Source organism: Carassius gibelio, chromosome B3, assembly GCF_023724105.1.
Source record: "Carassius gibelio isolate Cgi1373 ecotype wild population from Czech Republic chromosome B3, carGib1.2-hapl.c, whole genome shotgun sequence".
Taxonomy (NCBI): domain Eukaryota; kingdom Metazoa; phylum Chordata; class Actinopteri; order Cypriniformes; family Cyprinidae; genus Carassius; species Carassius gibelio.
The window spans coordinates 1,740,407-1,812,495 of record NC_068398.1 but is presented as its reverse complement, the minus strand read 5'-3'; the positions used below and the strand labels follow the sequence as shown (position 1 = coordinate 1,812,495).

At 36.7% G+C, this 72,089-nt stretch overlaps 1 long non-coding RNA gene across 1 annotated transcript; it reads right to left on the bottom strand.

Annotated features, from left to right (window-relative positions):
* Window positions 1–33,875: 33,875 nt before the first annotated feature.
* Window positions 33,876–45,767, bottom strand: LOC127952253 (uncharacterized). The gene is made up of 2 exons (XR_008152881.1): window positions 45,455–45,767; window positions 33,876–34,244 (listed from the first exon to the last, which is right to left on the bottom strand). It is a non-coding gene; the product is annotated as an uncharacterized LOC127952253 (long non-coding RNA).
* Window positions 45,768–72,089: the final 26,322 nt, after the last annotated feature.

The following is a 72,089-nucleotide window of genomic DNA, read 5'->3' as shown; positions in this document are numbered from 1 at the left end:
AACAGGCCAGGTATTTTTTTTCATAGATATAATCCACACACACACACACATATATATGTATATACAGTACAGTATGTTTTTCATCATCAGGGTCTTAATAACAATTGTGAAGTCCTCACCAACTTTTATAGACCGATAAAAACCTCAGTTGACAACAAACACAGAAATCAGAAACCAGGTGGGTAGGAAATAAGTGAATCCGTCCTACTTTCAGTCATTAAAAGAGTAATTGGCAGCATTTGGCAGTCTGGTGTTCTCGATTACTCATGTGAAGTGAGGACAACAGACAATACTGCAGAGAAGTAGACCCAACAATTTAAAATTCACCATTCCACAGTAAGAAGAATTGTTTAAAAATGAACGGCCTTAAAGACAGTCGCCAATCTTCCTAAGAGAAGGTGTCCCAACAAATTCAGCCCAGGGCTGGTTTAGAGGTGATGATTTGGGCTTGTTCTGCAGACACAGGACCTGAGAAACTTCCAGTCATTGAGACTACGAGGACCTCCACTTTATACAGGAATAATCTAGAGACAAATGTGAGGCTGTCTGTCCAGCAGATTAAGGTGGGTTGAAATTGGTCATGCCACAGGACAACGATCCCAAGCACAGCAGCAAATCAACATCTGAATGATTGAAGAAAAGAAAAGGTGGTGGAATGGCCAATGTTAAGATAATATTTTCTCAGCTCTTTATCTTTGGATGCCGTCCAACTATTCTCAGTTCTTGCATGAGCTCATGGAAAGAATTATGAACATGGATCCATTTTGTCTGTTCACAAACTTCAACTTCAAGGTTTATTATTACATCCACACATTATATAGTTGCATTACAAGGGGTGGTGCAGTAGTTTATCCAATAACAATTGTACACAACATCACATAGGAATGTCTAGCAAACAAAGGGTTTTCCTTCTTGCTGCCTCTAGTGCCCACAGGATGTAGATTACATCTGTATGTAATCAGATCCCCTGTAAAGACCTTGTCTCAGAGGAGCAGCAGGACAAGACCACAGGAAACAGATGATTCTTCTGCACAATCTGACTTTGCTCCAGCCTGGAATTGAACTACTGGTTTCGTCTGGTCAGAGGAGAACTGACCCCAACTGAGCCTGGTTTCTCCCAAGGTTTTTTCTCCATTCTGTCACCGATGGAGTTTCGGTTCCTTGCCGCTGTCGCCTCTGGCTTGCTTAGTTGGGGTCACTTCATCTACAGCGATATCATTGACTTGATTGCAAATTAAAACAGACACTATTTCAACTGAACAGAGATGACATCACTGAATTCAATGATGAACTGCCTTTAACTATCATTTTGCATTATTGAGACACTGTTTTCCAAATTAATGTTGTTCAGTGCTTTGGCGCAATGTATTTTGTTTAAAGCACTATATAAATAAAGGTGATTGATTGATTGATTGATTGTATGTTATATAGAGAGGAAGTATGGCCAGGAAGTTCTGGATATATTAGGAGCACTTGGCTGAGTGATGGAGTGAGTTGGAGTGAGCACTTGGAGTTATTGTGCAGTACTTGGACAAAGATAACTTATCTCAACTGAACTATACAGTTCAGTCAGTCTAAACTCAATAAGCTTCGGGCCTATAGCCCCTGTCCTCCTCTGAATATCTGAACTCATGAGGAAATATACATGTGTGTATATGTGTGTATACATTGACGTAGAGAGAGAGAACACAGAAGGGAGGAGTGAGCGAGACAGAAGAAGAATAAGAAGGGAGGAATAATTACAGAGGGGTAAACTTACAGATGAATGCGCTGAAACATTAATTAACCGAAGAAATGTTGTAAAGAAGAGTGGGCCACAAAATGATGTGAGAGACTGATAAACTCTTAAAGAAAACATTTCCTTCAAATAATTCTTGCTAAAGGTGGTTCTACACGTTATATTCCCCCCCACATGGTTTCTGGGGAATTTATATATATATATATATATATATATATATATATATATATATATATATATATATATATATATATATATATATATATATATATATATAATTTTTACATCTTTGCAGGCCGCAGGAGGAATCTTTGGGCTGATACTAACATTTCCTGATCTGATTGATAACTGTGAAGAACTGATTAAAAACAAACATCAGACTGAAGCTAGCACATATCTGAAGACAAAAGCTAAAGAAATCCTTGAGACTGTGAAGAAATTAAAAAAGCCATTGAATGAATTGCAGTAAGTACATAGGCGTTTCTCTGAACCTTTAATGTAAGTGGTCAAGAGTAAGACTGCTTATTATAACATTAATAATACTGTAGATCTTGTATTTTTCGACTCACTGCTAGATTCCATCACCTCTAAATTTATCTTTCAGAGTGATGCTCAATCAAATCCCTGAAATGGAGTGTCACATTGATTTGGCTCAGGAGATGTTTGGATCTCAAATATACACACGAGGCACCATCTGTATGGAGTATACACAGAGCCAAAAGCAGGACACGAAGACACAGGAGTTTATTCTCCTATGCACAAAAGACATAGGAGTAACTAAGAATTGTTCCACAGGAAAACACAAATCGGGTGACAACAAGAACAAAAGACAGAAGAAGAAGGCTACTTCAACTATAGACAGGAGCCTTAACCAGGAGAGGAAACTTGCTTTTCAGAGGAAACCACCACCCAAGTCTAAAACAAAAGTAAAGAAATTTCAGTTCCGCCTTCCTAAAATAATGATGTCTAATGTGCGTTCTCTTCCGAACAAAATAGAGGAGCTCCAAGAAATGATGGAAGATGTGGAAAACATTAATTCCGATCTGATGTTCTTCACAGAGACATGGTTGAACGAGAACTCGCCCAGCATTAGCTTCGAGGGATATAGGTCTTACCGGGTTGATCGTGATGCACGGCTAACTCAGAAACGTAGAGGAGGGGGATTGATGGTGCTTGTGAATGAGGCCTGGGCGACTGATGTGGAGGTGGAAAACATCATGATTACTCCAGATTATGAGTTAATGGTCGTGTCCATTAGACCACATGACCATCCTGAGGATGCGCCACCACTTACCTACATCCATGTGTATATCCCTCCAGGAACTAATATGAGTCAAGCCGCCAGAGACATCGCTGGTTTTTACTATGATGTTCTGGAGCAGTATCCTAATGGACCGGTTTTCTTGTTGGGTGATTTCAACCACTGTGACATCACTCATCTCTTAGACCTGAAGCAATATGTCACATGCCCAACCAGATACAGTAACACCCTGGATCAGTGCTATGGGAATGTGCCAGGGGCTTATAGATCTGAATGCAGTCCCCCGCTTGGCCGGTCAGACCACAATGTCATTCATTTGATTCCTAAAAAGAAGTCAGATGGAAGTGACCCTTCCAAAGATGAGAAGTGTACACATGACAGTTGTAACACCTCATTTCTTTAAAGCTGTTACTCTGAAAGGTTCAACATATTTTTAACATGTACTGATTAACATACAAAGATCATTTGTGTTGTGAAGAGTATCTTAATTTATTCTTCCCACCAGTGCATATGTACATACAGGTACAAAAAACAACAAATACAGGTACAAAAAACAACCAAAGTCAATTTAAACACCCTTCATCTTCTAACTCAACCAGTGATTTGAAATATACTTATCATTCCATGTAGAGTTGAAGTAAGAGCATTGATGATTGATGAGATGACGTTTTAGTCCACAAAGTTATGAGTGCGATGCAAGGCTTTCCTATAACCCACAGTGTCGTTGGTGTTCGGTGTGTTGCTGTCCTGTGTGCCGCATTTTATGAACCCAGAGGTGAATTAAGATGCATCCAGTCAGTTACACCTGAAGAAAGCAATCATTTGTAGGACAGACAAGTGTAGACAGACTAAATAAAGTCCTTTCTAAAACGAAATCAAATGGCTTACATCAGTAACTTCAATATACAGACATTGTCAGATAAATAAACCAACCATACTCACAGCTGAGCGGAGTTCTCAACCAAGGACTTTCATAGAGCAAGCCAGTAGCATGAGTTCAACCAAATGGTTTCCCTCTACCAAACAAACTGACTTACTCTATGGTGAACAGGCTTATATGTCCAGTCACCTCCAGGCAATAGTCCCCTCAAGCTGCTCTTAGTGGTACTCCATGTAACCCAAATACATCACCTATGAAAACCACCAAGAAAAGTGGAGCAAAACTACAATAATAAAACCAAGTAATGTTTTGTCCGTTTCACAGTACCAAATCCAGAAAGCAATTAAAGGCTGAGCAACAGTTCTGCTAAAATATATCCGATCAGTGAAGTTTACCATTATCACCAAAAGTCACCTTTAAATGTGTTGAGGACCAAGACTCGTCAGATCAGAATATGTGCACGGTGCAGTCTGGCTGTGAATGTTACCATTAATTACTCACTGAAGAGGAAAACAGCAGAGCATTCAGAAGCTGTTGGGTGATAGAAGAGCACTTAAGATAAAACCAGGATGTAAGTTCAAGGAAATGCCTTGTATACTAAGTCTCCAGGAAGAATGGCCTTCTTGAACTCTCTCAGTCTACTTTTATTTGATACTGATAAACACACACCACTTAGTATCTAACTTTCAGTGCAATCCTAATCATAAACCATCATAGCCTGTTAAGTAAAGCATTGAGCATACAGGTGCTGGTCATATAATTAGAATATCATCAAAAAGTTCATTTATTTCACTAATTCCATTCACAAAGTGAAACTTGTATATTATATCCATTCATTACACACAGACTGATATATTTCAAATGTTTATTTCTTTTAATTTTGATGATTATAGCTGACAACTAATGAAAATCCCAAAGTCAGTATGTCTGAAAATTAGAATATAACTTAAGACCAATACAAAGAAAGGATTTTTAGAAATCTTAGCCAACTAAGAAGTACGAAAATGAAGAGTATGAGCATGTACAGCACTCAGTACTTAGCTGTGGCTCCTTTTCTCTGAATGACTGCAGCAATGCGGCGTGGCATGGAGCCAATCAGTCTGTGGCACTGCTCAGGTGTTATGAGAGACCAGGTTGCTCTGATAGTGGCCTTCAGCTCTTCTGCATTCTTGGGTCTGGCATATCGCATCTTCCTCTTCACAATACCCCATAGATTTTCTATGGGGTTAAGGTCAGGTGAGTTTGGTGGCCAATTAAGAACAGGGATACCATGGTCCTTAAACCAGGTACTGGAAGCTTTGGCACTGTGTGCAGGGACCAAGTCCTGTTAGAAAATGAAATCTGCATCTCCATAAAGTTGGTCAGCAGCAGGAAGCATGAAGTGCTCTTAAACTTCCTGGTATACAGCTGTGTTGACCTTTGACCTCCGAAAACACAGTGGACCAACACCAGCAGATGACATGACACACCAAACCATCACTGACTGTGGAAACTTTACACTGGACTCAAGCAACGTGGATTGTGTGCCTCTCCTCTTTCCTCCCTATTCTCTTAATGAGCAATGGGTGTTTTTTGGGTGTAACATGCAAGAAGAGTCAGAGTCTCATCCTCCATTCCCTTTAAGAGCCAGTTGTACTCATGCCATGATGGATTTGCTATTTACACAGCGTAAACAGCAAGCGCAAAGACAGAACGCGTCTGTGAGATGAAACGTAGCTGTTCGTGTGCGAGCAAACAAATAATTCTGATACATGCGATGACTATCTATTATGACATGTAGGCATTTATATATATAGTGAACAGATGTTCCTTGAAAGGGACTTTGATTTAACAATGGAAGTTAATGAAAATTGGTGGTTTTCTGTTAAATGTGAGTCAAAATCATCACAATTAAAAGAACCAAACACTTAAACTACTTCAGTCTGTGTGCATTGAATTTATTTAATATACAAGTTTCACAATTTAAGTTGAATTAAATAGACCTGTTGTTTTCTGTGTTTCCACCGCGGTCTAAAGTACCAGGAAGATTAGGCAAATAGTCTGGTGACGTAGTTCTAAGTGCATTTCTCAATACAAAGTACGCAAGTTGAAGACTTGCATCCTTGGTAGTTCAGACTTTGCGCATTCGACTCGTGAGTGTGATGTGTACGCTAGGGCTGAACGATATATATCGTTATCGTATCTATATCTAGATATGAACTTTCAAGATATTACTATGGAAAAAAGCAACGATATAGACGATATAGATTTCCCCTCTCCGCGCTCGCTCTACATACAACTCTGGCAGTCACAACAAACATCAGTTTTACGAGTGCCCTTGACTGCACCGCTAAAGCCAGCGCGCACACACTACCAGGGACGTGGGAACTATATTGTGAGAGGGGGCGCGGCGTTTCCATGGTGACACGTCATTGCTTGTCAGGTGACACACCGCAGCAGCAACAGTGTTGAATGAATGATGATCTGCTTTTATGTAATTTTTCCTTTTAATTCAAAATATTCACAAATGTGTTAGCTATGGCATGAAATATCTGATATTCCGATAAATAAATGCAAGTGGAAGTATATTGTTGTTTAAACACCTTTATAACGATCGTGATAGTTGAGCTGTATGTGCGATGTGCAAATATTTAAAAAAAATAATAACGCACAAAACCGAAAAAAAATGCAGTTTCCAAAAGCGCAGTCATGGATCAAAAATAATAAGCGTAAATATAAAAATGTAAACGCATTTAAAATTCTATTGCACAAAACTGAAATATGAATTCAACATTTTCCAAATCTCAAGCAAAATCAGGTTTCCTGCTCATATTTTATTTTTTTGTGATTTTTTTGCTTGTGGTTTTTCCCCTTTGCTTTTGTTTCCACGTTCTGTGCTTGCGTTTCTAAAAGTTGCAGTTTGAGTTTCATGTAAATCATGGGAGGCTTCAGCGTCACCATTGGCTGCAAGTTCTAGATTGACAGCTGCGCCTTTAGCCAATCAATTCAAGGGGGAGTTGACGTCACTCCAATGTGACTCGTGGCTGCTGTGGCAGGTGTGTGTGTGTTTGTGTGTGTGAAGTAGAGGGTGATGGTGACACGGGAGTGGATTTTCACTCTCCCGTCCCCCTCCCGCAAAAAAAGATCCCGTCCCAATCCCACGAAAAAAATTGGGAGAAATTCCCGTCCCATTTCCCGGAATGACTCACGATCTCTCCCTCTCCCATGTTGTTTTATATATATTTTTTTCAGATGGAATCTTTCAGTTACAGTGAAAAAATACAGCACAGATCACAGCATGCCCACTTTAGTTAAATAATAATAATTATTATTTTTGTTTTCTATTTTTTTATTGAACTGAAAGCAATCTTAAACAATGCACATTGTGCATTTCACACGTTTTCATTCTTTTTTTTTTTTTTTTTTTGAGCATAGACATTGCACTCTGAGAGTGGCACTCTCTACAGATTTATTTTTAATTCATGGAGTTTCTCGCTCAAGTTCACATTTTCAGAGCAACTGAGAGCCTCCATCTGTCCTGCTGTTCAGTGTCCACACACACTTCAATAGCGCACATTTCTGTAGGTCAACATTAGATTGAGCGGCCATATAAAGTTATTACTACATATGTCTTTTCGATGAAAAGCTATATTTGAGGTCTATGAATGATAGGTGGGCTTCTGGATGTACTGCCCGATGTAGGCTACTGTACCACATAGACCAGTCGTTACCGATCTGTCCTTTACCTGCCACACCAGAGCAAACAGGAGGAGAGCATAAAGACACAGGGCGAGTACAATTGAGTTCAAAATTAAAATATAAACCTACAGTTTATACTTTATTTTTTTTTTAAAGGTAAGCTATATTTGTGTAGAAAGGTGGGGATCGAAGTGTTATTACGATTCCAGGTCCCACCAACATTTTTTCCCGTCCCAGCCCCAATCCCGTGATAGTGATTTTGTTTACAATCAATGTAAGCCTCTAGTGTGAAGATGGATAACCAGCGTCAGCAGGCAAATCCCGGACGATCTCATGTAATTGGTCTTAAATATTTTGTTAGTGGGTGTCAGAAACATTCCCTTTGTGTGATATTTAATGCGAATCTTGTCTGTAAAGCCGGTTGTGTAATCAGCGGTAAATCTCAATCACCGTATGACTTATGAGAATGATCACTGTATGACATCAAAGTACCGCACAAGCGATCCGAATGCATTGGATCCGTGTGCTCTCTTATTGCTCTCTCTCGTGGTACTTTGATGTCCTACAGTGATCATTCTGTGCAGCTACTTCAAGTCGAACACTAATGCTGCTCCTTGTGAAAGCGAGCAGGGGATGGAGATTTACCGCTGATTACACAACCGGCTTTACTGACAAGATAAATTAAATATCTCATGTGATTTATCGTGCAGCCCAACTGCCTAAAATATAAAGTATATGGCTTGGGCATTGTGACTGTCACAGTGTCTGGGTTGTTGTTCCCCGGGGTTCCACTAGATGTCCTCCTTCTCACGGTGTCTGTCACCAGATCACTTCCTGTTCCCTTATATGGTCACCTTCCTCCTTGTTGTGTAATTGATTGTTTCCCCATTATCCTTCTGTGTATAAATACCCAGTCTGTCTTAGTCTGTTTTACGGAGTCCTTGTTTAAATGTTACAGTTATTCTTGTCTTGTCTTGTCTTGTCTTGTCTTGTCTTGTCTTGTCTTGCCTTGCCTTGTGTTCATGTCTTGTTTATGTTCTGATTTGGATCTTCTGGTTTTGACCCTGCCTGGACTGTTTACCCCTATGGATTATCCCAAATAAACGACGTACCTGCAAATTGGTTCCTTCTCCTGTGTTTCCCGTAACACATACCGTGACAGAAGGACTCCGTCAACGCAGGAACCAGTGGTATGTCATTTATCGTTCCCCAGCCAAGATGGCGGAGAGGCGGGCCAAGTATCTTCAGCTAACCGCCCTCCATCAAGAGGGCAATGAAGTGGGTGCCCTGGCTCGAGTGTTCTGGTCTCTGGCTGAGGGCTTGGGCTACAATGATGCGGCCCTTAAAGACCACTTCAATGGCGGGCTGGATGATCCAGTGCCGCAGGAAGAAATGGCGCAGTTGGAGACACTGGAGTTCTGGTAATTCGTGCGCTACCTGCAGTTTCGGTGTCGGTGGGATGCCCCAGCCACTCCTGTCTCTCCCGGCAGGGTGGTCGTCAGCCCAGCACCACTGCCCAGGAGGGCCGTCAGCCCAGCGCCACAGTACAAGATGGCCGCTAACCCAGCACCAATGCCCAAATTGGCCACAACACAAAATGGCCGCCAGCCCAGAGCCACAGCACAAGATGGCCGCCAGCCCAGCGCCACAGCACAAGATGGCCGCCAGCCCAGCGCCACAGCACAAGATGGCCGACTCAAAGCCTGAGTCTCCAGATAAGGTGCACGATGCTGTCCCAGAGGCAGAGGCGGTGCACGATGCTGTCCCAGAGGCAGAGGCGTGGCTCAATGCTGTTCCGGAGGCCGAGGCGGTGCCCGTTGCTGTTCCAGAGGCCGAGGCGGTGCCCGAGGCTGTTCCAGAGCCAGGGCCAGTCACCGAGGACCCTCCAGAGCCAGGGCCAGTCACCAATTACCCTTCAGAGCCAAGTCAAGTCACTGGGTGGTCTGCTGCTCCATTCTGGGGGACTCCGGTCTCAACCACGGGGGCGTGTTGGTTATCCGCTCCACCCTGGGGAACTCCGACGTTGACCACAAGGCTGTGGTGGTCTTCCGCTCCGCCCTGGAGGGTTTTGACTTTGACCACAAGGCTGTGGTGGTCTTCCGCTCTGCCCTGGAGGGTTTTGACTTTGACCACAAGGCTGTGGTGGTATTCCGCTCCGCCCTTGAGGGTTTTGACTTTGACCACAAGGCTGTGGTGGTCTTCCGCTCCACCCTGGAGGGCTTTGACTTTGACCACAAGGCTGTGGTGGTCTTCCGCTCTGCCCTGGAGGGCGCCTCAAGAGGTCCTTCATGGATTTCTGTGTGTGGTTTTGGTTTTTGTTATGTTTCTGTCTGTTCCCCTCAGTTTGTCTGGCCCTCCGTCCCTCCTCCTGTACCTCCTCCAGTCCTCCTCCCTCCTGGTCTCCCTGTTTTATGTTTTCATTTCTGGTGTTTGTCCCCCATGTGTTCCTTTTCCGACCCTCCGTCCCTCCCCCTGAGCCTCCACCTGTCCGCCTCCCTCCTGGTCTTTGTGTTTTGTCTTGGAGCGTCTGGGAGCCGCTCCGTAGAGGGGGGGTACTGTCACAGTGTCTGGGTTGTTGTTCCCCGGGGTTCCACTAGATGTCCTCCTTCTCACGGTGTCTGTCCCCAGATCACTTCCTGTTCCCTTATATGGTCACCTTCCTCCTTGTTGTGTAATTGATTGTTTCCCCAGCTGTCTCCTGTTTCCCAATTATCCCTCTGTGTATAAATACCCAGTCTGTCTTAGTCTGTGTTACGGAGTCCTTGTTTAAATGTTACAGTTATTCATGCCCGTCATTCTTGTCTTGCCTTGCCTTGTGTTAGTGTCTTGTTTATGTTTTGATCTTCTGGTTTTGACCCTGCCTGGACTGTTTACCCCTATGGATTATACCAAATAAACGACGTACCTGCAAATTGGTTCCTTCTCCTGTGTTTCCCGTAACACATACCGTGACAGTGACGTCATTACTTGGCGTGGCCGCCACGTTGACTGCCTCCTTTACTGCCACTCGGACTACTGCGCAGTGTTTAGACATACTCCCTCTCATTCTTGTGTCTTAATCTGATTAATTAAAAATCTATTTAACCATTTTCAACCGTTGCTGTATTGTGGGGTGTAATAGCGCAACACATAATCGCCATGGGGAAAATAAAATGAGAATGGATTAACTTTACACCGCTTTCCTGCTTGGAGGCGCACCCATGGAGACCATAACATCTGAATATTAATTTATATAGCTTAAGTCAACCTTGAAAATAAGGGAAATTTCTCGAGTTACTCATCCAAAATATGGGACATTTCAACATTCATCTTTTTGTTGCTATCCCTCTGCTTGACAGCAAAAATATGTACTACAAAACTGCTGCATTAACTAACGTTAAGCGATTTGTGAAGCTAGGTCTAACGTGACTTTAGTTACAGATTGGCGTGAAATCGTACTCTCACAACAACCACGCTATCTTAAAAAGCCCAACATCACGCTAAGGTTGCTAAAGTAAGAAAAACGATGCTTTAAAAACATCTGTTTCGCTGGAAGGGCAAGGAGTAGCAACAGGACAACAACACAGAGACTTGACAGGTCCAATTGAAGGGCTAACGGGATATTTTACAGGAAAATACTAAAACGGGAAAACAGCGGGGAAAGAGCTCAAATACGTGAGAACGAGGGTTGACAGCTACTAACCACACTTTTGAAACACATTGTTAAAAGTCCATGTGTGAATGGTTGTTAGCACTAATGGTTACTAAACTAGCAGCTAGGTAACGTTAGAGCGCAGCTTACCGGATTACTGTATACTGTTTGCCGCTGTTCCGGGGTTCTATGATCTGCAGCTCCTGAACCCATCCATTTGTGAACTGTAAATGAGACTTCAATGACTTGTAGCTTCGGAACTATTCTGAATTGTAGGCGCTCACAAAACAAACAAGGTAGCCGAAGATATCTGTAATGCAAACGTGCGGCAGCAAGTCTTCCACTATTTGTTGGGAATTTCATATGGATCCAAATCATTAATAGTGCCGATTTTGTCCACATACCGGTCCATGGCATCCCTATTTAGCGTATCCCTTTAAATCCCACAACCTTTTCGCGATTTTGACATCTTTTTTTCTTTCTCCCAACTCTGCTCTTCTTGTTCAACTTGCTGTATGTTTACATTCGCGAAGCTGGCAACATGGCCGCCACGTCCCAGAATGCAACTCGGCGCCCAAGCCCTTTTGGTAAATAAACCAAACTAACAAGACACGTGTTAACAGGCCTACTCGGACTACATAGTGCTTGCAGAAAATAACATAATACACAAAGGGAATGCTTCTGTCACCCACTAAGAAAATATTTATGGCTGATTACCTGAGATCATCCGGGATTTGTCTGCTGATGCTGGTTATCCATCTTCACAAACCTGCCACAGCAGCCACGAGTCGCATTGGAGTGACGTCAACTCCCCCTTGGACTGATTGGCTAGAGGCGCAGCTGTCAATCTACAACTTGCGGCCAATGGTGACGCTGAAGCCTCCCCTGATTTACATGAAGCTCAAACTGCAACTTTTAGAAACGCAAGCGCAGAACGTGGAAACAAGAGCAAAGGCGAAAAGACCACAAGCACACAAAAAAATAACATATGAGCAGGAAACCTGATTTTGTTTGTGATTTGGAAAATGTTGAATTCATGTTTCAGATTTGTGTAATCCATGACTGCGCTGTTTGCTATTTTAAAAAAATTGCATTTGTTTTTCGGTTTTGTGCGTTATTATTTTACACGTGTTTTTAAATATTTTATTTATGCGTATTATTTTTAGTTTTGTGACTGCAATACATTTGGCGTGAAAATAATCCCATATACAACACGTGAATTCATCCACCTCTCCCGAAATACTTAAAAGTAAGTGGCTGGTTAACTGGGAATTATAATGGAAAGGTTTATTGTTACCTGTTCCATAGACATCAGTGAGTATTTTACAAAATCTAAATGTATTGTTTTTTTTTAGTACTTATGTGAATTTATTCAATTCAATTCAATTCAAGTTTATTTGTATAGCGCTTTTTACAATACAAATCGTTACAAAGCAACTTTACAGAAAATTATGTTTCTACAATATTTAGTAGTAGCTTATGGTGGTGACTGTCAGTTTGTGCACGATTGTTATGAGCAAAAGTCATTTGTTGGTTGTTTCCATTCTGCCCTCTTGTGTTCTCTGTGCATGTTTGTTTCAGATGGGCGGTTCCTGGAGATAATTAATTGGAGGCTGCGATTGGTTCTCCTCTTCACCTGATCCAGATATAAGGACTGCCCCAAACACTCAATAGAGGCCATGATTGTGCCATCGCGTGTGACTCCATAGTTTGCCTTGTTATTGTTTGTTTGTTTGAATTTGAGTGTCTTACCAGAGAGATAGTGTGTTGGTGAATAAGATTGTGATTGTGTTCTGTGATAATTATTAGGGCTCAAGCCTGGAGGGCGAGAGCCCTATTGTTTTCCTTAGGATTATTTGTTATTATTATTATTATTATTAGGGCCCGAGCCAATGGGCGCAGGGCCCTATTGTTCCCCTAAGGATTATTAGGGCCCGAGCCAATGGGCGCAGGGCCCTATTGTTCCCCTAAAGATTATTCTTCTTCTTATTATTTTTATTTTTTATGAACCTTCCGGGGGTTTTTGGGGGCCTTAACATACTCAAAAACTCTTGAAAATTGGCACACACATTGGAACCTGCGGCCATCAGGACGCCACAGAGGCTGGGACCTGGGCGTGGCACAGGGGCTCTACAGCGCCCCCTGGAACACAGTCAGACACCTTGAACCATAGCTCACACACACTTGCATGTATTTATATGAAACTCAGTACACTTATAGATCTCATTGAGCTGAACAACTTTTGCGCTCTATGTCATAGGCTCCGCCCAACAGGAAGTCAGCTATTCAGGGCTGTTTAAAAAAAGCATGCTCTGGAATTTGAAATACTCCTCTGAGGACTTTCAACCGTTTGCTTCGAAACTCAGTGAACATGATCTCAAGACATTGGGGATGAAAAATTGCGAGGGGATTTTTGATATCTCGAAGGGTTTGCCCGTGGCGTGGCGTTGAATTTAGGGCAAAAAATTAGAAACAGGAAATGCCTAATAACATCCACATACATTACCTGAGTTTGATCAAACTTCATCGGTTTGTTCGAAGTATGATACCGATCGTATATATGTGACTATTAAGAGTCAATGTTATAGCGCCACCAACTGGCAGCAGGAAATTGAGTCATTTTCAAAATGCTTTGAATTCAGCATCTTATTTTTACTCGATTTGCTTCAAACTTCATCAGAATAATGACAAAACATGGCCGATGTGAACCTGTTGTGGGAATATTGATATCTTATATATTGTTGCCATGGCAACGTGTCAAACATGAATATTCTGTTATGGTGATTTTGAGGCAGATAACAACCTCAGATTTACCTGAAACTCAAAACACATATCAGTATTATTGATAGCTAGACAATGGAAAAAGCTTTTACAAGGGCGTGGAAGAGGCACTCTATAGCGCCACCTTTTGTCAAAAGTGGGGGGGTTAGTTTTAGCTACAGACTCCAAACTTGGTACGTATATTGTTCTTATAAAGACGGACAACTTTCTAATTCACAGTTATCAGCTACGACCAACAGGAAGTCGGCTATTTTGATTTGAATATGGATTTTTGAAAAAAAATTGAGCTGTGATTTAATCCATACTCCTCAGAGGAAAAGTTCACTATACTCACCAAACTTTATCTACATGTTGCAAAAACATTGAGGAACTTAAATTGCAAACGGATTTTGGTCAGCTTGAACGGTTTTGTCGTGGTGATTTTTTGAAATGACAGTCAAAAAAGGAATCATTAACTGTCTTGTATTTTTAAATTGCAGCTTCCAAACACTTAAAAGCATTTTCTCATACAGAGATCAAATCATTCTGAGGAAATATGCATAGTTTCATGACTTTACGACACTGTATGATTAAAAGAAAATTAAAAAACTGTCAGACATCTCATCTCACTCTGTCCCTCTGTTTGAGGAATGTATGTGTGCTGACTGAGTGTGTGTGTGTGTGTGAGTGTGAGTGGGGGATTGACATGAGCTGAGTGGCAGACAGACAGGGAGAGAGAGAGGGACTTAAACTCTTGATTCACCAGAAAAAAAAATATTATTTTAAATTGTTTTTTTGTTGTTGTTGTTGTTGTTGCTAATTGTGCTGTTTTCATTACAGCTTAAGAAATCCCTTAGGCCTTATCCTTTTCTGACAGTTTCAGTGATTAAAAAAAAATTCTAAAAATACTTATTTGTGCTGCAAATAATAATTTTGGTCCCACTTTATATTAGGTGGCCTTAACTACTATGTACTTACATAAAAAAATAAGTACAATGTACTTATTGTGTTCATATTGTATTTTAAAACACTTTTGCTGCTATTGAGGTGGGATAGGGGTAAGGTTAGGGAGAGGGTTGGAGGTATGGGTAAGTTTAAGGGTGGGTTAAGGTGTAAAGTATGGGTCAACAGTGTATTTATAAATGCAATTACAGAAATTAAATACAGATGTAATTACATGTAGTTTTTTTTTTTTTTAAATATAAGTACAATGTAAAAACATGTATGTACACAATAAGTACATTGTACTAAATTATTAATTAAAATGTAAGTACATAGTAGTTAAGGCCACTTAATATATAGTGGGTCCATAATTTCAAACTCATTTGATACTGACCTCTGACACCCTGTGATTGACATTAATCTGAATTTATATAATCTCATGGATGTAACAGTAAAACTGTTCAGCTCACAGATGACGACCAAGCTGTGATGCAAGCAGAACTATTTCACAAATGCTTATGGGTCAATAAATTTATAACAAAACACTTTTAATTACTTAAGGATTTGGTAACAAATTAAAATAATGTCTCATTTTTTAACATTAGTAAATGCATTGGTAGATACCTACAAAATACCTACCACAAAGTCTCTTGGTAGGAAATCCGAATCCCAACAGGAAGTCGGTTATTTAGAATTTTCTCTGCAAAATTGGTGTTGTTTTTGCCATTTTCTGGGGATGTACTTTAACAAACTCCTCCTGGAGATTTATTCAGATCACCACCAAACTTGGTCAGTTAAATCTAAAGGCCTTTGCGATGTTAAATTGCGAAGATCTTGAGGTTTCGTTAAAGGGCGTGTCCTTGGCGACCTGACAGATTTCGATGTTTCGCCATGAAAAAGGAAGTTGCTGTAACTCAGACATACAATGTCCAATCTGCCCCAAACTTCACATGTTAGATAAGACTTCTGCCCTTAACAGAGCTACATGCCCATATTCAGTTATAGTCATAGCGCCACCTGCTGGCAACAGGAAGTGACATGTTTTACGCTGCGACAAACTACTCCTAGAAATCTTTTGACATTAATGTATTTTTTGTGGTCAGTCTAATCTTAAGGCCTGAGCAATGTTAAATTGTGGAGATCTTGAGTTTTTGTCAAAGGGCGTGTCCATGGCGCCATGACAAAATTTGACGTCTCGCCACAGCAAGAGAAGTTGTTGTAACTGAGGCATAAAATGTTCAATCTTCCCCAAACCTCACATGTTCGATAAGAGTCCTGCCCTGAACACATCTGAAGGCCAATATTCCATTATAATGATAGCGCCACCTGCTGGCAACAGGAAGATTGGCACATATATGGAATAAACATTGATATATTCTACTTATATTTATGAGTTTGAACGCATATTTCTCACCGTTCACCTATTTACTAAAGCCACTCGCTGCCGGTGAGCCCGGGTGCGAGGGCCCGTTCATCGCTGCTTGCAGCTATATTTAGGGCTCAAGCCTGGAGGGCGAGAGCCCTATTGTTTTCCTTAGGATTATTATTATTAGGGCTCAAGCCCAAAGGGCGAGAGGCCTATTGTTTTCCTTAGGATTATTTTTTATTATTATTATTATTATTATTATTATTTTTTTTTTTTTTTTCCAACGTCTCGGGGGCTTTTGGGGCCCTTAACGTGCTTAAAAAGTCTTGAAAATTGGCACACAGATTGGAACCTGCGGCCATTAGGGCCGGGCAGAGACTGATACACGGGCGTGGCACAGGGGCTCTACAGCGCCCCCTGGAATATGGAGGGCCATATATCATACATTCTTGCTCGTAGACGAATGAAACTCGGTACACATATAAATCTCATCAATCCAAACAACTTTTGTATTGCATATCATAGGCTCCGCCCAACAGGAAGTTGGCTATTTAGGGTTTAGTATTCAAATTTTTCGTCAAAGTTGTGGGGGCTTTTGGGGTCCTTAACATACTCAAAAACTCTTGAAAATTTGCGCACACTTTGGAATCTGTGGCCTTTAGGAGCCTGCAGAGGCTGGGACCCGGGCGTGGCACAGGGGCTCTACGGCGCCCCCTGGAACACAGTCAGAAATGTTGATGTATAGCTCACACATACTTGCACATATTCATATGAAACTCAGTACACATATAGATCTCATCGTGCCGAACAACTTTCGTATTGCATGTCATAGGCTCCACCCAACAGGAAGTCAGCTATTTAGAGTTATGTAAAAAGCGCATGCTCTGGAATTTGAAATACTTGTCATAGGTTTTTTTCTCGATTGCCGCCAAACTTGGTCAACATGATCTCAAGACACTGGGGATGAAAAATTGCCAGGGGATTTTTGATATCTCGAACGGTTTGCTCGTGGCGAGGCGTTGAAATTATGGCGAGAAATGAGAAACAGGAAGTGTCTAATACCGTCCACATACATTTCCTGATTTTAATCAAACTTCATCAGATTATACGTTGTATGATGTCGATCGCATATATGTGACTATTAGGAGTCAAAGTTATAGCGCCACCAACTGGCAGAAGGAAGTGTGTCATTTTCAAAATGATTTGAATTCAGCATCTTATTATTACTCGATTTGCTTCAAACTTCATCAGAATAATGTTAAAACACAGCCGATATAAATCTGCAAGGGGGATATTGATATCTAAAAAATTGTTGGCGTGGCAACATGTCAAACTGGAATACTTCTCAGGTGATTTTGAGGCAAATAACATACTTAGAATTTCACAAAACTCTGAACACACATCAGTATTTCTGATAGGAACTTAAATTGTGAATGGATTTTGGATAGCTTGAATGGTTTTGCCGTGGTGATTTTTTTAAATGACCTTACAAAGGGAATCATTATTGTATTTTTAAATTGCAGCTTCCAAACACGTCAAAGAATTTTTTCATACAGATGAAAAAGTCATTCTGAGGAAATATGCATAGTTTAACGACTTTACAACACTGTATGGATAACAGAAAATTAAAAAAACTGTCAGACATCTCATCTCACTCTGTCCCTCTGTTTGAGTATATGTGCTTCAGACTTCCATTGTCTGAGAGAAATAGCGCCCCTACAGGTTCAATTCCCGAACTTTTACTTTCACTTTTAAATCGGTTAAAAATACAAACAAATACTTAGATTTAATTCACACTGACAAGCTAAACCAACATATCTGATTATTACCGGTTCAGGGCTCATGGATAAATTATTTCTGGCCAGAGATACGTGAGAAATAGGAGAGATGAATCACCGCTGTGACCACGAGCGTCTGGAGTAAAGAGCTCAGAATAACGAATTTATTCCTGTTTTAAAGCTTTTAAAAATAAATTATTACAGCGATATCACACAATCAACCAATTAGAACACACCAAGAGCTGAATTAAGATGTTTTTGAACTGTTTGTGTGAAAATGAAATATTTGCAGCTGCCTATCTGAAATCACCGCTCCGATCAGCGCGTACAGTGTCGAGCTCAAAACAAACGAATTTATTCTTGTTTAAGAGCTTTTTTAAATAAAATATTACCACAAATGCACACAATAAACCCATTGTAACACTACAAGAGCTAAATGCAGGTGTTTGTGACCTGTTTAAGTGTGCAAGACTATTTGAAAGCGAGACTGGCAGAATAACATATATCTCTCGAGCTGCAGGATTCTGTCTTTCGTCGTACGAACGAACACATCACGGACAAGATTATTTCAAAATACATAATAGCTTGGCGAATATAAACGAAAACAGCCACGTGAACATAAACTGGATCTACTGGATTTGAATATTAAAGTGACCACATTTACCACTTGCTTCTGTCTTCAATTTTAATCTATATAAAAAAGGAAACTCATTCGACTTGGCTGCTTTTTTAATGTGTGCGTATTTATTTATTTACCTTTTTATACATTTTGTATAATTTCATAGTTTGTGTATTACAATTATAAAAACAAAAATAAATTTAGCCACTCACATAGAAATAGCTTAGGCCTTAACCTTTTTCTGTCAGTTTTAGGGATTTTTAAAAATCCTAAAAAAAACTTATTTGTGCTGCAAATAATAATTTCAAACTCATTTGATACTGACCTATGACATCCTGTGACATTATATTTATTTGAATTTACATAATCTCATAGTTGTAACAGTAAATCTGTTCAGCTCACAGATCAATACTAAGCTGTAATACAAGCAGAACTTTCACAAATGCTTATGAGTCATTTAAGGATTTGATAACACTGTAAAATAATGTCTAATTTGTTAACATTAGCAAATTCATTGATAACACTTTATAATAACTGCACAAATTAGTAAATAGTCAGTTCATGCTTTATAAAGCCTTGTCCCAATATTAATAGTCAGTAGTAAGCAGTTTATAAATACAGCTATACATAGCTTGTCCTTGGTTTATAAGCACATTTATTAAAAAGGAGAGTAAAGGGTCAGTTATCTTCCTATGAAAAATAAAAGATAAAAATAAACAAACAACAACACAGATTGATACAGAACTCAGAAATTTTATTGTGGATTTATGATAAAATCAGCCTGTAAATGAATTCATACTCCTCCTCATACTACTCCATACTCCTTTTTCAACATGATGCCAATATACTGAGATGTTAAATTGTGAATGGGTTTAGGATAGCTTAAATGGTGTTGCCATAGAGATTTATTAAAGTAACATAAAAAATACAATAGTTATTTTACTATATCTTTAAAATTTTTCATTCTAACTCTTCATAATTTTTTATATAAGTAGAAGTCCTCATTTGAAGGAAGCACAGTAAGTTTCATAGCTTTATCATTTTCAAGAGCCAGCATAAAATTAAAACTATCATAACTTATAAATCAAGCTTGCAATTCTTAGTACCTATAATGGCCACCAGAGGGAGCTATAGGATTACTTTTAAATAATTATTGGAGAAACGAGTATGATTTAAATAATTTATAGAAATCTTTCAAATAAAATAATATGTATTTTAGGAATTTTACTGATAAAATGACCCTCACTTAATTAGAATAACAAGCTGAAGTATTGTGAACTGTATATTAAGAATAATTCTTTACAGGCTTTATGGACAGATACGTTTTAAGTGACTCTTGAAGGTTCAGCACCACATCCTCTTTTACCACTGTTTAAAGAATCAATCTTACAGAACAGGTGTGAATGAATTTTGGATAGCTTGAATGGTTTGTCGTGGTGATTTTTTGAAATAATAGTAAAAAAGGAACCAGTAAAAAAAAGTGCAGCTTCTAAACACTTCAAAAAAATGTACACATAGAAGACAAGTCATTCTGAGGAAATATGCATAGTTTCATGACTATACAACATTATATGGATGACAGAAAATTAAAAAACATACATCTGATGTCACTCTGTCCCTCTGTCACTGTGTGTGTGTGTTTGTGTGTGTTTTAAGTGAATTAGGTGTGAAACTATCAGTGAGCATTTAGTCTCCAGCGCCAACATTTTACAGAACTGCCACTTTCCTGGAGTCTCAGAATTACAATGTGTCAGGTTCTGAGAGATCTAAGATTCCAAAAAATTATTTAATTAGAATACCATGAAGTATTGTGAAATACTATATATTAAGACTTTATATATAGGCTTAATGAACAGATTAGAGTGACTCGTGAAGGACCAGCACCACCTCCTCTTGTCCGATGGTTTGAGGAATATATCTTCCAGAATCTGGGATTAAGATTTAGGAGCTCATTTTTATTCCACCTCCTTTCCTGAAAGTCTGTCTTGCAGAATTGACTAAAAATTAATCTTCACATTAATTCCTAATTCTTTTGCAATTCTTTTGTCAGTTCTTCTTGACCTGTTTTTCTCTTCCAGCTTTCCTGGACTATTGTATAGCACTCATAAATGATTAAATAAAAAATAATGGTAGTTATTAAGATTGATATGGTTTGGAATTGGTAAAATGTGCTTGGAAAAAAATCACAATAAAACAATGTTTTCATGTTTAAGTTTGGAATATTAACTGACATGAATGAATGCTATATAAATATTGTTCATGTTAACATAATGTTTATAAATGAAATCTTATTGTAAAGTGTTACTAAAGTTATATATATATATATATATATATATATATATATATATATATATATTGTTCTGTGAATGTGATTTTAAAGTCTAGATGATTCGGATTAACCCTTTAACTGCCATATCAAGTTCAAGTTCTAGTTCAAGTTCAATTTATTTGTATAGCGCATTTACAACAGCCTCCTGGCTGACCAAAGTGCTTTAACATAAGAGCAAGAATATTACACATACATAAAAATAGACCAGACAAAAAATTTAAAACCACCCATTTCAAAATGTAGCATAACACAGTAGTCAGTACACTAAGGAAAATAAAAAAGTTTTTAGCAAAGATTTAAAAATAGACAAGGAAGGGGCCAGTCTGATCTCTAAAGGCAGGGTATTCCAGAGTCGTGGCCCAGCCACTGCAAATGCACGCTCCCCTCTACGCTCCCCTCTATCCTTTAAAACCTCACTGCCAGAGGGATATTGTGAATGCATGTGCCCGCTGGGCACAGTTTACCTGATGCCACCGGGGTGGTGATGGCATTGGTGGCTTGAGCCCGCCATCGCTGCTTGCAGCTATATTTTTTTTTTTTTTTCTTTATTCTTCTAATTTTTTTCCAAGGTTTCGGGGGCTTTTGGGGTCCTTAACATACTCAAAAACTCTTGAAAATTGGCACACACCTTGGAACCTGCGGCCATTAGGGCCGGGCAGAGTCTGATACACGGGCGTGGCACAGGGGCTCTACAGCGCCCCCTGTAGTACTGAGGGCCATATATCATGCATACTTGCACGTATACATATGAAACTTGGTACATATATATAACTCATCAAACCAAACAACTTTCACACTGCATGTCATAAGCTCCGCCCAACAGGAAGTTGGCTATTTAGGGTTTTATGAAAAACACATGCTCTGGAATTTGATATACTCCTCTGAGGAACTCCACCCGTTCACCACAAAACTCGGTGAACACGATCTCAAGACATTGGGGATGCTAAATTGCGAAGAGATTTTTGATATCTCGAACGGTTTGCCCGTGGCGAGGCGTTGAAATTATGGCGAGAAATAAGAAACAGGAAATGTCTAATAACATCCACATACATTTCCTGAATTTGATCAAACTTAATTTGTTTGTTCGTTGTATGATACCGATCGTATATATGTGACTATAAGGAGTCAAAGTTATAGCGCCACCAACTGGCAGCAGGAAGTGAATCATTTTCAAAACGCTTTGAATTCAGCATCTTATTTTTACTTGATTTGCTTCAAACTTCATCAGAATAATGACAAAACACGGCCGAAGAAAATCTGTTGTGGGGATATTGATATCTAATATAGTGTTGCCATGGCAACGTGTCAAACTTGAATGTTCTGTTCTGGTGATTTTTAGGCAGACAACAAGCTCAGATTTACATGAAACTCGAAACAGATATCAGTATTAAAGATAGCTAAACCATGGCAAAAGCTTTGAAAAGGGCGTGGAAGAGGCACTCTATAGCGCCACCTTTTGTCAAAAGTGGGGGGGTTAGTTTTAGCTACAGACACCAAACTTGGTACATAAATTGTTCTTATCAAGACGGACAACTTTCTAATTCACAGTTATAAGCTACGATCAACAGGAAGTCGGCTATTTTGATTTGAATGTGGATTTTTGAGATTTTACAGTTGTAAAATTAATGAATACTCCTCACAGGGGAAGTACACTATACACACAAAACTTTGTCTACATGAAGAAAAAACATCGAGGAACTTAAATTGCGAACAGATTTTGGTTAGCTTGAACGGTTTTGTCGTGGTGATTTTTTGAAATGACAGTAAAAAGTGAAACATTAATCGTCTTCTATTTTTAAATTGCAGCTTCCAAACCTTTAAAAAACATTTTTCATTTAGAAAACCAGTGATTCTGAGGAAATATGCATAGTTTCATGACTTTACAGCACTGTATGATTAAAATAAAATTAAAAAACTGTCAGACATCTGATCTCACTCTGTCACTCTGTTTGAGGAATGTATGAGTGCTGACTGCTGACTGTGTGTGTGTGTGAGTGTGAGTGGGGGAGGGGTGTGAGCTGAGTGGCAGACAGACAGAGAGAGAGAGAGAGAGAGAGACTTAAACATCTATTTAATCACCAGAAAAAAAAACTGTTTTTTAAATTGTTATTTTTTTGTTGTTGTTGCTAATTGTGCTGTTTTCATTACAGCTTAAGAAATATCTTAGGCCTTATCCTTTTCTGACAGTTTCAGGGATTAAAAAAAAATCCTAAAAAAACTTATTTGTGCTGCAAATAATAATTTCAAACTCATTTGATACTGACCTCTGACACCCTGTGACATGACATTTATTTGAATTTACATAATCTCAAGGATGTAACAGTAAAACTGTTCAGCTCACAGATGAAGACTAAGCTGTAATGCAAGCAGAACTATTTCACAAATGCTTATAGGTTAATGAAATCATAACAAAACACTTTTAAATTATTTAAGGATTTGGTAACACTTTAAAATAATGTCTCAATTGTTAACATTAGTAAATGCATTGGTAACACTTCATAATAGCTGCAATTCTTAGCTAAGCATTAGTAAATAGTCAGTTCATGCTTTATATAGCCTTCTCCCAAAATTAATATTTTAGTAAGCATTTTATAAATACAGCTATAATTAAATTGTTCATGGTTTATATGCACATTTATTTTGAGGAGATTAAAGGCTGTAATCTTCCTAAAAAAATGTAAAATAAAAAATAAAATAAATAAAATAAACAAACACAGAACTCATAAATATTTATTTCAAGATGCAATAAAAGAAAACTGTACACTTGAATTTTTTATATATATATATATATATATATATATATATATATATATATATACACACACACAATTGCATAAGTTTATATTGAACATTTTTTATCAAGTGTACAGCTAATAATAGTAATAATAATAATGCATTTTATTTAGTTTTAGCTACAGACACCAAACTTGGAACATAAATTGTTCTTATCAAGACGGACAACTTTCTAATTCACAGTCATAAGCTACAACCAACAGGAAGTCCGCTATTTTGATTTGAATATGGATTTTTGGGAAGATTATTTTGTGAATTAATGAATACTCCTCACAGGGGAAGTACACTATACACACCAAACTTTGTCTACATGAAGAAAAAACATTGAGGAACTTAAATTGCGAACAGATTTTGGTTAGCTTGAACTGTTTTGTCGTGGTGATTTTTTGAAATGACAGTAAAAAGGGAAACATTAATTGTCTTGTATGTTTAAATTGCAGCTTCCAAACACTTCAAAGCATTTGTTCATACAGAGATCAAATCATTCTGAGGAAATATGCATAGTTTCACGACTTTACAACACTGTATTGATAAAAGAAAATGTGAAAACTATCAGACTTCTCAACTGACATGATCTCACTCTGGCCACTCTGTCTGTGTGAGGAAAGGGAGGGGGAGAGGGAGGGGGAGAGGGAGGGGGAGTGTGAGGGGGTTGGTGACTGTGAATTTTTGGTGATTGACAGTGTGTGTGGATTGTAGGGAGGGGCTGTCTGGCAGAGAGAGAGAGAGAGAGAGAGAGACCTAATCATCCCTTTAATAATCAGGAAAAAAAAATCTGTATTTTAAATTGTTATTGTTTTTGTTGTTGCTAATGGTGGCGTTTTTTTCCTTTCATTACAGGTTAAGAAATCTCTTAGGCCTTATCCTTTTCTGACAGTTTTAGGGATTTAAAAACATCCTAATAATCCTTATTTGTGCTGCAAATAATAATTTCAAACTCATTTGATACTGACCTATGACATTCTGTGACATGACATTTATTAATCTCATGGATGTAACAGTAAAACTCTTCAACTGACAGATAAAGCTGCAATGCAAGCAAAACTATTTCACAAATGCTTATAGGTCATTAAAATCATTACAAAACACTAATAAATTATTTAAGGATTTGGTAACACTGTATAATAATGTCTAATTTGTTAACATTAGTAAATGCATTGGTAACACTTTATAATAACTGCACTCATTAGCTAAGCATTAGTAAATAGTTCATGATTATAAAGCCTTTTCCCTTAATAATAGTCATTATTAAGCAGGAATACATCTCTAATTACATTGTTCTTGGTTTAAAAGCACATATATTACAAAGGAGATTAATGTTTCAGTTGTCTTATAAAATAAATCAATAAACACAACCCAGTTTGATTCAGAATTCAGAAATATTTATTTCAAGATGCAATAAAAGGAAACTGTACACTTGAAAAGGTTTTGAGCGATTCTTGAAGGACTAGCATCACCTTCACTTGTACGATGGTTTGAGGAATATATCTTCCAGATAGTACCGCCGCTCCCTATATGCAGAGTATGCAGTCTTCGTAGAGCACCAACTCCCAGAGGGGGCACCAGTTGCTCAAAAAAAACAAAACAAATATGCGCCATTCTCCCATCCGCGTTCGCGACCACTCAATAGCATTTGAGAAGAAAGACTTGTAGTCACAAAACAATTGTAATGTGTTCATATAGGTGTCAGCTACAATGCACACCTTATACATTTTTTATACATTTTAAAATAAAGTGTTACTAAAGTTATATATATTGTTCTGTGTATGTGATTTCAAGGTCTAGATTGGTCGGATTAACCCTTTAACTGCCACATCCCTTAAAACTTGATTGTCAGAGGGTTACTGTAAATGCTTATGCCCGCTGGGCACAGTTTTCCCGATGCCACCAGGGTGGCGTTGCACTGATGGCTTGAGCCCGACATCGCTGCTTGCAGCTATATTTATTATTATTTTTATTTTTTATTAAACCTTCCGGGGGTTTTTGGGGGCCTTAACATGCTCAAAAACTCTTGAAAATTGGCACACACATTGGAATCTGCGGCCATCAGGACGCCGCAGAGGCTGGGACCCGGGCGTGGCACAGGGGCTCTACAGCGCCCCCTGGAACACAGTCAGAAATCTTGAACCATAGCTCACACACACTTGCATGTATTTATATGAAACTCAGTAGACTTATAGATCTCATTGAGCTGAACAACTTTCACACTTTATGTCATAGGCTCCGCCCAACAGGAAATCAGCTATTCAGGGCTGTTTAAAAAAAGCATGCTCTGGAATTTGAAATACTCCTCTGAGGTTTTCAACCCGTTCGCCACGAAACTCGGTGAACATGATCTCAAGACATTGAGGATGAAAAATTGCGAGGGGATTTTTGATATCTCGAACGGTTTGCCCGTGGCGAGGCGTGGAACTTATGGCGAGAAATGAGAAATAGGAAATGTCTAATAACATCCACATACATTTCCTGAATTTGATCAAACTTCATGGGTTTGTTCGTTGTATGATACCGATTGTATATATGTGACTATTAAGAGTCAACGTTATAGCGCCACCAACTGGCAGCAGGAAGTGTGTCATTTTCCAAATGCTTTGAATTCAGCATCTTATTTTTACTCGATTTGCTTAAAACTTCATCAGAATAATGACAAAACACGGCCGATGAAAATCTGTTGTGGGGATATTGATATCTGATATAGTGTTGCCATGGCAACGTGTCAAACTTGAATATTCTGTTATGGTGATTTTGAGGCAGATAACAACCTCAGATTTACATGAAACTCAAAACACATATCAGTATTAGTGATAGCTAGACAATGGCAAAAGCTTTTAAAAGGGCGTGAATGAGGCACTCTATAGCGCCACCTTTTGTCAAAAGTGGGGGGGTTAGTTTTAGCTACAGACACCAAACTTGGTACATAAATTGTTCTTATCAAGACGGACAACTTTCTAATTCACAGTTATCAGCTACGACCAACAGGAAGTCGGCTATTTTGATTTTAATGTGTATTTTTTGAGATTTTACAGTTGTGAATTAATGAATACTCCTCACAGGGGAAGTACACTATACACACCAAACTTTGTCTACATGAAGAAAAAACATCGAGGAACTTAAATTGCGAACAGATTTTGGTTAGCTTGAACGGTTTTGTCGTGGTGATTTTTTGAAATGACAGTAAAAAAGGGAAACATTAATTGTCTTGTATTTTTAAATTGCAGCTTCCAAACACTTCAAAGCATTTTTTCATACAGATATCAAATAATTCTGAGGAAATATGCATAGTTTCACGACTTTACAACACTGTATGGGTAAAAGAAAATGTGAAAACTGTCAGACTTCTCAACTGACATGATCTCACTCTGGCCACTCTGTCTGTGTGAGGAAAGGGAGGGGGAGAGGGAGGGGGAGTGTGAGGGGGTTGGTGACTGTGAATTTTTGGTGACTGACAGTGTGTGTGGACTGTAGGGAGGGGCTGTCTGGCAGAGAGAGAGAGAGAGAGAGAGAGACCTTATCATCCCTTTAATAATCAGGAAAAAAATATCTGTATTTTAAATTGTTATTGTTTTTGTTGTTGCTAATGGTGGCGTTTTTTTCCTTTCATTACAGGTTAAGAAATCTCTTAGGCCTTATCCTTTTCTGGCAGTTTTAGGGATTTAAAAACATCCTAAGAATCCTTATTTATGCTGCAAATAATAATTTAAAACTCATTTGATACTGACCTATGACAAACTGTGACGTGACATGACATTTATTAATCTCATGGATGTAACAGTAAAACTCTTAAACTGACAGATAAAGCTGCAATGCAAGCAAAACTATTTCACAAATGCTTATAGGTTATTAAAATCATTACAAAACACTAATAAATTATTTAAGGATTTGGTAACACTGTAAAATAATGTCTAATTTTTTAACATTAGTAAATGCATTGGTAACACTTTATAATAATGGCACTCATTAGCTAAGCATTAGTAAATAGTTCATGATTATAAAGCCTTTTCGCTTAATAATAGTCATTATAAAGCAGTAATACATCTATAAATAAATTGTTCTTGGTTTAAAAGCACATATATTACAAAGGAGATTAAAGTCTCAGTTGTCTCATAAAATAAATAAATAAATAAACACAACCCAGTTTGATTCAGAATTCAGAAATATTTATTTCAAGATGCAATAAAAGGAAACTGTACACTTAAATAGCTTTTGAGCGATTCTTGAAGGACTAGCATCACCACTTCTTGTACGATGGTTTGAGGAATATATCTTCCAGATAGTACCGCCGCTCCCTATATGCAGAGTATGCAGTATTCGCAGGGCACCAAATCCCAGAAGGGGCACCATCCCAGTTGCTCAAAAAAAAAAGAAAAAAAAGAAAAAAAACATGCGCCATTCTCCCATCCGCGCTCGTGACAGATCACACCACATGTTTGCGGCTGAATGTTCGTAATTGATGGATGGACATCTATGCCTGGGTATAGGACATCAGCAATCCGGCACAGAGAAAAGAAAACTAAAGAAAGAAAAAAAAAAAACAGGCATAAAGCTGTCTTGACATTGGACATTCGAGAGTCTCAAATTTAGGGACGGTCTCTAAAGTTACATGTGATATTGTTATACACTTTTCTAACGTCAGTAGCATTTGAAGAGAATGACTTACAAAAACAACTGTAATTGTTCATCTAGGTGACAGCTATAATGCACAATTAATTTGAATGTTTGATATTTATTACAACAAACTGTAAGTCATATGTAAATTATGCTACTATTTCACATGGGCTCAAATGCAAATTTGAAGCTCAATAGCATTTGAGAAGAAAGACTTGCAGTCACAAAACAATTGTAATGTGTTCATATAGGTGATGGCTATAATGCACACCTTATAAATTTTTTATAAATATAAAAATAATGTGTTACTAAAGTTATATATATTGTTCTGTGTATGTGATTTCAAAGTCTAGATTGGTCGGATTAACCCTTTAACTGCCGCATCCCTTAAAATTGTATTGTCAGAGGGTTACTGTAAATGCTTATGCCCGCTGGGCACAGTTTTCCTGATGCCACCGGGGTAGCGTTGCATTGATGGCTTGAGCCCGACATCGCTGCTTGCAGCTATATTTATTCTTCTTCTCTAAGATGAATCGCATTTTTGAGGGCCTAAACATGCTCGAAAAGTCATGAAACTTTGCACACACCTCAGAACTGGCGAAAATTTACGTCTGATATGGGTTTCAGAAGTGGGTGTGGCAAAATTGCTCAACAGCGCCACCTATACACGTTCAACGGTGTGCGCCTCGAGCTACGTTTCATGTACATGTATGAAAATCGGTATACACATGTAACTCTCCAATACCTACAAAAAAGTCTCTTGGAGCAAAATCCGAAACCCAACAGGAAGTTGGTTATTTCTAATATTATGAGCAAATTTTGTGTCATTTTTGTCATTTCCATGCGTTGTATTTTAACGAACTCCTCCTAGAGATTAATTCAGATCAACACCAAATTTGGTATGCCTAATCTAAAGGCCATTGCGATGTTAAATTGCGAAGCTTTTGAGTTTTCGTTGAAGGGCCTGTGTGTGGCGGCCTGGCGAATTTCGATGATTCGCCATGAAACAGGAAGTTGCTATAACTCAGACATACAATGACCAATCTGCCCCAAACGTCACATGTTTGCTGAGTCTCCTGTCCTGAACAGTTTGACACGACCATATTCAGTTATAGTCATAGCGCCACCTATTGGCAACAGGAAGTGACATATTTTACGCTGCGACAAACTACTCCTAGAAATTTTTGACATCAATGTCTTTTTTGTCATCAGTCTAATCTAAAGGCCTGTACGATGTTAAATTGAGAAGATCTTGAGTTTTCGTTAAAGGGCGTGTCCATGGCGCCATGTCAAAGTTCGATGTCTCGCCATGGGAGTAGTTGTTGTTGTAACTCAGTCATAAAATATCAGATCTTGCCCAAACTTCAAATGTTTGATAAGAGTACTGACCTGAACACATCTGGAGGCTAATATTCCATTGGGTGTGGCAAAATGGCTCGATAGCGCCACCTATACATTTTCAATGGAGTGCGCCTCGAGCTACATGTCATATACATGTACGAAAATCGGTAAACATATGTAACACACCAATAGCTACAAAAAAGTCTCTTGGTACAAAATCCGAATCCCAACAGGAAGTCGGTTATTTTTAATTTTCCCTGCAAAATTGGTGTTGTTTTTGTCATTTTCAGGGGTTGTATTTTAACGAACTCCTCCTAGAGATTTATTCAGATCAACACCAAACTTGGTCAGTGTAATCTAAAGCCCTTTGCCATGTTAAATTGCGAAGGAATTGAGGTTTCGTTAAAGGGCGTGTCCATGGCGGCCTGACAAATTTCGATGATTCGCCGTGAAAAATGATGGTGCTATAACTCAGACATACAATGTCCAATCCGCCCCAAACTTCACCTGAACAGATCTACATGCCAATATTCAGTTATAGTCATAGCGCCACCTATTGGCAACTGGAAGTGACATATTTTACACTGTGACAAACTACTCCTAGAAATTTTATGACATCAATGTCTTTTTTGTGGTCAGTCTAATCTAAAGACCTGTGTGATGTTTAGTTGTGAAGATCTTGAATTTTTGTTAAAAGGCATGTCCATGTCGCCATGACGAAGTTCGATGTCTCGCCATGGGAATAAAAGATGTTTTAACTCAGGCATAAAATGTCCGATCTTGGCCAAACTTCACATGTGTGATAAGGGTCCTGGCTTGAACACATCTGAAGGCCAATATTCCATTATAACGATAGCGCCACCTGCTGGCAACAGGAAGATTGGCACACATATGAAATAAACTTTGATATATTGCACTTATATTTATGAGTTTAAATGCATATTTCTCAACGTTCACCTTTTTACTAAAGCCACACGATGGCGGTGAGCCCGGGTGCGAGGGCCCGTTCATCGCTGCTTGCAGCTTTAATTAGGGCCCGAGCACCGAGGTGCGAGGACCCTCTTGTATCTGCTTTGTTTATTATTATTAGGGCTCAAGCCTGGAGGGCGAGAGCCCTATTGTTTTCCTTAGGATTATTTGTTATTATTAGGGCTCAAGCCCAAAGGGCGAGAGGCCTATTGTTTTCCTTAGGATTATTTAGGGCTGAAGCCCAAAGGGCGAGAGGCCTATTGTTTTCCTTAGGATTATTTTTTATTATTATTATTATTATTTTTTTTTTTTTTTTTTTTTTTTTTTTTTTTTTTTAACGTCTCGGGGGCTTTTGGGGCCCTTAACGTGCTTAAAAAGTCTTGAAAATTGGCACACAGATTGGAACCTGCGGCCATTAGGGCCGGGCAGAGACTGATACACGGGCGTGGCACAGGGGCTCTACAGCGCCCCCTGGAATATGGAGGGCCATATATCATACATTCTTGCTCGTAGACGTATGAAACTCGGTACACATATAAATCTCATCAATCCAAACAACTTTTGTATTGCATATCATAGGCTCCGCCCAACAGGAAGTTGGCTATTTAGGGTTTAGTATTCAAATTTTTCGTCAAAGTTGTGGGGGCTTTTGGGGTCCTTAACATACTCAAAAACTCTTGAAAATTTGCGCACACTTTGGAATCTGTGGCCTTTAGGAGCCTGCAGAGGCTGGGACCCGGGCGTGGCACAGGGGCTCTACGGCGCCCCCTGGAACACAGTCAAAAATTTTGATGTATAGCTCACACATACTTGCACATATTCATATGAAACTCAGTACACATATAGATCTCATCGTGCCGAACAACTTTCGTATTGCATGTCATAGGCTCCACCCAACAGGAAGTCAGCTATTTAGAGTTATGTAAAAAGCGCATGCTCTGGAATTTGAAATACTTGTCATAGGTTTTTTTCTCGATTGCCGCCAAACTCGGTCAACATGATCTCAAGACACTGGGGATGAAAAATTGCCAGGGGATTTTTGATATCTCGAACGGTTTGCTCGTGGCGAGGCGTTGAAATTATGGCGAGAAATTAGAAACAGGAAGTGTCTAATACCATCCACATACATTTCCTGATTTTAATCAAACTTCATCAGATTATTCGTTGTATGATGTCGATCGCATATATGTGACTATTAGGAGTCAAAGTTATAGCGCCACCAACTGGCAGAAGGAAGTGAGTCATTTTCAAAATGATTTGAATTCAGCATCTTATTATTACTCGATTTGCTTCAAACTTCATCAGAATAATGTTAAAACACAGCCGATATAAATCTGCAAGGGGGATATTGATATCTATAAAATTGTTGGCGTGGCAACATGTCAAACTGGAATACTTCTCAGGTGATTTTGAGGCAAATAACATACTTAGAATTTCACAAAACTCTGAACACACATCAGTATTTCTGATAGGAACTTAAATTGTAAATGGATTTTGGATAGCTTGAATGGTTTTGCCGTGGTGATTTTTTTAAATGACCTTACAAAGGGAATCATTATTGTATTTTTAAATTGCAGCTTCCAAACACGTCAAAGAATTTTTTCATACAGATGAAAAAGTCATTCTGAGGAAATATGCATAGTTTAACGACTTTACAACACTGTATGGATAACAGAAAATTAAAAAAAACTGTCAGACATCTCATCTCACTCTGTCCCTCTGTTTGAGTATATGTGCTTCAGACTTCCATTGTCTGAGAGAAATAGCGCCCCTACAGGTTCAATACCCGGACTTTTACTTTCACTTTTAAATCGGTTAAAAATACAAACAAATACTTAGATTTAATTCACACTGACAAGCTAAACCAACATATCTGATTATTACCGGTTCAGGGCTCATGGATAAATTATTTCTGGCCAGAGATACGTGAGAAATAGGAGAGATGAATCACGGCTGTGATCACGAGCGTCTGGAGTAAAGAGCTCAGAAAAAAACGAGTTTATTCCTGTTTTAAAGCTTTTAAAAATAAATTATTACAGCGATATCACACAATCAACCAATTAGAACACACCAAGAGCTAAATTAAGATGTTTTTGAACTGTTTGTGTGAAAATGAAATATTTGCAGCTGCCTATCTGAAATCACCGCCTCCGATCAGCGCGTACAGTGTCGAGCTCAAAACAAACGAATTTATTCTTGTTTAAGAGCTTTTTTAAATAAAATATTACCACAAATGCACACAATAAACCCATTGTAACACTACAAGAGCTAAATGCAGGTGTTTGTGACCAGTTTAAGAGTGCAAGACTATTTGAAAGCGCGACTGGCAGAATAACATATATCTCTCGAGCTGCAGGATTCTGCCTTTCGTCGTACGAACGAACACATCACGGACAAGATTATTTCAAAACACATAATAGCTTGGCGAATATAAACGAAAACAGCCACGTGAACATAAACTGGATCTACTGGATTTGAAAATTAAAGTGACCACATTTACCACTTGCTTCTGTCTTCAATTTTAATCCATATAAAAAAGGAAACTCATTTGACTTGGCTGCTTTTTTAATGTGTGCGTACTTATTTATTTACCTTTTTATACATTTTGTATAATTTCATAGTATGTGTATTACAATTATAAAAACAAAAATAAATTTAGCCACTCACATAGAAATAGCTTAGGCCTTAACCTTTTTCTGACAGTTTTAGGGATTTTTAAAAATCCTAAAAAAAACTTATTTGTGCTGCAAATAATAATTTCAAACTCATTTGATACTGACCTATGACATCCTGTGACATTATATTTATTTTAACTTACATAATCTCATGGATGTAACAGTAAAACTGTTCAGCTCACAGATCAATACTAAGCTGTAATGCAAGCAGAACTTTCACAAATGCTTATGAGTCATTTAAGGATTTGATAACACTGTAAAATAATGTCTAATTTGTTAACATTAGCAAATGCATTGATAACACTTTATAATAACTGCACTCATTATTAAATAGTCAGTTCATGCTTTATAAAGCCTTGTCCCAATATTAATAGTCAGTAGTAAGCAGTTTATAAATACAGCTATAAATAGCTTGTCCTTGGTTTATAAGCACATTTATTAAAAATGAGAGTAAGTTATCTTCCTATGAAAAATAAAAGATAAAAATAAACAAACAACAACACAGATTGATACAGAACTCAGAAATTTTATTGTGGATTTATGATAAAATCAGCCTGTAAATGAATTCATACTCCTCCTCATACTACTCCATACTCCTTTTTCAACATTATGCCAATATACTGAGATGTTAAATTGTGAATGGGTTTAGGATAGCTTAAATGGTGTTGCCATAGAGATTTATTAAAGTAACATAAAAAATACCATAGTTATTTTACTATATCTTTAAAATTTTTCATTCTAACTCTTCATAATTTTTTATATAAGTAGAAGTCCTCATTTGAAGGAAGCACAGTAAGTTTCATAGCTTTATCATTTTCAAGAGCCAGCATAAAATTAAAACTATCATAACTTATAAATCAAGCTTGCAATTCTTAGTACCTATAATGGCCACCAGAGGGAGCTATAGGATTACTTTTAAATAATTATTGGAGAAACGAGTATGATTTAAATAATTTATAGAAATCTTTCAAATAAAATAATATGTATTTTAGGAATTTTACTGATAAAATGACCCTCACTTAATTAGAATAACAAGCTGAAGTATTGTGAACTGTATATTAAGAATAATTCTTAATAGGCTTTATGGACAGATACGTTTTAAGTGACTCTTGAAGGTTCAGCACCACATCCTCTTTTACCACTGTTTAAAGAATTAATCTTACAGAACAGGTGTGAATGAATTTTGGATAGCTTGAATGGTTTTGTCGTGGTGATTTTTTGAAATAATAGTAAAAAAGGAACCAGTAAAAAAAAGTGCAGCTTCTAAACACTTCAAAAAATGTACACATAGAAGACCAGTCATTCTGAGGAAATATGCATAGTTTCATGACTATACAACATTATATGGATGACAGAAAATTAAAAAACATACATCTGATGTCACTCTGTCCCTCTGTCACTGTGTGTGTGTGTTTGTGTGTGTTTTAAGTGAATTAGGTGTGAAACTATCAGTGAGCATTTAGTCTCCAGCGCCAACATTTTACAGAACTGCCACTTTCCTGGAGTCTCAGAATTACAATGTGTCAGGTTCTGAGAAATCTAAGATTCCAAAAAATTATTTAATTAGAATACCATGAAGTATTGTGAAATATTATATATTAAGACTTTATATATAGGCTTAATGAACAGATTAGAGTGACTCGTGAAGGACCAGCACCACCTCCTCTTGTTCGATGGTTTGAGGAATATATCTTCCAGAATCTGGGATTAAGATTTAGGAGCTCATTTTTATTCCACCTCCTTTCCTGAAAGTCTGTCTTGCAGAATTGACTAAAAATTAATCTTCACATTAATTCCTAATTCTTTTGCAATTCTTTTGTCAGTTCTTCTTGACCTGTTTTTCTCTTCCAGCTTTCCTGGACTATTGTATAGCACTCATAAATGATTAAATAAAAAATAATGGTAGTTATTAAATTGATATGGTTTGGAATTGGTAAAATGTGCTTGGAAAAAAATCACAATAAAACAATGTTTTAATGTTTAAGTTTGGAATATTAACTGACATGAATGAATGCTATATAAATATTGTTCATGTTAACATAATGTTTATAAATGAAATCTTATTGTAAAGTGTTACTAAAGTTATATATATATTAGGGGTGTAACGATACGCGTATTCGTATTGAACCGTTCGGTACGAGGCTTTCGGTTCGGTACGCGGTACGCATTATGTACCGAACGGTTCGTTGGACTAATTAATTATATTTGCAAAATAAATAAAAAATTGTGAAATATAATGATATGCGTTCAACAAGGTAGCTCAATAACCCAAACGACGTAACAGGCAACGCCCCTGACAACCCCGAAGAAAAAAAAACACCAACTTTATATGTTATATAGGCTACTCAGTCAGGTGCTCGCTCACTCAGTACGCGCTGAAGGCTCGTTGCAAAATGGCCAATGCGTTTAACAGACCAGAAATATAAGATCCTCCAATAACCAACAGGTGTGGTGTTTGGGTGCACTTTACCAATCGATCGGGGCATCCGAGCAAGCACGGAAATCAAAATGGACTAGTAGTACTGTACTGTATCGGAATTTCCTGAGCAGTACGATACAATTAACAGGCCTGCACGTTATTAGATAGAAGAACTGTTATAAATAGAACGTATGCACGGGCAGTTTTGAAAACTCCACCTACTTTGCTCTTGGCATAGTGCAGCGCAAATCGCGTTGTATCTGAAGGGCAACGCTGAGCCCAGGGTCCAGCGCCGCGCGTACTGAGTGAGCGAGCGCGCTCTGTAGTGGAAAACGCAGGTTTTAAGAATATGCTTAATGTAATTGAGCCCCGTTACAATATTCCTTCACGAGCTCATTTCAGCCAGACCGTAATTCCTGCTTTGAGCCAAAAAACAAAAGCCCTATAGAGAACCAATTGAGTAAAAACACACTCAATATAAAGAGTTATAGAGTTCCATATAAAAAGTTACATCTTTGTATTTGTTCATAACTACTACAACAATAATATAAAATTTTCATTTTTTTTTTATAAGGAGCTGTTTTTGTTTTATACAGTATGTTACTAAGAAAACACCATAGAAGATGGGTAAAGAATAGCTCCATCATTGTTCAATGTAAAAAAACATACTTTGTTAGTTTTAATAAATATATATTTTTTTAAATCAAGGAAATGTATCTGCCAATTTTTTCTTTTTGCTGTATCTAAAACGTACCGAACCGTACCGAACCGAACCGAGACACCAGTGAATCGTATCGAACCGAACCGTGAATTTTGTGAACCGTTACACCCCTAATATATATATATATATATATATATTGTTCTGTGAATGTGATTTTAAAGTCTAGATGATTCGGATTAACCCTTTAACTGCCATATCAAGTTCAAGTTCTAGTTCAAGTTCAATTTATTTGTATAGCGCATTTACAACAGCCTCCTGGCTGACCAAAGTGCTTTAACATAAGAGCAAGAATATTACACATACATAAAAATAGACCAGACAAAAAATTTAAAACCACCCATTTCAAAATGTAGCATAACACAGTAGTCAGTACACTAAGGAAAATAAAAAAGTTTTTAGCAAAGATTTAAAAATAGACAAGGAAGGGGCCAGTCTGATCTCTAAAGGCAGGGTATTCCAGAGTCGTGGCCCAGCCACTGCAAATGCACGCTCCCCTCTACGCTCCCCTCTATCCTTTAAAACCTCACTGCCAGAGGGATATTGTGAATGCATGTGCCCGCTGGGCACAGTTTACCTGATGCCACCGGGGTGGTGATGGCATTGGTGGCTTGAGCCCGCCATCGCTGCTTGCAGCTATATTTCTTATTATTATTATTTTTTTTTTAACCTTCCGGGGGGTTTTGGGGGCCTTAACATACTCAAAAACTCTTGAAAATTGGCATACACATTGGAACCTGCGGCCATCAGGGCGCCACAGAGACTGGGACCCGGGCGTGGCACAGGGGCTCTACAGCGCCCCCTGGAACACCTTCAGAAAATCCTGAACCATAGCTCACACATACTTGCATGTATTTATATGAAACTCAGTACACTTATAGATCTCATTGAGCCGAACAACTTTCACGCTCTATGTCATAGGCTCCGCCCAACAGGAAGTCAGCTATTCAGGGCTGTTTAAAAAAAGGATGCTCTGGAATTTGAAATACTCCTCTGAGGTTTTCCACCCGTTCGCCACAAAACTTGGTGAACATGATCTCAAGACATTGAGGATGAAAAATTGCGAGGGGATTTTTGATATCTCGAACGGTTCGCCCGTGGTGAGGCGTTGAATTTAGGGCACAAAATTTGAAACAGGAAGTGCCTAATAACATCCGCATACATTTCCTGAGTTTCATCAAACTTCATCGGTTTGTTCATTGTAATATGTTGCTCGCATATATGTAACTATAAGGTGTCAAAGTTACAGCGCCACCAACTGGCAGCAGGAAGTGTGTCATTTTCAAAATTCTTTTAATTCAGCGTCTTATTTTTACTCGAGTTGCTTCAAACTTCATCAGAATAATGACAAAACACAGCTGATGTAAATCTGTTGTGGGTATACTGATATCTAATATAGTGTTGCCATGGCAACGTGTCAAACTTGAATATTCTGTTATGGTGATTTTGAGGCAGACAACAAGCTCAGATTTACATTAAACTCAGAACACATATCAGTATTAATGATATCTAGAAAATGGCATAGGCTTTTAAAAGGACATGATGGAGGCACTCTACAGCGCCACCTTTTGTCAAAAGTGGGGGGGTTAGTTTTAGCTACAGACACCAAACTTGGTACATAAATTGTTCTTTTCAAGACGGACAATTTTTAATTCACAGTCATAAGCTACGACCAACATGAAGTCAGCTATTTTGATTTGAATATGTATTTTTGGGCAAATTCGGCTGTGAATTAATGCATACTCCTCACAGGGGAAGTGCACTATACACACCAAACTTTGTCTACATGTTGAAAAAACATTGAGGAACTTAAATTGCGAATGGATTTTGGATAGCTTGAACGGTTTTGCCGTGGTGATTTTTTGAAATAACAGTAAAAAGGGAAACATTAATTGTCTAGTATTTTTAAATTGCATTTTCCAAACATTTCAAAACCATTTTTCATTTAGAGAACATGCGATTCTGAGGAAATATGCATAGTTTCATGACTTTACAACACTGTAAGATTAAAATAAAATTATAAAACTGTCAGACATCTGATCTCACTCTCTGGCATTCTCTCTGTGTGAGGGAAAGGAGGGGGAGGGGTGCTTGAGGGCCTGCCTGACAGAGAGAGAGAGAGAGAGAGAGTTAACATCTCTTTAATCATCAGAAAAAAACTGTAATTGTGTGTTGTTGATTTTTTACATAATTACAGCTTAAGAAATCTCTCTATCATTTTCTATCATTTTTAGGGACAAAAAAAACCTAGTACAATTGGTAGGGCTCATACAAAATGATTTTATATAATTAGGTTAAGAATTATGTAAATTGCAAAATAAAAAACGATTTTAAAAATACATACACGATGACTTGTATATATTTTTTTTTGTTCTGATAATAATTTTAAACTTATTTGATACTGACCTATGACAGACATTCTGTGACATGACATGACCTGAATTTACACAATCTTGCTGATTTAACAGTAAAACAGTTCAGCTCACAGATAAAGACTAAGCTGTAATGCAGGCAAACATATTTTACAAATGCTTATAGATCAATAAAATCGTTAAAAATGCTTTTTCACAAAGTGCATAATAATAAGGCACGTTGATATTCTGATGACATTTTTTTCCAAGCACATTTTACCAATTTAAATCACATCAATCTCAATAAATTCTATAGATTTGGTATTTCATGATTTATGAGTGATACATATAATTGTCCTCGAAGGCTGGAAGTGTAAAGCTCATATTCAGGAGTGCTGAATATTTAGGCATGTCTTCTTGTCATGCATTGGTCAGAGCTCATTGTAGCGATGCTTCAGGTGTTGAAATATATTTTTTATACATTATACAGGTTCACTGTTTGCAGAGTGTATACAGTATGTGTATGTGGTGCAGACACAGAAGCAAGAGCATGTTATTGTAACGCAAAAAAAAATATTAAAATAATGCGCGAGCATGAATCCCTCCACTTGCATGCACATTTCCTTTACTTTGTCACAAAACGCGTCCTCTGATACATGCTGCTTTTGCTCGGAGAGCGTGCGCGCACTTAAAACCCGTTTCCTCTGCTCAAACTGTGTCCTGTGCACTCACAACACTCTCTATGCTCATGTGCTAGATATTCATTCTTTTCACACCTTTCTACTTCTAACCTTTTCTGTTCACATCTTTTACCATGTGCAGTGTGAATGCTCTGAACCATTAACATGGGCTCTGAAAAAAATCTGCATTACAGATAGAACTTGTGAACCTGGCCTTGCATAGGCATATGCACAGTCTGTCCTGTTCTCTGCTACATTTAGGAACGCTTCATTCAGACTGGTTCAGATAGCAACACCAAACGTGCAGTGTGTAATACCTATCATGACCACCACCAGATGGAGCTATAGGATTACTTTTAATTAATTGTTTTAGAAATGTGTATACAGCATTTAAATCATTTATAAAAATCTTTCAAAGTAAAATAATATGTATTTTAAAAAGCTAATGAATTTTACTGGTAATATAGTTTTATATAATAATTTCAGAAATGTTTATAGATCAATAAAAGTATTTTTAAAAATGGTTATAGATCATGAAAAGTGTTTTGCAACAATTTATAATAATCTCTCTTTGGTTTACATTAGTTAATGCATTAACTAACATGAACTAACAATGAACAATCTATTTTTCAGATAATTTATAAATCTTTTTTTATGTTAGTTATTCCTATCATTAAAAATATTATTATGTTATTTCACAGTACATAAACTAATCTTAAAATAAAAATGTAATAAAAAAAAATATTATTAATAATGTATTAAAATATTTTAACTAAGCTTTAATTAACATTTATATAAACACTTATATTGAAAGAGACTGAAATGGAAGTAATTTTTACTTTTAAAAAACGCTTGTAAGACCATACCTGTCAAGTATCCCGTTTTGGCCGGGAAAGTCACGTATTTTACCCTTCTTTCCCGCCGTCCTCCCGTATTAGTATTTTCCCGTAAATCTCCCGTATTTTTATTTATTTATTTTCGTTATTAATAAAATAATAATAATAAAAACATTCCCAATCTGAGCTCTGTCACTAGTCTCGCGATAACTCCCACCTGTAGTAGCCTGTCGCGAGGGTGTGTGAGGTCAGATGACATGAGTTATAACGTGGGAAAAACAACAACAGCAAAAGAAAAAACAGAGACGGATGATGTATGCTACAATAGAGAGTGAAGGCACACCTGCCAAAAAACCAAAACCCATGTGTAAATACCGTGATAAATGGGACAGCGAATTTACTTTTTTAAAGAATGCAAAGTCTGCAACAAATTGGTACAACAACTCACTAAAAGAGTAAAAGAAAAGTTATGTGAAATGAAAAGAAAAACTGTTAAAGAAAAGCAATATGAAATGAAAAGAATGTGTGGAATTAAAATAAAATGTAAATGTAAAGACAAGCAATGTTAAATTAACAGAAAATATGCAAATAAGCCTTTAAATAAATGCTCTTCATATATACCCTTTTGTGTTTTAATTTGGGCTATAACACCTGTCTTAAAATGTAAGGGATACTGGAGCTTTGTTGGGGTGGTGGGACTGCTCGCAATGGGTGCTGGAAAATTTCCCTTATTTTCAAATCCAAAACTTGACAGGTATGTGTAAGACACAGTTAACAAATGCAGCGAGCCGATGAAAGGACAGAACAAAAAAGATATATAGTGCCCCCTATTGGCAACAAGAAGTGTCTTATTTTACATTGCGACAAACTACGCCTAGAACTTTTTTTACATTAATATCTTTTTTGTGGTCAGTCTATCTTGAGTTTTTATTAAAGGTCGTGTCCATGGCGCCATGACAAAATTGATGTCTCGCCATAGGAAGAGAAGTTGTTGTAACTCAGGCATAAAATATTCAATCTTCCCCAAACTTCAAATGTTCGATAAGAGTCTTGGCCTGAATACATCTGAAGGAAAATATTCCATTATAATGATAGCGCCACCTGCTGGCAAAAGGAAGATTGGCACATATAAATTACTTTGACATATTCCACTTATATTTACGACTTTAAATGCATATTTCTCGCCATTCGCCTTTTTTACTAGAGCCGCTTGCTGGCGGTGAGCCCGGGTGCGAGGGCCCGATCATCGGTGCTTGCAGCTTTAATTAGGGCTCAAGCCCAAAGGGCGAGAGGCCTATTGTTTTCCTTAGGATTATTTATTATTATTATTATTATTATTAGGGCTCAAGCCCAAAGGGCGAGAGGCCTATTGTTTTCCTTAGGATTATTTATTATTATTATTATTATTATTATTATTATTATTATTATTATTATTATTATTATTATTATTATTATTATTATTATTATTTTCCAACGTCTCGGGGGCTTTTGGGGCCCTTAACGTGCTTAAAAAGTCTTGAAAATTGGCACACAGATTGGAACCTGCGGCCATTAGGGCCGGGCAGAGACTGATACACGGGCGTGGCACAGGGGCTCTACAGCACCCCCTGGAATATGGAGGGCCATATATCATACACTCTTGCTCGTAGACGTATGAAACTCGGTACACATATAAATCTCATCAATCCAAACAACTTTTGTATTGCATATCATAGGCTCCGCCCAACAGGAAGTTGGCTATTTAGGGTTTAGTATTCAAATTTTTCGTCAAAGTTGTGGGTGCTTTTGGGGTCCTTAACATACTCAAAAACTCTTGAAAATTTGCGCACACTTTGGAATCTGTGGCCTTTAGAAGCCTGCAGAGGCTGGGACCCGGGCGTGGCACAGGGGCTCTACGGCGCCCCCTGGAACACAGTCAGAAATGTTGATGTATAGCTCACACATACTTGCACATATTCATAAGAAACTCAGTACACATATAGATCTCATTGTGCCGAAAAACTTGCGTATTGCATGTCATAGGCTCCACCCAACAGGAAGTCAGCTATTTAGAGTTATGTAAAAAGCGCATGCTCTGGAATTTGAAATACTTGTCATAGGTTTTTTTCTCGATTGCCACCAAACTCGGTCAACATGATCTCAAGACACTGGGGATGAAAAATTGCCAGGGGATTTTTGATATCTCGAACGGTTTGCTCGTGGCGAGGCGTTGAAATTATGGCGAGAAATGAGAAACAGGAAGTGTCTAATATCGTCCACATACATTTCCTGATTTTAATCAAACTTCATCAGATTATTCGTTGTATGATTTCGATCGCATATATGTGACTATTAGGAGTCAAAGTTATAGCGCCACCAACTGGCAGAAGGAAGTGTGTCATTTTCAAAATGATTTGAATTCAGCATCTTATTATTACTCGATTTGCTTCAAACTTCATCAGAATAATGTTAAAACACAGCCGATATAAATCTGCAAGGGGGATATTGATATCTAAAAAATTGTTGCCGTGGCAACATGTCAAACTGGAATACTTCTCAGGTGATTTTGAGGCAAATAACATACTTAGAATTTCACAAAACTCTGAACACACATCAGTATTTCTGATAGGAACTTAAATTGTGAATGGATTTTGGATAGCTTGAATGGTTTTGCCGTGGTGATTTTTTTAAATGACCTTACAAAGGGAATCATTATTGTATTTTTAAGTTGCAGCTTCCAAAGACGTCAAATAATTTTTTCATACAGATGAAAAAGTCATTCTGAGGAAATATGCATAGTTTCACGACTTTACAACACTGTATGGATAACAGAAAATTAAAAAACTGTCAGACATCTCATCTCACTCTGTCCCTCTGTTTGAGTGTGTGTGCTTAGACTTCCATTGTCTGAGAGAAATAGCGCCCCTACAGGTTCAATTCCCGAACTTTTACTTTCACTTTTAAATCCGTTAAAAATACAAATAAATACTTAGATTTAATTCACACTGACAAGCTAAACCAACATATCTGATTATTACCGGTTCAGGGCTCATGGATAAATTATTTCTGGCCAGAGATATGTGAGAAATAGGAGAGATGAATCACCGCTGTGATCACAAGCGTCTGGAGTAAAGAGCTCAGAAAAAACGAGTTTATTCTTGTTTTATAGCTATTAAAAATAAAGTATTGCAGCGATATCACACAATTCACCAATTAGAACACACCAAGAGCTAAATTAAGATGTTTTTGAACTGTTTGTGTGAAAATGAAACATTCGCGGCTGCCTATCTGAAATCACTGCCTCCGATCAGCGCGCACAGTGTCACAAGTTCAAAACAAACGAATTTATTCTTGTTTAAGAGCTTTTTTAAATAACTTATTGCCATAAATGCACACAATATATCCATTATAACACAACACGAGCTAAATATAGGTGTTTGTGACCCGTTTATGTGTGCAAGACTATTTGAAAGTGCGACTGGCAGAATAACATATATCTCTCGAGCTGCAGGATTCTGCCTTTCGTCGTACGAACGAACACATCACGGTCAAGATTATTTCAAAATACATAATAGCTTGGCTAATATAAACGAAAACAGCCACGTGAACATAAACTGTTGAGAAATAAATCTGAAGTGGATCTACTGGATTTTAATATTAAGTGACCGCATATACCTGCTTCTGTCTTCAATTTTAATCTATATAAAAAATTAAACTCATTCATCTTGGCTGCTTTTTTAATGTGTGTAGGTATTTATTTATTATTTTGCTCTAACAAGACTTAATCTATATTTAATTAAATCAATTACATTTTATTTTACATTTGATTTGTCCATTTCTGCATCTAAACGCCTAAAAACCTAAAACATGCTCTATTATATTATTGTTAGCAATTTCTTTATCGTCCAATTTATCTGGTGTACACGCTTATATTTTCATAATAAACTTGTTGTTAAATTATACACAGTTATACTGGTCTATAATAAATATTAACAGGTTTTATTCAAGCTGTTTAGAATGATTGCGTAGGCTAATTTTTTTAAATGTAAATAAAAAAAAAAAAAAAAAAAATAAAAAACATTGGAAAATAATAACTGTTGTACATTTTTATACATTTTGTATAATTTCATAGTTTATGCATTATAGTTATAAAAACAAATAAATTTAGCCACTCACATAGTAATCTTAGGCCTTATCCTTTTCTGACAGTTTTAGGGATTTTCAAAAATCCTAAAAAACCTTATTTGTGCTGCAAATAATAATTTCAAATTAATTTGATACTGACCTCTGACATCCTGTGACATGCATGATATTTATTTGAATTTACATAATCTCATGGATGTAACAGTAAATCTGTTCAGCTCACAGATCAAGACTAAGCTGTAATGCAAGCAGAACTTTCACAAATACTTGTAGGTCAATAAAATCATTACAAAACACTTACAAATCATTTAAGGGATTTGATAACACTGTAAAATAATGTCTAATTTGTTAACATTAGCAAATGCATTGATAACACTTTATAATAACTGCACTCATTAGTAAATAGTCAGTTCATGCTTCATAAAGCCTTGTCCCAATATTAATAGTCAGTAGTAAGCAGTTTATAAATACAGCTATAAATAGCTTGTTCTTGGTTTATAAGCACATTTATTAAAAAAGAGAGTAAAGGGTCAGTTATCTTCCTATGAAAAATAAAAATAAACAAACAACAACACAGATTGATACAGAACTCAGAAATGTTATTGTGGATTTATGATAAACTCAGCCTGTAAATGAATTCATTCTCCTCTAAGAAGACATAAGTAGTTCATACCAAACTGTTTTAACATGAAGCCATATACTGAAGATGTTAAATTTCGAAAGGGTTTAGGATACCTTAAATGGTGTGGCCATAGCGATTTATAAAAAAGTAACATAAAAAAATACAATATTTATTTTACTATATCTTTAACATTTTTAATTCCAACTCTTCATAATTTTTTATATACGTAGAAGTCATCATTTGAAGGAAGCACAGTAAGTTTCATAGCTTTATCATTTTCAAGAGCCAGCATAAAATTAAAACTATCATAACATATAAATCAAGCTTGCAATTCTTAGTACCAATAATGGCCACCAGATGGAGCTATAGGATTACTTTTAAATAATTATTGTAGAAACAAGTATAATGATTTAAATCATTTATAGAAATCTTTCAAAGAAAAATAATATGAATTTTATGTATTTTACTGATAAAATGACCCTCACTTAATTAGAATAACAAGCTGAAGTATTGTGAACTGTATATTAAGAATAATTCTTTATAGGCTTAGGGACAGATATGTTTTGAGTGACTCTTGAAGGATCAGCACCACATCCTCTTTTACCACTGTTTAAAGAATGTATCTTACAGTACAGGTGCGGATTAATTTTGAATGGCTTGAATGGTTTTGTCGTGGTGATTTTTTGAAATAACAGTAAAAAAGTAACCAGTAAATTTCTTTTATTGTTTTAAAGTGCAGCTTCTAAACACTTAAAAAATTGTACACATAGAAGACAAGTCATTCTGAGGAAATATGCATAGTTTCATGACTATACAACACTATATGGATGATAGAAAATTAAAAAAACTATCATACATCTGATGTCACTCTGTCCCTCTGTCACTGTGGGTAATGTGTGTGTGTGTGTGTGTGTGTGTGTGTGTTAAGTGAATTAGGTGTGAAACTATCAGGGAGCATTTAGTCTCCAGCGCCAACATTTTACAGAACTGCCACTTTCCTGGAGTCTCAGAATTACAATGTGTCAGGTTCTGAGAGATCTAAGATTCCAAAAAATTATTTAATTAGAATACCATGAAGTATTGTGAAATACTATATATTAAGACTTATATATATAAGACTATATATAGGCTTTCTGAACCGATTAGAGTGACTCGTGAAGGACCAGCACCACCTCCTCTTGTCCGATGGTTTGAGGAAAATTATCTTCCAGAATCTGGGATTAAGATTTAGGAGCTCATTTTTATTCCACCTCCTTTCCTGAAAGTCTGTCTTGCACAATTGACTAAAAATTAATCTTCACATTAATTCCTAATTATTTTGCAATTCTTTTTGTCAGTTCTTCTTGACCTGTTTTTTTTTTCTTCTTCTTTTCTGACCTCATGACCCAGTCAGCATTTTTGTACAATGGTCAAGTCTTAACTTATCCATTTCTGTATTGCATTTGTGTTTGATATTTCTCATGGGCTTTACAGTTTGAGTTAAAACTCTTTTTTAGCGCATTTCATCTGTAAAAGAAAACATGCCTAATAATTCTGCACACATGAATATAAGGAGTTTTTCTCTTCCAAATAATGGTAGTTATTAAGATTGATATGGTTTGGAATTGGTAAAATGTGCTTGGAAAAAAATCACAATAAAACAATATTTTAATGTTTAAGTTTGGAATATTAAGTGACATGAATGAATGCTCTGTTGTGATGAAAGTTCTGTGAATGTGATTTTAAAGTCTAGATGATTCGGATTAAGCCTTTAACTGCCGTATCCTTTAAAACCTCACTGCCAGAGGGATATTGTGAATGCATGTGCCCGCTGGGCACAGTTTACCTGATGCCACCGGGGTGGCGATGGCATTGGTGGCTTGAGCCCGCCATCGCTGCTTGCAGCTATATTTAGGGCGAGAGGCCTATTGTTTTCCTTAGGATTATTTTTTATTATTATTATTATTATTTTTTTTTTTCCAACGTCTCGGGGGCTTTTGGGGCCCTTAACGTGCTTAAAAAGTCTTGAAAATTGGCACACAGATTGGAACCTGCGGCCATTAGGGCCGGGCAGAGACTGATACACGGGCGTGGCACAGGGGCTCTACAGCGCCCCCTGGAATATGGAGGGCCATATATCATACATTCTTGCTCGTAGACGAATGAAACTCGGTACACATATAAATCTCATCAATCCAAACAACTTTTGTATTGCATATCATAGGCTCCGCCCAACAGGAAGTTGGCTATTTAGGGTTTAGTATTCAAATTTTTCGTCAAAGTTGTGGGGGCTTTTGGGGTCCTTAACATACTCAAAAACTCTTGAAAATTTGCGCACACTTTGGAATCTGTGGCCTTTAGGAGCCTGCAGAGGCTGGGACCCGGGCGTGGCACAGGGGCTCTACGGCGCCCCCTGGAACACAGTCAGAAATGTTGATGTATAGCTCACACATACTTGCACATATTCATATGAAACTCAGTACACATATAGATCTCATCGTGCCGAACAACTTTCGTATTGCATGTCATAGGCTCCACCCAACAGGAAGTCAGCTATTTAGAGTTATGTAAAAAGCGCATGCTCTGGAATTTGAAATACTTGTCATAGGTTTTTTTCTCGATTGCCGCCAAACTTGGTCAACATGATCTCAAGACACTGGGGATGAAAAATTGCCAGGGGATTTTTGATATCTCAAATGGTTTGCTCGTGGCGAGGCGTTGAAATTATGGCGAGAAATGAGAAACAGGAAGTGTCTAATACCGTCCACATACATTTCCTGATTTTAATCAAACTTCATCAGATTATTCGTTGTATGATGTCGATCGCATATTTGTGACTATTAGGAGTCAAAGTTATAGCGCCACCAACTGGCAGAAGGAAGTGTGTCATTTTCAAAATGATTTGAATTCAGCATCTTATTATTACTCGATTTGCTTCAAACTTCATCAGAATAATGTTAAAACACAGCCGATATAAATCTGCAAGGGGGATATTGATATCTAAAAAAATTGTTGGCGTGGCAACATGTCAAACTGGAATACTTCTCAGGTGATTTTGAGGCAAATAACATACTTAGAATTTCACAAAACTCTGAACTCACATCAGTATTTCTGATAGGAACTTAAATTGTGAATGGATTTTGGATAGCTTGAATGGTTTTGCCGTGGTGATTTTTTTAAATGACCTTACAAAGGGAATCATTATTGTATTTTTAAATTGCAGCTTCCAAACACGTCAAAGAATTTTTTCATACAGATGAAAAAGTCATTCTGAGGAAATATGCATAGTTTCACGACTTTACAACACTGTATGGATAACAGAAAATTAAAAAACTGTCAGACATCTCATCTCACTCTGTCCCTCTGTTTGAGTATATGTGCTTCAGACTTCCATTGTCTGAGAGAAATAGCGCCCCTACAGGTTCAATTCCCGGACTTTTACTTTCACTTTTAAATCGGTTAAAAATACAAACAAATACTTAGATTTAATTCACACTGACAAGCTAAACCAACATATCTGATTATTACCGGTTCAGGGCTCATGGATAAATTATTTCTGGCCAGAGATACGTGAGAAATAGGAGAGATGAATCACCGCTGTGATCACGAGCGTCTGGAGTAATGAGCTCAGAGAAAACGAATTTATTCCTGTTTTAAAGCTTTTAAAAATAAATTATTACAGCGATATCACACAATCAACCAATTAGAACACACCAAGAGCTAAATTAAGATGTTTTTGAACTGTTTGTGTGAAAATGAAATATTTGTGGCTGCCTATCTGAAATCACCGCCTCCGATCAGCGCGTACAGTGTCCAGCTCAAAACAAACTAATTTATTCTTGTTTAAGAGCTTTTTTAAATAAAATATTACCACAAATGCACACAATAAACCCATTGTAACACAACAAGAGCTAAATGCAGGTGTTTGTGACCTGTTTAAGTGTGCAAGACTATTTGAAAGCGCGACTGGCAGAATAACATATCTCTCGAGCTGCAGGATTCTGCCTTTCGTCGTACGAACGAACACATAACGGACAAGATTATTTCAAAACACATAATAGCTTGGCGAATATAAACGAAAACAGCCACGTGAACATAAACTGGATCTACTGGATTTGAATATTAAAGTGACCACATTTACCACTTGCTTCTGTCTTCAATTTTAATCTATATAAAAAAGGAAACTCATTCGACTTGGCTGCTTTTTTAATGTGTGCGTATTTATTTATTTACCTTTTTATACATTTTGTATAATTTCATAGTTTGTGTATTACAATTATGAAAACAAAAATAAATTTAGCCACTCACATAGAAATAGCTTAGGCCTTAACCTTTTTCTGTCAGTTTTAGGGATTTTTAAAAATCCTAAAAAAAACTTATTTGTGCTGCAAATAATAATTTCAAACTCATTTGATACTGACCTATGACATCCTCTGACATGCTATTTATTTGAATTTACATAATGTCATGGATGTAACAGTAAATCTGTTCAGCTCACAGATGAAGACTAAGCTGTAATGCAAGCAGAACACTTATAAATCATTTAAGGATTTGATAACACTGTAAAATAATGTCTTATTTGCTAACATTAGTAAATGCATTGGTAACACTTTATAATAACTGCACTCATTAGTAAATAGTCAGTTCGTGCTTTATAAAGTCTTGTCCCAACATTAATAGTCATTAGTAAGCAGCTTATAAATACAGCTATAAATAACTTTTTCTTGGTTTATAAGGACATATTTTAAAAAGGAGAGTAAAGGGTCAGTTATCTTCCTAAGAAAAATAAAAATAAACAAACACAACACAGATTGATACAGAAATATTTATTTCAATATGCAATAAAAGGAAACTGTACACTTGAATTATATATATATATATATATATATATATATATATATATATATATATATATATATATATATATATATATATATATGTATATATATATGTATATGTGTATAGTAGGAGCCATTTTGGGGATGGTAAAGGTTTTGTCCACTGGGTGGTGCTGGGGCTATGTTTAATCAGAGCACCTGAGCAGCAAGTGTGTGTTGGTATGTGGGAAGCACAGTTTTTGAGTGCACTGTAGACTTGCTCTCCAGGTGGATTCTGGTTGTATGCAGTCCATAAGGTATGGCTTTGTGTGTACATGTGAACAAGGAGAGGACACAAGACGTTTGAGATCATTTTTAATGGAGTTCAAGTAATAAAGAAAGACATTTGTTATGCATCTACATCCGTCTGCATGGACTCTGTACGTGTTTTAAACTTGCTAACCCCTATTATCAACGGCATTGGAAAGCCAATACACACACACACACACAGACACATGTATGTATATATATATATATATATATATATATATATATATATATATATATATATATATATATATATATATATATTTTTTTTTTTTTTTTTTTATCAAGTGTACAGCTGTACAGTTTCTTTTTATCCATCTTGAAAAAATATTTCTGTGTTCTGTATCCCTCTGTGTTGTGTTTGACTTTTTAGTTTGGTAGATGAATGTTCCTTTAAATCTCATTTGTGAATGATTTAAATGTATAAATAGTCTTTGCTTTAGATGAGCTCACAAAGGCCTGTCACCATTAGGACTCCCTATGCATAGGGCCCGGGATCTTGTGCAGCGCCCCTGCTGACAACTAGAATAACGTTATAATACTTAAAGTATGAAAATACAATGATTGAACTTTATAGCTCAAGAACAAAACATTTATAGCTGTATTTATGAACTGTATAATAATGCCTATTAAAGGAGTGCTATTATTATTTTTCAAATTTTGTTATACTGTAATGTTGTTGTTTCAGCATAAAAAAAAGTTCTGCAAAGTTACTAAGCTGAAAGTCCAATTCAAAAGGAGATATTTCATTTAACAAAAAACACTTTTTTAAAAACTATAATGAACAAATTGTTTGGACTACAACAAATATTGTCCGGGATTTGTGATTTCACAAATATGGACGAATGGGATGAGAATTGGTTGAGCTGCACTATAGAAAGCAACGAGTGTGATACATATGTAGTTGACCATGAAGCCTGGAAGAGAAAAACAAAACTCCTTATATTCAGGTGTGAAGAATTATTAGGCATTTTTTCCTTTACTGATAAAATAAGCCCAAAAAGAGGTTTAACTCAGATTGAAAAATGTGTTACTAAAGTTATATATATTGTTCTGTGAATGTGATTTCAAAGTCTAGATGATTCGGATTAACCCTTTAACTGCCGTATCCCTTAAAACCTGACTGCCAGAGTGCTATTGTGAATGCATGTGCCCGCTTGGCACAGTTTACCTGATGCCACAGGGGTGGTGTTGCACTGATGGCTTGAGCCCGCCATCGCTGCTTGCAGCTATATTTATTATTATTATTTTTTTTTTCCAACGTCTCGGGGGCTTTTGGGGCCCTTAACGTGCTTAAAAAGTCTTGAAAATTGGCACACAGATTGGAACCTGCGGCCATTAGGGCCGGGCAGAGACTGGGACCCGGGCGTGGCACAGGGGCTCTACAGCGCCCCCTGGAATATGGAGGGCCATATATCATACATTCTTGCTCGTAGACGTATGAAACTCGGTACACATATAAATCTCATCAATCCAAACAACTTTTGTATTGCATATCATAGGCTCCGCCCAACAGGAAGTTGGCTATTTAGGGTTTAGTATTCAAATTTTTCGTCAAAGTTGTGGGGGCTTTTGGGGTCCTTAACATACTCAAAAACTCTTGAAAATTCGCGCACACTTTGGAATCTGCGGCCTTTAGGAGCCTGCAGAGGCTGGGACCCGGGCGTGGCACAGGGGCTCTACGGCGCCCCCTGGAACACAGTCAGAAATGTTGATGTATAGCTCACACATACTTGCACATATTCATATGAAACTCAGTACACATATAGATCTCATCGTGCCAAACAACTTTCGTATTGCATGTCATAGGCTCCACCCAACAGGAAGTCAGCTTTTTAGAGTTATGTAAAAAGCGCATGCTCTGGAATTTGAAATACTTGTCATAGGCTTTTTTCTCGATTGCCGCCAAACTCGGTCAACATGATCTCAAGACACTGGGGATGAAAAATTGCCAGGGGATTTTTGATATCTCGAACGGTTTGCTCGTGGCGAGGCGTTGAAATTATGGCAAGAAATTAGAAACAGGAAGTGTCTAATACCATCCACATACATTTCCTGATTTTAATCAAACTTCATCAGATTATTCGTTGTATAATGTCGATCGCATATATGTGACTATTAGGAGTCAAAGTTATAGCGCCACCAACTGGCAGAAGGAAGTGTGTCATTTTCAAAATGATTTGAATTCAGCATCTTATTATTACTCGATTTGCTTCAAACTTCATCAGAATAATGTTAAAATACAGCCGATATAAATCTGCAAGGGGGATATTGATATCTAAAAAATTGTTGCCGTGGCAACATGTCAAACTGGAATACTTCTCAGGTGATTTTGAGGCAAATAACATACTTAGAATTTCACAAAACTCTGAACACACATCAGTATTTCTGATAGGAACTTAAATTGTGAATGGATTTTGGATAGCTTGAATGGTTTTGCCGTGGTGATTTTTTTAAATGACCTTACAAAGGGAATCATTATTTTATTTTTAAATTGCAGCTTCCAAACACGTCAAATAATTTTTTCATACAGATGAAAAGTCATTCTGAGGAAATATGCATAGTTTCACGACTTTACAACACTGTATGGATAACAGAAAATAAAAAAACTGTCAGACATCTCATCTCACGCTGTCCCTCTGTTTGAGTATATGTGCTTCAGACTTCCATTGTCTGAGAGAAATAGCGCCCCTACAGGTTCAATTCCCGAACTTTTACTTTCACTTTTAAATAGGTTAAAAATACAAACAAATACTTAGATTTAATTCACACTGTCAAGCTAAACCAACATATCTGATTATTACCGGTTCAGGGCTCATGGATAAATTATTTCTGGCCAGAGATATGTGAGAAATAGGAGAGATGAATCACGGCTGTGATCACGAGCGTCTGGAGTAAAGAGCTCAGAGAAAACGAATTTATTCCTGTTTTAAAGCTTTTAAAAATAAATTATTACAGCGATATCACACAATCAACCAATTAGAACACACCAAGAGCTAAATTAAGATGTTTTTGAACTGTTTGTGTGAAAATGAAATATTTGTGGCTGCCTATCTGAAATCACGCCTCCGATCAGCGGATACAGTGTCGAGCTCAAAACAAACGAATTTATTCTTGTTTAAGAGCTTTTTTAAATAAAATATTACCACAAATGCACACAATAAACCCATTGTAACACTACAAGAGCTAAATGCAGGTGTTTGTGACCCGTTTAAGTGTACAAGACTATTTGAAAGCGCGACTGGCAGAATAACATATATCTCTCGAGCTGCAGGATTCTGCCTTTCGTCGTAAGATCGAACACATCACGGACAAGATTATTTCAAAATACATAATAGCTTGGCGACTATAAACGAAAACAGCCACGTGAACATAAACTGGATCTACTGGATTTGAATATTAAAGTGACCACATTTACCACTTGTTTCTGTCTTCAATTTTAATCTATATAAAAAAGGAAACTCATTCGACTTGGCTGCTTTTTTAATGTGTGCGTATTTATTTATTTATCTTTTTATACATTTTGTATAATTTCATAGTTTGTGTATTACAATTATAAAAACAAAAATAAAATTAGCCACTCACATAGAAATAGCTTAGGCCTTAACCTTTTTCTGACAGTTTTAGGGATTTTTAAAAATCCTAAAAAAACCTTATTTGTGCTGCAAATAATAATTTCAAACTCATTTGATACTGACCTATGACATCCTGTGACATTATATTTATTTTAATTTACATAATCTCATGGATGTAACAGTAAATCTGTTCAGCTCACAGATCAATACTAAGCTGTAATGCAAGCAGAACTTTCACAAATGCTTATGAGTCATTTAAGGATTTGATAACACTGTAAAATAATGTCTAATTTGTTAACATTAGCAAATTCATTGATAACACTTTATAATAACTGCACTCATTATTAAATAGTCAGTTCATGCTTTATAAAGCCTTGTCCCAATATCAATAGTCAGTAGTAAGCAGTTTATAAATACAGCTATAAATAGCTTGTCCTTGGTTTATAAGCACATTTATTAAAAATGAGAGTAAGTTATCTTCCTATGAAAAATAAAAGATAAAAATAAACAAACAACAACACAGATTGATACAGAACTCAGAAATTTTATTGTGGATTTATGATAAAGCCTGCAAATGAATTCATACTCCTACTCATACTACTCCATACTCCTTTTTCAACATTATGCCTATATACTGAGATGTTAAATTGTGAATGGGTTTAGGATAGCTTAAATGGTGTTGCCATAGAGATTTATTAAAGTAACATAAAAAAATACAATAGTTATTTTACTATATCTTTACAATTTTTCATTCTAAATCTTCATAATTTTTTATATAAGTAGAAGTCCTCATTTGAAGGAAGCACAGTAAGTTTCATAGCTTTATCACTTTCAAGAGCCAGCATAAAATTTAAACTATCATAACTTATAAATCAAGCTTGCAATTCTTAGTACCTATAATGGCCACCAGAGGGAGCTATAGGATTACTTTTAAATAATTATTGTAGAAACGAGTATGATTTAAATCATTTATAGAAATCTTTCAAAAAAAAATGAATTGTATATATTTTACTGATAAAATGACCCTCACTTAATTAGAATAACAAGCTGAAGTATTTTGAACTGTATATTAAGAATAATTCTTTATAGGCTTTATGGACAGATAACGTTTTGAGTGACTCTTGAAGGTTCAGCACCACATCCTCTTTTACCACTGTTTAAAGAATTAATCTTACAGAATAGGTGTGAATGAATTTTGGATAGCTTGAATGGTTTTGCCGTGATGATTTTTTGAAATAATAGTAAAAAAGGAACCAGTAAATGTCTTTTTATTTTTTTAAAGTGCAGCTTCTAAACACTTAAAAAAAAAAAAAATGTACACATAGAAGACCAGTCATTCTGAGGCATATTTCCTCAGAATGACTGGTCTCATGACCATAGTTTCATGACTATACAACACTGTATGGATGATAGAAAATTAAAAAAAACTATCATACATCTGATGTCACTCAGTCCCACTGTCACTGTGGGTAATGTGTGTGTGTGTGTGTGTGTGTGTGTGTTAAGTGAATTAGGTGTGAAACTATCAGGGTGCATTTAGTCTCCAGCGCCAACATTTTACAGAACTGCCACTTTCCTGGAGTCTCCAGAATTACTCGGTGTCAGGCTCTGAGAGACTTAAGATTCCAAAAAATGTGATTTTAAAGTCTAGATGATTCGGATTAACCCTTTAACTGCCATATCCTTTAAAACCTCACTGCCAGAGGGATATTGTGAATGCATGTGCCCGCTGGGCACAGTTTACCTGATGCCACCGGGGTGGCGATGGCACTGGTGGCTTGAGCCCGCCATCGCTGCTTGCAGCTATATTTATTTATTATTATTATTTTTCTTCAAGGTTTCGGGGGCTTTTGGGGCCCTTAACATGCTTAAAAACTCTTGAAAATTCGCGCACACTTTGGAATCTGTGGCCTTTAGGAGCCTGCAGAGGCTGGGACCCGGGCGTGGCACAGGGGCTCTACGGCGCCCCCTGGAACACAGTCAGAAATGTTGATGTATAGCTCACACATACTTGCACATATTCATATGAAACTCAGTACACATATAGATCTCATCGTGCCAAACAACTTTCGTATTGCATGTCATAGGCTCCACCCAACAGGAAGTCAGCTATTTTGTGTTATGTAAAAAGCGCATGCTCTGGAATTTGAAATACTTGTCATAGGTTTTTTTCTCGATTGCCGCCAAACTCGGTCAACATGATCTCAAGACACTGGGGATGAAAAATTGCCAGGGGATTTTTGATATCTCGAACGGTTTGCTCGTGGCGAGGCGTTGAAATTATGGCAAGAAATTAGAAACAGGAAGTGTCTAATACCATCCACATACATTTCCTGATTTTAATCAAACTTCATCAGATTATTCGTTGTATAATGTCGATCGCATATATGTGACTATTAGGAGTCAAAGTTATAGCGCCACCAACTGGCAGAAGGAAGTGTGTCATTTTCAAAATGATTTGAATTCAGCATCTTATTATTACTCGATTTGCTTCAAACTTCATCAGAATAATGTTAAAATACAGCCGATATAAATCTGCAAGGGGGATATTGATATCTAAAAAATTGTTGCCGTGGCAACATGTCAAACTGGAATACTTCTCAGGTGATTTTGAGGCAAATAACATACTTAGAATTTCACAAAACTCTGAACACACATCAGTATTTCTGATAGGAACTTAAATTGTGAATGGATTTTGGATAGCTTGAATGGTTTTGCCGTGGTGATTTTTTTAAATGACCTTACAAAGGGAATCATTATTGTATTTTTAAATTGCAGCTTCCAAACACGTCAAATAATTTTTTCATACAGATGAAAAGTCATTCTGAGGAAATATGCATAGTTTCACGACTTTACAACACTGTATGGATAACAGAAAATTAAAATATAGCTGCAAGCAGCGATGGCGGGCTCAAGCCACCAATGCCATCGCTACCCCCGGTGGCATCAGGTAAACTGTGCCCAGCGGGCACATGCATTCACAATATCCCTCTGGCAGTGAGGTTTTAAAAGATATGGCAGTTAAAGGGTTAATCCGAATCATCTAGACTTTAAAATCACATTCACAGAACAATATATATATATATATATATATATATATATATATATATGTATATATATATGTATATATATGTATATATATATATATATATATATATATACATATATATTTATATATATATATATATATATATATATATATATATATATATATATATATATATATATATATATATATATATATATATATAACTTTAGTAACACTTTACAATAAGATTCCATTTATAAACATTATGTTAACATGAACAATATTTATATAGCATTCATTCATGTCAGTTAATATTCCAAACTTAAACATTAAAACATTGTTTTATTGTGATTTTTTTCCAAGCACATTTTACCAATTCCAAACCATATCAATCTTAATAACTACCATTATTTTTTATTTAATCATTTATGAGTGCTATACAATAGTCCAGGAAAGCTGGAAGAGAAAAACAGGTCAAGAAGAACTGACAAAAAGAATTGCAAAATAATTAGGAATTAATGTGAAGATTAATTTTTAGTCAATTCTGCAAGACAGACTTTCAGGAAAGGAGGTGGAATAAAAATGAGCTCCTAAATCTTAATCCTGGATTCTGGAAGATATATTCCTCAAACCATCGAACAAGAGGAGGTGGTGCTGGTCCTTCACGAGTCACTCTAATCTGTTCATAAAGCCTATATATAAAGCCTTAATATATAGTATTTCACAATACTTCATGGTATTCTAATTAAATCATTTTTTGGAATCTTAAGTCTCTCAGAGCCTGACACCGAGTAATTCTGGAGACTCCAGGAAAGTGGCAGTTCTGTAAAATGTTGGCGCTGGAGACTAAATGCTCCCTGTTTCACACCTAATTCACTTAACACACACACACACACACACACACACACACACACATTACCCACAGTGACAGTGGGACTGAGTGACATCAGATGTATGATAGTTTTTTAATTTTCTATCATCCATATAGTGTTGTATAGTCATGAAACTATTGTCATGAGACCAGTCATTCTGAGGAAATATGCCTCAGAATGACTTGTCTTCTATGTGTACATTTTTTTTTAAGTGTTTAGAAGCTGCACTTTAAAAAAATAAAAAGACATTTACTGGTTCCTTTTTTACTATTATTTCAAAAAATCACCACGACAAAACCATTCAAGCTATCCAAAATTCATTCACACCTGTTCTGTAAGATTAATTCTTTAAACAGTGGTAAAAGAAGATGTGGTGCTGAACCTTCAAGAGTCACTCAAAACGTTATCTGTCCATAAAGCCTATAAAGAATTATTCTTAATATACAGTTCACAATACTTCAGCTTGTTATTCTAATTAAGTGAGGGTCTTTTTATCAGTAAAATTCCTAAAATACATATTATTTTATTTGAAAGATTTCTATAAATGATTTAAATCATACTCGTTTCTACAATAATTATTTAAAAGTAATCCTATAGCGCCCTCTGGTGGCCATTATAGGTACTAAGAATTGCAAGCTTGATTTATAAGTTATGATAGTTTTAATTTTATTCTGGCTCTTGAAAATGATAAAGCTATGAAACTTACTGTGCTTCCTTCAAATGAGGACTTCTACTTATATAAAAAATTATGAAGAGTTAGAATGAAAATTTTTAAAGATATAGTAAAATAACTATTGTATTTTTTTATGTTACTTTAATAAATCTCTATGGCAATACCATTTAAGCTATCCTAAACCCATTCACAATTTAACATCTCAGTATATTGGCATCATGTTGAAAAAGGAGTATGGAGTAGTATGAGGAGGAGTATGAATTCATTTACAGGCTGATTTTATCATAAATCCACAATAAAATTTCTGAGTTCTGTATCAATCTGTGTTGTTGTTTTGTTTATTTTTATCTTTTATTTTTCATAGGAAGATAACTGACCCTTTACTCTCCTTTTTAATAAATGTGCTTATAAACCAAAGACAAGCTATTTATAGCTGTATTTATGAACTGCTTACTCCTGACTATTAATATTGGGACAAGGCTTTATAAAGCATGAACTGACTATTTACTTTTTGAGTTTGAAATTATTATTTGCAGCACAAATAAGGTTTTTTAGGATTTTTAAAAATCCCTAAAACTGTCAGAAAAGGATAAAGCCTATTTCTATGTGAGTGGCTACATTTATTTGTTTTCATAACTATAATGCATAAACTATGAAATTATACAAAATGTATAAAAAAGTACAACAGTTATTGTTTTCCAATGTTTTTTATTAATTTTTTTTTTTTTTGGATTTACATTTAAAAAAAATAGCCTACTGCAATCATTCTAAACAGCTTGAATAAAACCTGTTAATATTTATTATAGACCACTGTAACTGTGTATAATCTAACAAACAAGTTTATTATGAAAATAAAAGTGTGTACACCAGATAAATTGGACGATAAAGGAATTGCTAACAATAGTATAATAGAGCATGTTTTATGTTTTTAGGCGTTTAGATGCAGAAATGGACAAATAAAATGTAAAATAAAATGTAATTGATTTAATTAAATATAGATTAATTTTTGTTAGAGCAAAATAATAAATAAATACGTACACACATTAAAAAAGCAGCCAAGATGAATGAATCATGAGACAGAAGCAGCTGGTATATGCGGTCACTTAATACTCAAATCCAGTAGATCCACTTCAGATATATTTCTCAACAGTTTATGTTCACGTGGCTGTTTTCGTTTATAGTCGCCAAGCTATTATGTGTTTTGAAATAATCTTGTCCGTGATGTGTTTGTTCTTACGACGAAAGGCAGAAACCTGCAGCTCAAGACATATGTTATTCTGCCAGTCGCGCTTTCAAATAGTCTTGCACACTTAAACGGGTCACAAACAACTGCATCTAGCTCTTGTAGTGTTACAATGGGTTTATTGTGTGCATTTGTGGTAATATTTAATTTAAAAAAGCTCTTAAACAAGAATAAATTCGTTTGTTTTGAGCTCGACACTGTACGCGCTGATCGGAGGCGGTGATTTCAGATAGGCAGCCACAAATATTTCATTTTCACACAAACAGTTCAAAAACATCTGAATTTAGCTCTTGGTGTGTTCTAATTGGTTGATTGTGTGATATCGCTGTAATAATTTATTTTTAAAAGCTTTAAAACAGGAATAAATTCGTTTTTTCTGAGCTCTTTACTCCAGACGCTCGTGATCACAGTGGTGATTCATCTCTCCTATTTCTCACGTATCTCTGGCCAGAAATAATTTATCCATGAGCCCTGAACCGGTAATAATCAGATATGTTGGTTTAGTTTGTCAGTGTGAATTAAATCTAAGTATTTATTTGTATTTTTAACCGATTTAAAAGTGAAAGTAAAAGTCCGGGAATTGCACCTAGGGGCGCTATTTCTCTCAGACAATGGAAGTCTGAAGCACATATACTCAAACAGAGGGACAGAGTGAGATGAGATGTCTGACAGTATTTTAATTTTCTGTTATCCATACAGTGTTGTAAAGTCGTGAAACTATCCATATTTACTCAGAATGACTTTTTTTCTGTATGAAAAAAGGTTTTGAAGTGTTTGGAATTAAAAAATGCAGGACAATTAATAATTCCATTTTTACTGTCATTTAAAAAAATCACCACGACAAAGTCGTTCAAGCTGTCCAAAATCCATTGGCAATTTAAGTTGTTTAAAATGTTTTGGCATCATGTAGACAAAGTTTGGTGTGTATAGTGTTACTCTCCTCTGAGCAGTATGCATTAATTCACAGCTAAATGTAAAAAAAAATCCACATTCAAATCAAAATAGCTGACTTCCTGTTGATCGTAGCTGATGACTGTGAATTAGAAAGTTGTCCGTCTTGATAAGAACAATTTTTGTACCGAGTTTGGTGTCTATAGCTAAAAGTAACCCCCCCACTTTTGACAAAAGGTGGCGCTATAGAGTGCCTCTTCCACGCCCTTTTAAAAGCTTTTTCCATTGTCTAGCTATCAAGAATACTGATATGTGTTTTGAGTTTCATGTAAATCTGAGGTTGTTATCTGCCTCAAAATCACCATAACAGAATATTCAAGTTTGACACGTTGCCATGGCAACAATATATAAGATATCAATATCCCCACAACAGATTTACATCGGCCATGTTTTGTCATTATTCTGATGAAGTTTGAAGCAAATCGAGTAAAAATAAGATGCTGAATTCAAAGCATTTTGAAAATGACTCACTTCCTGCTGCCAGTTGGTGGCGCTATAACGTTGACTCTTAATAGTCACATATATACGATCGGTATCATACATCGAACAAACCGATGAACTTTGATCAAACTCAGGCAATGTATGTGGATGTTATTAGGCATTTTCTGTTTCTCATTTCTCGCCATAATTTCCACGCCATGCCACGGGCAAACCGTTCGAGATATCAAAAATCCCCTCGCAATTTTTCATCCTCAATGTCTTGAGATCATGTTCACCGAGTTTCGTGGCGAACGGGTTGAAAACCTCAGAGGAGTATTTCAAATTCCAGGGCATGCTTTTTTTAAACAGCCATGAATAGCTGACTTCCTGTTGGGCGGAGCCTTTGACATAGAGCGCGAAAGTTGTTCAACTCAATGAGATCTACAAGTGTACTGAGTTTCATATAAATATATGCAAGTGTGTGTGAGATATGGTTCATGATTTCTGACTGTGTTCCAGGGGGCGCTGTAGAGCCCCTGTGCCACGCCCGGGTCCCAGTCTCTGTGGCGTCCTGATGGCCGCAGATTCCAATGTGTGTGCCAATTTTCAAGAGTTTTTGAGCATGTTAAGGCCCCCAAAACCCCCCGGAAGGTTTTATAAAAAATAAAAAAAATAATAAGAAGAAGAATAATCCTTAGACGAACAATAGGGCTCTTCGCCCCTTCGGGCTTGAGCCCTAATTAAAGCTGCAAGCAGCGATGATCGGGCCCTCACCCCCGGGCTCACCGCCAGCAAGCGGCTTTAGTAAATAAGGCGAATGGCAAGAAATATGCATTTAAAGTCGTAAATATAAGCGGAATATGTCAAAGTCATTTATATGTGCCAATCTTCCTTTTGCCAGCAGGTGGCGCTATCATTATAATGGAATAGTTTCCTTCAAATGTGTTCAGGCCAAGACTCTTATCGAACATTTGAAGTTTGGGGATGATCGAATATTTTATGCCTGAGTTACAACAACTTCTCTTCCTATGGTGAGACATCAATTTTGTCATGGCGCCATGGACACGACCTTTAACAATAACTTAAAAAAACATAGACTGACCACAAAAAAATACATTAATGTCAAAAAATTTCTAGGAGTAGTTTGTTGCAGCGTAAAATATGACACTTCCTGTTGCCAATATGGGGCACTATATATCTTTGTTGTTCTGTCCTGTCATCTGCTCACTGCATTTGTTAACTGTGTCTTACAAGCGGTTTTTAAAAGTAAAAATTACTTCCATTTCAGTCTCTTTCAATATAAGTGTTTATATAAATGTTAATTAAAGCTTAGTTAAAATATTTTAATACATTATTAATAATAATTTTTTTAATTACATTTTTATTTTAAGATTAGTTTATGTACTGTGAAATAACATAATAATATTTTTAATGATAAGAATAATTAACATAAAAAAAGATTAATAAATGATCTGAAAAATTGATTGTTCGTTGTTAGTTCATGTTAGTTAATGCATTAACTAATGTAAACCAAAGAGAGCTTATTATAAATTGTTGCAAAACAATTTTCATGATCTATAACCATTTTTACTATATTACTATATTACCAGTAAAATTCATTAGCTTCTTAAAATACATATTATGTTACTTTGAAAGATTTTTATAAATGACTTAAATGCTTTATACACGTTTCTAAAACAATTATTTAAAAGTAATCCTATAGCTCCATCTGGTGGTGGCCATGATAGGTATTACACACTGCATGTTTGGTGTTGCTATCTGAACCAGTCCAAATGAAGCGTTCCTAAATGGAGCATGAGAACAGGACAGACTGTGCATATGCCTATGCAAGGCCAGGTTCACAAGCTCTATCTGTAATGCATATTTTTTTCAGAGCCCATGTTAATGGATCAGAGCATTCACACTGCACATGGTAAAAGATGTGAACAGAAAAGGTTAGAAGTAGAAAGGTGTGAAAAGAATAAATATCTATATTGAGTTGTGAGTGCACAGGACACAGTTTGAGCAGAGGAAACGGGTTTTAAGTGCGCGCACGCTCTCCGAGCAAAAGCAGTATGTATCAGAGGACGCGTTTTTTGACAAAGTAAAGGAAATGTGCATGTAACTGGAGAGATTCATGCTCGCGCATTATTTTAATGTTTTTGCGTTACAATAACATGTTCTAGCTGCTGCGTCTGCACCACATACACATACTGTATACACTCTGCAAACAGTGAACCTGTATTATGTATAACAAATCTATTTCAACACCTGAAGCATTGCTACAATGAGCTCTATAACCAATGCATGACAAGAAGACATGCCTAAAAATTCTGCACTCCTGAATATGAGCTTTTCACTTCCAGCCTTCGAGGACAATTATATATATATCCCTCATAAATCATGAAATACCAGATCTATAGTATTTATTAAGATTGATGTGATTTGAAATTGGTAAATGTGCTTGTAAAAAAATGTCATCCGAATATCAACGTGCCTTATTATTATGCACTTTGTGAAAAAGCATTTTTAACAATTTTATTGATCTATAAGCATGTGTAAAATATGTTTGCCTGCATTACAGCTTAATCTTTTTCTGTGTGCTGAACTGTTTTACTGTTAAATCAGCAAGATTGTGTAAATTCTGGTCATGTCATGTCACAGAATATCTGTCATAGGTCAGTATCAAATAAGTTTAAAATTATTATCAGAATAAAAAAATATATACAAGTCATCGTGTATGTATTTTTAAAATCTTTTTTTTATTTTGCAATTAACATAATTCTTAACCTAATTATATAAAATCATTTTGTCTGAGCCCTACAAATTGTACTAGGTTTTTTCGTCCCTAAAAATGATAGAAAATGATAGAGAGATTTCTTAAGCTGTAATGATGAAAAAAATCAACAACACACAATTACAGATTTTTTTCTGTTGATTAAAGAGTTGTTAACTCTCTCTCTCTCTCTCTCTCTCTCTCTCTCTCTCTCTCTCTCGCTCTCTGTCAGGCAGGCCCTCAAACACCCCACCCCCTCCCCCTCCCTTCCCTCACACAGAGAGAATGCCTCAGAGTGAGATCAGATGTCTGGCAGTTTTATAATTTTCTTTTAATCATACAGTGTTGTAAAGTCATGCAACTATGCATATTTCTTCAGAATCGCATGTTCTCTAAATAAAAAATGGTTTTGAAATGTTTGGAAGCTGCAATTTAAAAATACAAGACAAATAATGTTTCCCTTTTTAATATTATTTCAAAAAATCCCCACGGCAAAACCGTTCAAGCTATCCAAAATCCATCTGCAATTTAAGTTCCTCAATGTTTTTTCAAAATGTAGACAAAGTTTGGTGTGTATAGTGCACGTCCCCTGTGAGGAGTATGCATTAATTCACACCCGAATTTGCCCAAAAATAAAAATACTAATCAAAATAGCTGACTTCCTGTTTGTCATAGCTTATGACTGTGAATTAGAAAATTGTCCATCTTAATAAGAACAATTTATGTACCAAGTTTGGTGTCTGTAGCTAAAACTAACCCCCCCATTTTTGACAAAAGGTGGCGCTATAGAGTGCCTCCTTCACGCCCTTTTAAAAGCTTTTGCCATTGTCTAGATATCATTAATACTGATATGTGTTCTGAGTTTCATGTAAATCTGAGCTTGTTGTCTGCCTCAAAATCACCATAACAGAATATTCAAGTTTGACACGTTGCCATGGCAACACTATATTAGATATCAGTATACCCACAACAGATTTTTATCTGCCGTGTTTTGTCATTATTCTGATGAAGTTTGAAGCAAATAGAGTAAAAATAAGATGCTGAATTCAAAGCATTTGAAAAAATGACACACTTCCTGCTGCCAGTTGGTGGCGCTGTAACTTTGACACCTTATAGTTACATATATGCGAGCAACATATTACAATGAACAAACCGATGAAGTTTGATGAAACTCAGAAAATGTATGTGGATGTTATTAGGCACTTCCTGTTTCAAATTTTGTGCCCTAATTTCAACGCCTCACCACGGGCGAACCGTTCGAGATATCAAAAATCCCCTCGCAATTTTTCATCCTCAATGTCTTGAGATCATGTTCACCAAGTTTTGTGGCGAACGGGTGGAAAACCTCAGAGGAGTATTTCAAATTCCAGAGCATGCTTTTTTTAAACAGTCCTGAATAGCTGACTTCCTGTTGGGCGGAGCCTATGACATAGAGCATGAAAGTTGTTCGGCTCAATGAGATCTATAAGTGTACTGAGTTTCATATAAATACATGCAAGTATGTGTAAGCTATGGTTCAGGATTTTCTGACGGTGTTCCAGGGGGCGCTGTAGAGCCCTTGTGCCACGCCCGGGTTCCAGTCTCTGCGGCGACCTGATGGCCGCAGGTTCCAATGTGTATGCCAATTTTCAAGAGTTTTTGAGTATGTTAAGGCCCCCAAAAACCCCCGGAAGGTTAAAAAAAAAATAAAATAATAAGAAATATAGCTGCAAGCAGCGATGTCGGGCTCAAGCCATCAGTGCAACGCCACCCCGGTGGCATCAGGATAACTGTGCCCAGCGGGCATAAGCATTTACAGTAACCCTCTGACAATCAGTTTTAAGGGATGCGGCAGTTAAAGGGTTAATCCGACCAATCTAGACTTTGAAATCACATACACAGAACAATATATATAACTTTAGTAACACTTTATATTTATAAAAAATGTATAAGGTGTGCATTGTAGCTGACACCTATATGAACACATTACAATTGCTTTGTGACTGCAAGTCTTTCTTCTCAAATGCTATTGAGCTTCAAATTTGCATTTGAGCCCATGTGAAAAAGTTGCATAATTTACATATGACTTACAGTTTGTTGTAATAAATATCAAACATTCAATTTAATTGTGCATTATAGCTGTCACCTAGATGAACAATTACAGTTGTTTTTATGACTGTAAGTCATTCTCTTCAAATGCTACTGACGTTAGAAAAGTGTATAACAATATCACATGTAACTTTAGAGACCGGCCCTAAATTTGAGACTCTAGAAAGTCCAATGTCAAGACAACTTTATGCCTGTTTTATTTTCTTTAGTTTTCTTTTCTCTGTGCCGGATTGCTGATGTCCTATACCCAGGCATAGATGTCCATCCATCAATTACGAACATTCAGCCGCAAACATGAGGTGTGAGCGGTCGTGAGCGCGAATGGGAGAATGGCGCATGTTTTTTTTTTTGTTTGTTTTTTGAGCAACTGGGATGGTGCCCCCTCTGGGAGTTGGTGCCCTACGAAGACTGCATACTATGTTATACTGCATAATGTTAACAAATTAGACATTATTTTACAGTGTTACCAAATCCTTAAATAATTTATTAGTGTTTTGTAATGATTTTAATGACCTATAAGCATTTGTGAAATAGTTTTGCTTGCATTTGAAGCTTTATCTGTCAGTTGAAGAGTTTTACTGTTACATCCATGAGATTAATAAATGTCATGTCACGTCACAGGTTGTCATAGGTCAGTATCAAATGAGTTTGAAATTATTATTTGCAGCACAAATTAGGGTTCTTAGGATGTTTTTAAATCCCTAAAACTGTCAGAAAAGGATAAGGCCTAAGAGATTTCTTAACCTGTAATGAAAGGAAAAAACACCACCATTAGCAACAACAAAAACAATAACAATAATAAAAATACAATTTTTTTTTTTTCCTGATTATTAAAGGGACGATTAGGTCTCTCTCTCTCTCTCTCTCTGCCAGACAGCCCCTCCCTACAGTCCACACACACTGTCACAGTCACCAACCCCCTCACACTCCCCCTCCCTCTCCCCCTCCCTTCCCTCACACAGACAGGGTGGCCAGAGTGAGATCATGTCAGTTGAGAAGTCTGACAGTTTTTTAATTTTCTTTTATCCATACAGTGTTGTAAAGTCGTGAAACTATGCATATTTCCTCAGAATGATTTGATCTTTGTATAAAAAAAATGCTTCGAAGTGTTTGGAAGCTGCAATTTAAACATACAAGACAATTAATGTTTCCCTTTTTACTGTCATTTCAAAAATTCACCACGACAAAACCGTTCAAGCTAACCAAAATCCGTTCGCAATTTAAGTTCCTCAATGGTTTTTCTTCATGTAGACAAAGTTTGGTGTGTATAGTGTACTTCCCCTGTGAGGAGTATGCATTAATTCACAACTGTAAAATCTCAAAAATACACATTCAAATCAAAATAGCCGACTTCCTGTTGATCGTAGCTTATGACTGTGAATTAGAAAGTTGTCCGTCTTGATTAGAACAATTTATGTACCAAGTTTTGTGTCTGTAGCTAAAACTAACCCCCCCACTTTTGACAAAAGGTGGCGCTATAGCGTGCCTCCTTCACGCCCTTTTAAAAGCTTTTGCCATTGTCTAGCTATCAATAATACCGATATGTATTTTGAGTTTCATGTAAGTCTGAGCTTGTTGTCTGCCTCAAACTCACCATAACAGAACATTCAAGTTTGACACGTTGCCATGGCAACGCCATATTAGATATCAATATCCCCACAACAGATTTACATCGGCCGTGTTTTGTCATTATTCTGATGAAGTTTTAAGGAAATCGAGTAAAAATAAGATGCTAAATTCAAAACATTTTGAAAATGACTCACTTCCTGCTGCCAGTTGGTGGCGCTATAACGTTGACTCTTAATAGTCACATATATACGATCTGTATCATACAACGAACAAACCAATGAAGTTTGATCAAATTCAGGAAATGTATGTGGACGTTATTAGACATTTCCTGTTTCTCATTTCTCGCCATAATTTCAACGCCTCACCACGGGCAAACCGTTCGAGATGTCAAAAATCCCCTCGCAATTTTTCATCCCCAATGTCTTGAGATCATGTTCACCGAGTTTCGTGACGAACGGGTTGAAAACCTCAGAGGAGTATTTCAAATTCCAGAGCATGCTTTTTTTCAACAGCCCTGAATAGTTGACTTCCTGTTGGGCGGAGCCTAAGACATAAAGTGTGAAAGTTGTTCGGCTTAATGAGATCTATAAGTGTACCGAGTTTCATATAAATACATGCAAGTGTGTGTGAGCTATGGTTCAAGATTTCTGAAGGTGTTCCAGGGGGCGCTGTAGAGTCCCTGTGCCACGCCCGGGTCCCAGCCTCTGCAGCGTCCTGATGGCCGCAGATTCCAATGTGTGTGCCAATTTTCAAGAGTTTTTGAGCATGTTAAGGCCCCTAAAAACCCCCGGAAGGTTTAATAAAAAATAAAAAAAATAATAAGAAGAATAATCCTTAGAAGAACAATAGGGCTCTTCGCCCCTTCGGGCTTGAGCCCTAATAATCCTTAGGGGAACAATAGGGCCCTGCGCCCATTGGCTCGGGCCCTAATAAGAATAATCCTTAGAAGAACAATAGGGCTCTTCGCCCCTTCGGGCTTGAGCCCTAAAAACTGTCAGACATCTCATCTCACTCTGTCCCTCTGTTTGAGTGTGTGTGCTTAGACTTCCATTGTCTGAGAGAAATTGCGCCCCTACAGGTTCAATTCCCGAACTTTTACTTTCACTTTTAAATCGGTTAAAAATACAAACAAATACTTAGATTTAATTCACACTGACAAGCTAAACCAACATATCTGATTATTACCGGTTCAGGGCTCATGGATAAATTATTTCTGGCCAGAGATATGTGAGAAATAGTAGAGATGAATCACCGCTGTGATCACGAGCGTCTGGAGTAAAGAGCTCAGAGAAAACGAATTTATTCCTGTTTTAAAGCTTTTAAAAATAAATTATTACAGCGATATCACACAATCAACCAATTAGAACACACCAAGAGCTAAATTAAGATGTTTTTGAACTGTTTGTGTGAAAATGAAATATTTGTGGCTGCCTATCTGAAATCACGCCTCCGATCAGCGGATACAGTGTCAAGCTCAAAACAAACGAATTTATTCTTGTTTAAGAGCTTTTTTAAATAAAATATTACCACAAATGCACACAATAAACCCATTGTAACACTACAAGAGCTAAATGCAGGTGTTTGTGACCCGTTTAAGTGTACAAGACTATTTGAAAGCGCGACTGGCAGAATAACATATCTCTCGAGCTGCAGGATTCTGGCTTTCGTCGTAAGAACGAACACATCACGGACAAGATTATTTCAAAATACATAATAGCTTGGCGACTGTAAACGAAAACAGCCACGTGAACATAAACTGGATCTACTGGATTTGAATATTAAAGTGACCACATTTACCACTTGTTTCTGTCTTCAATTTTAATCTATATAAAAAAGGAAACTCATTCGACTTGGCTGCTTTTTTAATGTGTGCGTATTTATTTATTTATCTTTTTATACATTTTGTATAATTTCATAGTTTGTGTATTACAATTATAAAAACAAAAATAAAATTAGCCACTCACATAGAAATAGCTTAGGCCTTAACCTTTTTCTGACAGTTTTAGGGATTTTTAAAAATCCTAAAAAAACCTTATTTGTGCTGCAAATAATAATTTCAAACTCATTTGATACTGACCTATGACATCCTGTGACATTATATTTATTTTAATTTACATAATCTCATGGATGTAACAGTAAATCTGTTCAGCTCACAGATCAATACTAAGCTGTAATGCAAGCAGAACTTTCACAAATGCTTATGAGTCATTTAAGGATTTGATAACACTGTAAAATAATGTCTAATTTGTTAACATTAGCAAATTCATTGATAACACTTTATAATAACTGCACTCATTATTAAATAGTCAGTTCATGCTTTATAAAGCCTTCTCCCAATATCAATAGTCAGTAGTAAGCAGTTTATAAATACAGCTATAAATAGCTTGTCCTTGGTTTATAAGCACATTTATTAAAAATGAGAGTAAGTTATCTTCCTATGAAAAATAAAAGATAAAAATAAACAAACAACAACACAGATTGATACAGAACTCAGAAATTTTATTGTGGATTTATGATAAAGCCTGCAAATGAATTCATACTCCTACTCATACTACTCCATACTCCTTTTTCAACATTATGCCTATATACTGAGATGTTAAATTGTGAATGGGTTTAGGATAGCTTAAATGGTGTTGCCATAGAGATTTATTAAAGTAACATAAAAAAATACAATAGTTATTTTACTATATCTTTACAATTTTTCATTCTAAATCTTCATAATTTTTTATATAAGTAGAAGTCCTCATTTGAAGGAAGCACAGTAAGTTTCATAGCTTTATCACTTTCAAGAGCCAGCATAAAATTTAAACTATCATAACTTATAAATCAAGCTTGCAATTCTTAGTACCTATAATGGCCACCAGAGGGAGCTATAGGATTACTTTTAAATAATTATTGTAGAAACGAGTATGATTTAAATCATTTATAGAAATCTTTCAAAAAAAAATGAATTGTATATATTTTACTGATAAAATGACCCTCACTTAATTAGAATAACAAGCTGAAGTATTTTGAACTGTATATTAAGAATAATTCTTTATAGGCTTTATGGACAGATAACGTTTTGAGTGACTCTTGAAGGTTCAGCACCACATCCTCTTTTACCACTGTTTAAAGAATTAATCTTACAGAATAGGTGTGAATGAATTTTGGATAGCTTGAATGGTTTTGCCGTGATGATTTTTTGAAATAATAGTAAAAAAGGAACCAGTAAATGTCTTTTTATTTTTTTAAAGTGCAGCTTCTAAACACTTAAAAAAAAAAAAAATGTACACATAGAAGACCAGTCATTCTGAGGCATATTTCCTCAGAATGACTGGTCTCATGACCATAGTTTCATGACTATACAACACTGTATGGATGATAGAAAATTAAAAAAAACTATCATACATCTGATGTCACTCAGTCCCACTGTCACTGTGGGTAATGTGTGTGTGTGTGTGTGTGTGTGTGTGTTAAGTGAATTAGGTGTGAAACTATCAGGGTGCATTTAGTCTCCAGCGCCAACATTTTACAGAACTGCCACTTTCCTGGAGTCTCCAGAATTACTCGGTGTCAGGCTCTGAGAGACTTAAGATTCCAAAAAATGTGATTTTAAAGTCTAGATGATTCGGATTAACCCTTTAACTGCCATATCCTTTAAAACCTCACTGCCAGAGGGATATTGTGAATGCATGTGCCCGCTGGGCACAGTTTACCTGATGCCACCGGGGGTGGCGATGGCACTGGTGGCTTGAGCCCGCCATCGCTGCTTGCAGCTATATTTATTTATTATTATTATTTTTCTTCAAGGTTTCGGGGGCTTTTGGGGCCCTTAACATGCTTAAAAACTCTTGAAAATTCGCGCACACTTTGGAATCTGTGGCCTTTAGGAGCCTGCAGAGGCTGGGACCCGGGCGTGGCACAGGGGCTCTACGGCGCCCCCTGGAACACAGTCAGAAATGTTGATGTATAGCTCACACATACTTGCACATATTCATATGAAACTCAGTACACATATAGATCTCATCGTGCCAAACAACTTTCGTATTGCATGTCATAGGCTCCACCCAACAGGAAGTCAGCTATTTAGAGTTATGTAAAAAGCGCATGCTCTGGAATTTGAAATACTTGTCATAGGTTTTTTTCTCGATTGCCGCCAAACTCGGTCAACATGATCTCAAGACACTGGGGATGAAAAATTGCCAGGGGATTTTTGATATCTCGAACGGTTTGCTCGTGGCGAGGCGTTGAAATTATGGCAAGAAATTAGAAACAGGAAGTGTCTAATACCATCCACATACATTTCCTGATTTTAATCAAACTTCATCAGATTATTCGTTGTATAATGTCGATCGCATATATGTGACTATTAGGAGTCAAAGTTATAGCGCCACCAACTGGCAGAAGGAAGTGTGTCATTTTCAAAATGATTTGAATTCAGCATCTTATTATTACTCGATTTGCTTCAAACTTCATCAGAATAATGTTAAAATACAGCCGATATAAATCTGCAAGGGGGATATTGATATCTAAAAAATTGTTGCCGTGGCAACATGTCAAACTGGAATACTTCTCAGGTGATTTTGAGGCAAATAACATACTTAGAATTTCACAAAACTCTGAACACACATCAGTATTTCTGATAGGAACTTAAATTGTGAATGGATTTTGGATAG